We start from the raw sequence: 72,089 nt of genomic DNA on the forward strand, positions 1-72,089 counted from the left end.
TATGATTTAACCTTGTCCAATGTATCCTGAACTAAGTCTGTACCCAATAGTCTAGCCTCACCGTGCTCAAACCAACCCACCGGAGATCTATACCGCCTCCCATACAAAGCCTCATACGGGGCCATCTGAATGCTCGACTAATAACTGTTGTTATGAGAAAACTCTGCGAGTGGCAGAAATTGGTCTCATGAACCCCCAAAATCAATGACACACGCACGTAGCATATCCTCCAATATCTAAATAGTGCGCTCGGACTGCCCGTCCGTCTGAGCATGAAATGCTTTACTCAACTCCACCTGAGTGCCCAACTCTCGCTGCACGGCTCTCCAAAACTGCGATGTAAACTACGTGCCACTATTTGAAATGATGGAAACTGGCACACCGTGAAGGCAGACAATTTCTCGGATGTAAATCTCAGCCAACCGCTCTGAAGAATAACTGGTGCCCACTGGAATGAAGTACACAGACTTGGACAGCCAATCCACAATCACCCAAATAGCATCAAAATTCCTCGAAGTCCGTGGGAGCACAACTACAAAATCCATGGTGATCCGCTCCTACTTCCACTCTGGAATCTCTATCCTCTGAAGCAAGTCACCCGATCTATGATGCTCATATTTTACCTGCTGACAGTTAAGGCACCGAGCTACAAACCCCACTATGTCCTTCTTCATCCTCCTCCACCAATAGTGCTGCCTCAAGTCCTGGTACATCTTCGTGGCACTCGGATGAATGGAATACAGCGAACTATGGGTCTACTCAAGAATCAACTCACGTAGCCCATCCATATTGGGCACACAAATCCGACCCTACATCCTCAATACCCCATCATCCCCAATAGTGACCTCTCTAGCATCACCGTGCTGAACCCTGTTCTTGAAGACAAGCAAATGAGGATCATCATATTGTCTCTCTCTGATGCGATCAAATAAGGAAGACCGAGAAACAACACAAGTGAGAACGCGACTGGGCTCCGAAATATCCAATCTCACGAACTGGTTGTCCAAACCCTGAACTTCAACAGCAAGAGGTCTCTCACCAACGGGAAGAAAAGCAAGACTACCCATACTCACCGCCTTCCTACTCAAGGCATCAGCCACCACATTGGCCTTCCCTGGATGATACAGAATAGTGATGTCATAGTCCTTTAGCAGCTCCAACCATCCCCGCTGCCTCAGATTGAGATCCTTCTGTTTGAACAAGTGATGGAGGTTCTAATGATCCGTAAACACCTCACAAGACACACCATAGAGATAATGCCTCCAAATCTTCAATGCATGAACGATGGCAGCTAGCTCCAAATTATGGACATGGTAGTTCTTCTCATGAGGCTTCAACTGACGCTAAGCATAAGCAATCATTCTACCCTTCTACATCAACACACACCCAATGCCGATCCGAGAAGCATCACAATACACTATATAAGAGCCCGAAACTGACGGCAAAACTAGAACTGGAGTCCTGGTCAAGGTAGTCTTGAGCTTCTGAAAGCTCTTCTCACACTCACTCGACCACCGGAAAGGAGTACCCTTTTGGGTCAATTTGGTCAAGGGCGATGCAATAGACGAGAAACCCTCCACAAAGATATGATAATAACCGGCCAAGCCAAGAAAGCTCCGAATCTCTGTAGCTGAGGACGGTTTGGGCCAACTCTGAACCGCCTCTATCTTTTTTGGATCCACCTGAATACCCTCACTGGACACCACGTGTCCCAAGAATGCCACTAAGCTGAGCCAAAACTCGCACTTGGAGAACTTGGCATAAAGCTTCTCCTCTCGCAACGGCTGCAACACAATCCTAAAATGTTGGGCGTGCTCCTCCTAACTATGACAGTACACCAGGATATCGTCAATGAACACAATAATAGACGAGTCGAGATAAGGCTGAAATACTCTATTCATCAGATGCATGAACGATGTTAGGGCGTTGGTCCGCCCAAAAGAAATCACAAGGAACTCATAATGGACATAACGAGTCTTGAAAGTTGTCTTAAGAATATATGAGTCCCGAATCTTCAACTGGTGATACCCAGACCTCAAATCAATCTTGGTGAACACCCTCGCTCCCTGAAGCTGGTCAAATAGGTCATCAATGCATGGCAAAGGATACTTGTTCTTGATTGTGACCTTGTTCAACTGCTTATAATCAATGCACATTCTCATAGTACCATCCTTCTTCTTCACAAACAGAACAGGTGCACCCCAAGGTGACACACTAGGCCTAATACACCCCTTATCAAGGAGTTCCTGAAGCTGCTCCTTCATCTCCTTCAACGTAGCGGGTGGCATACAGTATGGAGGAATAGAAATGGATGAGTGCCCGACACCAACCAAAGTCAATGTCCCGGTCGGGTGGCATGCCTGGCAGGTATGCAGGAAACACATCTGGAAAATCTCGCACCAACGGAACAGAATCAATAGCAGGGGTCTCTGCACTAACATCCTTCATAAAGGCCAAATAAGATAGACAACCCTTCTCAACCATTCACTGAGCCTTCAAGTATGAAATCACTCTACTGGGAACGTAGTATAGAGAGCCTCACCACTCAATCCATGGCAACCCCGACATCGCCAATGTCACGGTCTTAGCGTGCAAATGTAGAACAGCATGACATGGGGACAACCAGTCCATACCCAAGATCACATCGAAATCAACCATACTAAATAACAAGAGGTCCACTCTGGTCTACAATTCCCCAATAGTCACTACACACGACCAGTATACCCGGTCCACAACAATAGTATCTCCCACCAACATAGATACATGAACAAATGAAACTAGAGACTCACGGGGCATATCCAGATAATGGGAAAAGTATGATGACACGTATGAATAGGTGGAACCAGGGTCAAATAATACAGAGGCATCCCTGTGGTAGACTGAGACAATACCTGTGATCATTGCATCGGAAGCAATAACATCTGGTCTGGAGGGCAGAGCATATAATCGGGAATGACCGCCACCTGATCGAGCTCCCCCTCTAGGTTGACCTTTAGCTGACTGGGCCCCACCCTAATTTGGTAGAGCGGGTGGTGAAGTAACTAGTGCTGAAGCTGAAGTCTGACTCCTTTGCTAAGCCGGACCTCCCATAAGACGGGGACAATACAAACTCTCCACACCCATAGCAACTCCCCGGTGCTTGTGGTGGGGACTGGAGGGAGCCCCGAGCACCGGGATAACTGGTAGAAGGACCTGGCATAGATGAGCCCTGACCCAATAGAGCACGGGATGAACTCTGAGTTGAAAGGGCATAGAGAGCTGAGTGACCCTACTGATAATTGTGTGAACCATGGCCAGATGATGCACCACGAAGACTGGACGAGCCATCTGAGCAGGCCTATAAGGACGACCCCTGCCGTGGTAGAACTGACCCCCAGAAGGAACACCGCTGAATCCAGTTACACCCCATATTTTCGTACGTGAAACTACGCCATAAATAAATTGATGAAAGCTCGGAAATGAGATGTTACATTCTGCATTTTCGTACGTTAAAGTTTTGTCATAAGTTAATCGACATAAGTTCGGGAATGAGATTATTTTGGGATAATAAGTATTATGCTATTTCAAAGGAGTACAGTGCAATCTTTCTCAAGAATATCATACGGATTTTCCCTACTTCGATCCGCCGTTACGCGTTGTCGCAATCAACATTGTTAAAGGGATTGTCAAGAGAATCGGTTTAGGTATGTTAAGGCTATCCCTTCTTTCTTTTGGCGTGATCCAAATGATACAAACGAAATGAGCAAAATACGCAACTTTCATAAATGACTCTATTCGTAGAAATATTAGGGGTGTCTATATTCTTGATTCCCCATGTGTCTTATTATTCTATCATCTTTTCATGGGTCTCAGAAAAATACGTAAGTTAAAAAAAGTTTACTTCATGGTATTAATCAAAGACATAATGGTCTTATGACATTTCGAAAGATTTTATTGACGTACTTCTCATGCATTGCATTCATTTATACATGTACATTGACCAATGACCAGATGGCATTATATACGCGTATATGTATGTATATATATGTATATGGGATATGGTAAAAGGTTTCGGCGTTATATACGCACCACTACCTGATCAGCTGGTATACGTTGATGAATTACCCATAGTGCCCGAGATGATTTGATGGGATGCCCTCAGAGGCTTGATGATGTTATGAACGCATATACCTATGCATGGTATGACATTTATACGCATATGCATGACATTATAAATATGAAGTGACTAACAGAGTTATTCAGACATACATGTCGAGTCTTTTACTTCATGTTTCTCTTATGTTTATTGTTTACCGATTTTCATTCCTTACATACTCAGTACATTATTTGTACTGACGTTCTTTTTTCATGGGGACACTGCGTTACATGCCCGCAGGTCCCGTTAGACAGGATGAGAGTCCTCCAATTAGGCTATCAGCTCAGCGGAAGGTGTTGGTGCGCTCCATTTGCTCCGGAGTTGCTATTTGGTTAGTTTGATTAGAACATATGTTGATTGGTTTGGCAGGCCTCTGTCCCGACCTTTATGATGTTATGTACTCTTAGAGGCTTGTAGACAGGTGTCATGTATATAAAAGATTGTATGGCCTTGTCGGCCTATGTTCAGTGTAAGAGTGCTCATTTTGGCCTTATAGGCTCGTATGCCTTAAGTATAAGTTGGTATTTCATGTTGTATTCTACTTATCTCACGGCAGCCTCTCCGGCTAAGTTATCTATGATAGTATGATATGAAAAGATACGTTATGTTGGTACTCGGTTGAGTAAGGTACCGGGTGCCCGTCACGGCCCATCGGTTTGGGTCGTAACAAAAGTGGTATCAGGGTAGTTCTGTCCTAGGGAGTCTACAAGCCATGTCTAGTAGAGTCTTGTTTATGGGTGTGTTGTGCACCACACTTATAAGCAGGAGGTTACAGGGCATTTAGGACTGTCAATCTTTCTTTTTACTCTAGATCATGTGTTAGAGCTCAGTTGTAAGAACTCAATTTCCTAAACTCTATCTTATTGATAATACGATGATGCCTCCATCCAGAAAGACTGTTGGTAAGAGATGTAGCTGTGGAAGAGTTGAGTCCGAGGAACTCAATTTTTGCATCATGCCTATGATGGATAAATATGAGGTATTCAATAGATCATGTGTGTACTATGATGTGTAAGCTTCTTGATATGAATTCCTAAGACAAGAATGTCTATCCACTCTTACGGTAAAAAAGAGTAAGAGACGGTGTATCCACTTTTACTCCATGTTTCTCTCATGTCTATTGTTTACTAATTTTCATTCCTTACATACTCGGTACATTATTTGTACTGACGTCCCTTTTGCCTGGGGACGGTGTATTTCATGCCCGCAGGTCTCGTTAGACAGGATGAGAGTCCTCCAAGTAGGCTATCAGCTCAGTGGAAGGTGTTGGTGCGCTCCATTTGCTCCGGAGTTGCTATTTGGTCAGTATGATTAGAACATGTGTTGATTGGTATGGAGGGGCTCTGTCCTGACCTTTATGATGTTATGTACTCTTAGAGGCTTGTAGACAGGTGTCATGTATATGAAAGATTGTATGGCCTTGTCAGCCTATGTTCAGTGTAAGAGTTCTCATTTTGGCCTTATAGGCCCGTATGCCTTAAGTATAAGTTGGTATTTCATGTTGTATTCTACTTATCTCACGGCAGCCTCTCTAGCTCAGTTATCTGTGATAGTATGATACGAAAAGATACGTTATGTTGGTACTTGATTGAGTAAGGTACCGGGTGCCCGTCGTGTCCCCGAGGCCTCTTGGCGTCCCTCTCAATCAACTCCTGGCTACGGACCATCTCTATCTAACGAGCAATGTCGACAACCTCATCAAAAGTAGAACCAAACACCCTCTCTCTAGTCATAAGCAACCGCAGCTAAAATGTGAGGCCATCAATGAACCTCCTGATCCTCTTCATATCGGTGGGAACCAACCAAACTGCATGACGAGACAACTCAGATAACCTCATCTCGTACTGTGTCATAGACATATCACCCTGACGAAGCAGCTCCTCTTAGCAGGACCGAGGCACGAACTTCTCCAGGAAGAGAACGGAGAACTCCTTCCATGTAAGGGGTGTTGTGCCGACCGGCCTATGCTTCTCATAAGACCCCACTGATCTCCAGAATACCTGCTTGTATGGAGAATCCTCTAACACTTGTCCAAGAAACCCTGGGCATCCTCCGCCTCTGTACCACTGAAAGATGGAGGCTGGAGTCTCCCAAACCTCTCCAATCTCCGTTGCTCATCATCAGACATAACAGTAACCACATGGGCTAGAGCAGCTACAACCGACTGGGCTGGCAGTACCCCTGGTATCTGAAGTCCCTACACCACCTAATCTAGAGTACGGACAACAGTACCTCCCCCGGCCTGAGAAGTGGCAGGTGCGGCCTGAGCCGAAACCTTCTGAGCAAGGCCGGTGCAAGCTGTCAGAATCTACGCTAAGGCCTCCTAAAGGCCTGGAATCACAATGGGCATAGGTGGTGCCTGAACTGGTGCCACAGGCTCACCCACAACTGGAACCTGCTCCTGAACTAGGGCAACTAGTGCATCTACAAGTGCTGCCCTGGCTGTTGTATGAGTTGCGCCTCTACTCCTACAACGACCTCTACCGCGACCTCGGCCTCTCGCGGCCCTGGCTGGTGGTACTGATGGTTATCCACCCTGCCCAGTAGTACATGTCCTCACCATCTGTGGGAGAATGGAATAACAGAAGTTTAGTCACCATAATCAACAGACTCACAGGACAAGAATTCAAGAATGTGAAGTTTCCTAAGGGTTCGACAGCCTCTCGAAGATAAGTACAAACGTCTCTGTACTGATCCACAAGACTATACTAAACCTGCTCATGACTCGCGAGACCTAGGCTCTGATACGAACCTGTCACGACCCAAAAACCAACCGTTGTCATGGCGCCTATCGTGGTGCTAGGCAAGCCACTACTCTACTATCTTAACACATTAAAAGATTTGAAATTATAGACATAAGCAATTAATATTCAAGAGAACCCTTTGGAACAGAAATAAACCCGTTGCACAATACAATCTATCCCAAAAAGCGTGGTGTCATCGAGTACATGAGCATCTATACCAGGTTGCAATCTTATACAATGTCTAAGGAATAAGAACTGAAGTGCGATAAAGATAATGAAGGAGAGCCAAGGCCTGCGAATGCCATGCAGCTACCTCGATAGCCTCCGGGATCAACTGCTCAAATATCAACACCCGCTATGACCGGGAACACCTGGATCTGCACACGAAGTGCAGGGTGTAGCGTGAGTACAACCAACTCAGTAAGTAATAATAATAAATAAGGAACTGAAAGATTGTGACGAGCTACACAATTATAGTTCATTTTCAGTAATCTCAGTAAGAAAGTAGACATGCTTTCAAATCCGGCAATTTAAGTCAAATCAGTTTATACATTACCAAGTTCAAGTAAAACCAGATACAATATCTTCCAGGTGTTTCAAAACAGCGACATATAGCAACTAAGTGCAATAACAAATGAAAGCAAGTACAGCCTCTCAGTGCAACAGTCACTCAACCTTTCTCAATAGCTCAATCACTCGGTTCTCAGCTCTCAAAACTCACACTCAATAGGTACCTGCGCTCACTAGGGGTGTACACACTCCGGAAGGGCTCCTTCAGCCCAAGCGCTATGTCACTGCGGCGTGCAGCCCGATCCCATATAAATAGCCATAAGGCTCGTTGTGGCATGCAACCCGATCCATATATATTATACAGCCCCAAGGCTCATTACAGCGTGTAACCTGATCCATATATATATACAGCCATAAGGCTTGTTGTAGCATGCAACCCGATCCATATATATACATATAGCTCACAGCTCGGCACTCAGGCCCTAACTCAGTCACCAACCTCTCCAGTCTCTCGGGCTCTCAAAAATCATAAAAATCAGCCCAAACAAAGATAATAGAATGTATCAGCAAGAAACAAGGAGAGACTGAGTTATGATACACAAGTAAAGCGTGAGTGAGTACAAAACATCAATTAGCAATTAATTCAACGAGTACATAATCTATACGGGTCCCAACGGTGTAATCACATAGCCTGAGAATGTCTCCTAACATGATTTCCAGTCAAATTTCTATAACACAGGGAGAGCATATAGCTAACGACAAGTTATTCAACTTTATAGTTCCACCGAATGGACCAAGTCACAATTCCTACGGTGCACGCACATATACCCATCACCCAGCATGCGCGTCACCACCAAACAATCATATAACAACAAAATCGGGGGTTTCATACCCTCAGGACCAGATTGAAAACTATTACTTACCTCAATCCGAGCCAAAACTCTACTCCAAAATGCCCTTGTCTCACGAATCGGCCTCCAAACATCCTGAATCTAGCCACAAACAATACAGTACAATCACTACGGCTAAAGAAATTGATTCCATAAGAAAAATAAGAATTATAAGCCAAAATCCGAAATTGGTCCAAACCCAGCCCCCAGGCCCGCATCTTGAAATCTGACAAAAGTTACAAAACCCGAAAGCCCATTCACTCACGAGTCTAACCATACCAAATTTATCAAAATCCGATATCAAATGGCCATTCAATTCCCCAAAATTAACTCTCCACATCCCTAACCTTAAACCCCCAAATTTCACCTAAAAACACACCAAATAAGTGGGAAATCAGTGAGGAAACATCATTAATGAAGAAAAATAAACACAAGGAGCTTACCTCAGTAATCTCTTCAAAAACCCTCTCAAAAACCTCCAAAGTCCGAGCTCAAAGTGATGAAAATGGTGAAAAATCTCGAAGTCTCTCATTTATATGCTCTGTCGAGGTCTTCCCCACCTGCGGCCCAAATCCCGCTTCTCCGGTCCCGCTTTTGAGGTTGAAAGCCCGCTTCTGCGGAAATCACTAACTTCTCCAGCTACCGCACTTGCGCACTCCTTTCTTCTTCTGCGGAAGCGTTACTGCGCAACAGGTCCGCATATGTGGCCTCGCACCTACGGCCACTGCCAAGCCCTCCTCCTTTTCACTTCTCCGGGCTCTTTCCCGCTTCTGCGGGCTCGCACCTGCGGTTCCCACTCCACAGGTGCGATCACACCACCAGCAGCAAAACTTCAGTTACTTCCTCAACTTACTTCCAAGTCCGTTAACCACCCGAATTCAACTCGAGGCCCCGGAGACCTCAACCAAACATATCAACAAGTCTTATAACCCAATACGAACTTAGTCGGACCCTCAAATTACCTCAAACAACATCTAAAACACAAATTTCACATGGATTCAAGCCTAACGAACTTTGAAATTTCCAAATTCTACAAACGAAGTGGAAACCTATCAAATCACATCTGATTGACCTCACATTTTGTACACAAGTCATAAATGACCCCACGAACTTACTCCAACTTCCGGAAATCCAATCCGACCGCGATATCAAAATGTCTACTCCCGGTCAAACTTTCCAAAATTCTAACTTTCGCCATTTCAAGCCTAATTCTACTCCCGACCTCCAAATCAAAATTCGGACACGCTCTTAAGTCCAGAATTACCCAACAGAGCTAACATAGCCATAAAAATTCTAGTCCGAGGTCATTTACATATAAGTCAACATCCGGTCGACTTTTCAAACTTAAGGTTTTAATTAAGAGACTAAGTGTCTCAATTCACTCTTAATTCTCTCCAGAACCAAACCAACTAACTCGATAAGTCATATGACAAAAATGAAGCACAAAAATAAGCAGAAAAAAAGGAACGGGGCTACAACTCTCGAAATGGCCGGCCGGGTCGTTATAGATTACCTGACATTTTAGAGAGAGGAGAGAACTAATCTAGAGAGAGGAAAGGGAGGACTAAGGATTCCACTACTCTACTTTCATCAAACCTTGGAATTCAATCAAAAGGAACTCGCTAGGGCTTCAAAAAGGTAAGAATTTCTTTCCCAATTCTTGAATTTCGGGTTTGGGTTGATTATGGGTGTTGAGGGTAGATTTTATCACATACATGAGCTAATAGAGACTTTGGGGAAGTTGTTGAACAATCTTGGGTGGTTTTGTTATTGAATTAGTTGAGGAAAAGGTCGGGTCATAGTTGTAACAGCCCTTGTCATGCGAATTCCTCTAATCGTGCTTGTAATTCTCTCCTCCCCTATAGATTGGCATCGTTAGGAGTGTTGGGACTTTATTATTGCACTACGAAACTCTCTTTCAAGGTATGAAGGCTAAGCTTTTTTTCTGGTATTGGAATTCCCGTATTCTTACAAAACTCCATCTTGTGAAGTTCGAACTTGGAACACTATTGATGCGGGATATTCAAACTAGTAAAATCTATTCCCGATTGGCATAACATGTTAGAACCCTCATGTGTTAATAATTCTCTATTTTTGACTTAATTATGTTATACCCTTTTTGGGGAAGAAAAGCTTGTGTGAAATCAATGTGATCAAACACTTATTACTCATATGATGAAACCTTATGAACTTACACTTACTGTGGCTAAATGTGCCAAACGGTTGATTGGAAGAGAACTCTTTTATACAAACTATTATTATTTTGGGAATCGAAAGCTTGGTATTATGAATACACCTCCACCTGCATACATTGGGGTGAGGCGACGGGGCCGCTTTGTGTAGAGTATTGTGATTGCACCTCCACCCGCATATATTGGGGTGAGGCGGCGGGGCAGCTTTGTGTAGAGTTGTGGTATTACGATTACACCTCCACCTGCATATGTTGGGGTGAGGCAGCGGGGCCGCTTTCTGTAGAGTTGTGGTATTGTGATTGCTCCTCCACCCGCATACATTAAGGTGAAGCGTCGGGGTCGCTTTGTGTTGAGTTGTGGTATTGTGATTGCACCTCCACCCGCATACATTGGGGTGAGGCAGCGGGGCCACTTTGTGTAGAGTTGTGGTATTATAATTGCACCTCCACCCGCATACATTTGGGGTTAGGCGGCGAGGCCACCTTGTGTAAAGTTGTGGCATAGTGATTGCACCTCCACCCGCACACGTTGGGGTGAGGCAGCATGGCTGCTTTGTGTGGAGTTGTGGTATTATGATTGTACCTCCACCCGCATACATTGGGGTGAGGTGGCAAGGCCTCTTTGTGTAAAGATGGTTACAGAGGATCCCCGACTTAAAATTTATAAATGTTTTTGGAAGCTCTTAATAAATTTGTTTGACTTTAACGACTATCTAAGTCCTTTTACTGTTACCATGATTCATCATACTCATGTTGCATTTCCAAGTCCTTGAATAGTTATTTTGGTTTTCACACTAGTACTATTCGACATGTACTAACGTCCCCTTTGCCGGGGGCGCTGCATATTTAATGGATGCAGGTGGTTCCACAGCGGGAGGCATTGACTAGTGATAGAGGTACACTCTCTTCCAAGTTGACTTGGTGAGCCCCACTTCATTTTGGGGTCGTGCATCTTTGTTCCGTGTGTATTATGTTTTGAGGTATAGCCGGAGCCTTATTGCCGACACTATCATTGTACACTTTTGTATCTATTAGAGGCTCCATAGACATGGTGTGGGTTGTGTATTCGTATTGGAAAAGTCAAGCTAGTAATGTTGTATGTGTATTACATGTTCCACTTTAAACTATGAAAGTGTATATATTTTGAGACTTCATAAATGAAGTAACTAATGGTAATGGAATTAGTGTTGTTCATGAATCCTCTTGGTGTTAATTAATGAAATTTATCTCCCCTTCATTTATAGGGGAGTTTTGTAAGAGGAAATCTAGTAGGCTTGCTTGGCCGGGTTATCTCGGTTGAGCACCGGTCGCTCTTCCCGAGGTCGGGGCGTGACAGAACCAATAACCTTTGGAGGGCGACACGGTCGGCTACCGTAGTCGCAACCAAGGCGGTTCCCGTTCTTATGTCTAGTCGAAAATAAAAAATACGTATCTGAGCCTCCTACAATATATTTCAAACTATTTTCAAAAACCTTTTTCCGAAAAATATTTTCAAACCAATTTCAAAAATAATCTTCCGAAAATATTTTTTAATAAGATTATTTCAAAAATAAATTAGTGTATTTTTTACTTTATATTTACTAATAATTTCACTTCTCTTGTCTTGCGAGGTGCTATCATATGAAGTCGCTTTCGAAAGACGGTATTTGGAGAAAGATTGAAGACAAATCCCTCATCGAATCCCCCGTTTGTACTTTCCGTTCCCGGATGTACCCAAAACGTAAAGTATAGTAAAATTGTAGATAGAGTTTGTGTTTGCTTGCTTACTGTAATATTTCTTATTTGCTAAACACTTAGGGAATTGCATCTAGTTAATAATCGGAGTAACTTGCAGTATTGTGTGTTAAATAATTCTTGAAGTTTGTATGGGATGTTGAATGTATTTTATAACATGGTTAATTAATTTAAGACCGATATATATCTAACTAATTAAATTAATCATATACATAAAAATGAAAGGCATGCCACCCTCTTTCTAAAATAAATAACTTTTGCCTTTGTTTTACAATTATACTAGGATATTTTTCTGTAACGACCCGATCGGCCGTTTTGAGATTTAGTGATCTGTTCAGTGGTTTGGGGTCTTGAATGGCTTCATATTGTGTATTATTACTTGTGTGTATGGTCGGATTTGAATTTTGGATGTTTCGGATTGAATTCAGAAGAATGATTCTCCCTTTAGAAGCTTAAGTTAAAAATATTGGCCGAGGTTTAACTTTTGTGAAAACAACCCCGTGGCGGTGTTTTAATGGCTCCGATAAGTTTGTATCATGATTTTGGACTTGGGCGTATACACGAAATCGATTTTGGAGGTCCATAGATTGATTTGTGTTGTTTTGCCAAAAGTTGACAATTTAAAGGTTTAGAATTTTGATAAGTTTGACCGTAGGTTGACTTCGTAGCTATCGTGTTGGATTTCTATTTCGGGACTTGAAATATGTCCGTTTTGTCCTTTGGAACTTGTCCGCAAAGTTTGGCGTCATTCCGAATTGATTTGATAGGAATCGAACGCGTGATTGTGTTTCTAGAAGTTCTTGAGTTTCATGTTTAATTCATGTTGTTTGGGGTCCGATTCGTGATTTCAGATTTTATTTTGATGATTTAATCGCAGGAGCAAGTTCATGTTATATTTTTAGACTTGTGTTGATGTTTGGTTTGGAGCCTCGAGGGCTCGGGTGAGATTCAGACGCATAACAGAGTGTTGATAGAGTTTAAGCCTACTAGTTTTTGCACACGTGCCTCAGGTCTCACATTTGCGATGTTAGGCCAAGTCTGCTGGGTTCACATTTGCTATGGGCGCCTGGGAGGAGATGGTTCGCATTTGTTATCTTCTTGGTCGCATTTGCGAAGGTCCAATGTTCTCAATTGCAAATTATTCATCGCATTTGTGATGATAGCAGGAATGGGAGGGATTCTCTTTTGCGAACCCCAAGTCGCAATTGTGACACATGCGACTGGACAAAAAGCTAAGGGACGGGATTTTTGGTCTCATTTTCATATTTTGAAACCCTAGACTCGATAGGAGGCGATTTTGAAGAGGGATGTTCATCTACAAACTTTGGGTAAGTGATTCTAATCTATTTCTAATCATATTCCATCAATATATTTTGGATTTTAACACCAAAATTATGTGAATCAAAGTGAAAATTTGTGACACTTTGTCAAATTTTTGAAAAATAAGAATTTGGGTTTTGAGAGTCGATTTGGACTCGGATTTTGAAGCTAATCACATATATGAACTTATGGGTTCATGGGTAGTCAGAATCTACCATTGGGCCTGAGTTTTGACCTGGCGAGTCACGGGTTGACTTTTGAGCAATTGTATAAATATCATAGCTTTAATTATTGGAATTGATTTCTCTTGCATTATGTTACACCCCGTAAGTTTAACATCCTTGATACTGATATATATACATTTGATATGGTATTTTGAGTGGAATATTTTTGTAAAATAGTTTGAAAAAAATATATGATTGTATATAGTTATTAGTATTACTACTTTCGAATATGTTTTAAATTATACACATAATATGAGAAAGTTTATGAGATTTTCTTTGTTGTAAATATAGAAATTATTTTCTCACAAGAAAAGAAAGTTATCTTTTTACCAATTTAAGAATTAAGAGTATGAGAATTTTTACTCTTTATATGAGATTAGAAAAATTATAAAGTTAAGAAAATATGTGTATTTTTATATGGATATTTTAATTAAATAATAGTGTATGTATTTATTTTATACCACATGACCATGATAGTAAGATGTATAATGCTTATTAAAAATGAGTAGTATTTTAAGTAGCTTGGAATAATTTTTAATTATATGGGTAATTGGTTAATGGAAGATTAACTAGTTAATTAATAATTAGTGAATGATTAATTAGGATCTTGGATAAAGCCAAAAAAGAAGGCCTTAATGTGGCAGCCCCATATGGTCCATTAAGTGACTCATACACTAGGAAGCAAGGTGTAACATTGTTAGAGAATACAACAAAATATACACACACACTCCCATTTCTTCTTCTAATAGTTTTTTTCCATGTGTCGGACTTTCTCTTCTGTTCCGTCTTGAGCTTAAGTCGTTGCTTCATTTTCCAAATTCCAACTGATCCTATATTCTAGAAGTCTACAATGTCTAATACTAAAGCTGCAAAACTCATTTTGCATTCTTTGGGAAGCTTGTGCTTGGCTACTTGGTATTTACCTTCTTTTGATGAAAGTTGAACTAAGCTATGCTGGGAACGAGTAGTTTTATGGTCCGGAATCTTCGTTATGTTTTTAACGAAGTTGTCATAATCTGTTGGGGAAGTTGATATTGATGTTTATTCTTGCAAATCTACTTAATCTGGGTAAATGGGCGGTGAAGCTAGGAGTATCATGAGTTCATCGCATGTTTAAACTGCTTATTGAACACAGAGCTCGTTAATATAAGGAAGTTTGCCTCAGGACTTGTTATAATCTCTTTCAAGAGAATCGGCTCAGGTATGTGAGGCTATCCCCTTCATTCTTTTTCACGACTCCGATTGTACATAATATAATGAACGAGCTCCCAAAGATACTCTACTCTTAGAAGCTAGCAGTACTTACATTGCTGCCCTTCTTATGAAATGATTGATATTGATGTTACTTCTTTTATTCTTTTATTATCAATGTTGTTGGTAGTTCCTGATTCTATAAGATTCTTGATGAAGAGTTAATTCTAATAACGTGTACGAAGGATGCCGACCTTACGTCACTCCGAAAGGTTCAAAATGTGATTCCAATGAGTCCAGCATGCATCATATATATGTATCTATTTTACTCTACCGAGCCGCGCTATAGTCGGTCGGGTACCGCACCTATTGTGCAACCACTGATCAGTTGGGTTTTATCGAGCTCCACGTGGCCGGGTACGATTCTACCGAGCCCTATGATGGCCGGGTACATTTTACCGAGCCTATTACGGCCGGGTACGATATGATGATGGTGATGCCCACAAAGGCGTATATTTTAAAAGTTTATGTATATATATGTATGTATCATGTATTTCATGTCAGTAGCCCACAGAGGTACCCAGATGTCACAGGTTGTATTTTCTCTATCCCTGTTTACATTACTGTTCTTACTTATGCTTTCCTGCCTTACATACTCAGTACATTATTCGTACTGACGTCCGTTTTATTTGTGGACGCTGCATGTCATGCTGCAAGTCCTGATAGACGGGTAAAATCAGTTTGACGAGCCCTCATAGTAGACGAAATTGGCATTCAGCGAAGGATCAGTAAGACTCCACCTCATTCGGAGTGCAGCCGAGTCTATGAGTCATCGTGTCAGAGTTTTTCTACAAACTTATAGGTACGCCGGTACCCTATCCCATTTGATGTTAAATAATCTTAGAGGATGTGTAGACAGAAGTTCATTTTGTACAGTATGTCAGAGGCCTTGACGGCCCATATGTATTCATGTTTTAAGAAAAATGATTCAGTGATACAGTATTTTTTTCACTTACGCTTGTACATTATGAGTTGTGGTCATGTTGGCCCATGATAGTTACAAAAGGAATGAGTTCAACCAACTTGACCTATGTATGTTCTAGTTTTGGTCGAATGATTATGAGTTACAGAGTGGTTCGCTCGGGCCAGCACGGTACCGGGTGCCAGCCACGCCTCACCAGGTTTGGGGTGTGACACATTATTTGATTCTATCAAGTCGATTTTGCTTAGATTTGTGTTGAGACGAGGTGAATTGTAAAGGAAAAGCTATTTTAAAGTATTGATTAAGGGATCTTGAGGTAAATATCTTGCCTAACATTTTATGGGAAACTACCCCACATGAATTGGTTTGTTTGCACTAATCGAACTACGTGAAATGTGTGTACATAAGGTGACGAGTGTGTACATGGCTTATATGTGAAAATTTGACCCGTGTAGACTCTTAGGTTCTTATGTATATTAAAATGAAGTTGTCTTATCATGTTAAATCCTCTATTTCTAAATTTACCCTTACATGTCTTAATTGAAGATGATTGATTCATGTTCTACCCTTTATTGCCATATATACTCTTCTATGCCTTAATTGAAGTCGTTACCTCGTTTATGGCCATTTATCTCTTCCGTAGTTGATCATCATTAATTGAAGTTACCGTTATCTCTTCCTTTGTTAACTTATTCTTATTTGAAATCATTGTCACATGTTGTATCTCTTGTTGTTGTGTTGTTCTTATTTGAAATCATTGTTACATGTTATATCTCTTATTGTTGAGTTGTTCTTATTTGGAATCATTGTTACATGTTATATCTCTTATTGTTGAGTTGTTATTATTTGATATCGTTGTTACACATTATCTCTCTTGTTGTTGAGTTATTATTATTTGCAACCGCTAAAACTTGTTATGTCTTTCATTGTGAGTTCGTTCTTCCATTTCTTTGTGTTTGAAATTCTTGTGTTAAAACTTGTACTCAGTGTTGTTGAGCCGAGGGCTATGTATGGCTGTGGTGTTGGAATTGTTTTAAGGAAACATTGTGGTATATGGGCACATGTGGTGCAAGTCATTATATGGTGTTGTTATGTTTTGGCACACATGTTATTGTTGAGAAGATTGTCAGGGTGTTCGCACATGAGTTGTTCGTGCTATTGTTGTCATTGATATTTGTACATGCGACGTGATAAGGCAGGCTATATATATGTGGGTTTGCGCATGTGGCAAGACAAGGCAGGAATATTATTATGCGCGTGCAGCGAGACAAGACGGGCATTTACTTTATTGTTTCGCATGTGGAGAGACAAAGGTCTTGTCAGCCTATGTTCAGTGTAAGAGTGCTCATTTTGGCCTTATAGGCCCGTATGCCTTAAGTATAAGTTGGTATTTCATGTTGTATTCTACTTATCTCACGGCAGCCTCTCTAGCTTAGTTATCTATGATAGTATGATACGAAAAGATACGTTATGTTGGTACTTGGTTGAGTAAGGTACCGGGTGCCCGTCGTGGCCCATCGGTTTGGGTCGTGACAAATCCACCCTGTCCCCGAGGCCTCTTGGCGTCCCTCTCAATCAGCTCCTGGCTACGGACCAGGAGGCATACACTCTTAGCACGTGAGTTGTCCATATAAATATGAGGCATTATGGTATTGGCACGTGAGTTGTCCATGCGATTGTGATTTATAATGTGGGCACAAGATGCTAAGTGATTAGGGTTTGTAATTTGGGACCCGCGAATTGTGGTGATGAGGTGTGGTGCCTCGGAAAAGTTCTTGTATAGATCTTGTGTGAAAGCGGTTGTTTACTTGGTTGCTACCTATTTTTTCTTACTTGGTTTCACAGGACCTTGACTGTATTCAGCATATTCTACAGCGTTATTACCTGTTGTTTCTTGTCGTTAACTGTTGGTTCTAGTTTTCTATTGCAAGCATTATTGTCATTTTACCATGCCTAGCTTTATATTTATATTGTTCCCTGTTAGTTCCACATTTATGCTTGTACGGGTTATTATGTTTAGAAGGTCTCTTGACTCTTCCTCATCACTAATCCACCGAGGTTAGTCTTGATACTTAGTGGGTACCGCTGTGGTGTACTCATGCTACGCTTTCTGCATATTTTTGGATAGATCCAGGTACTTAAGAGTTTATGGATCATTAGCTAGTTGATCGGGCATTGATGTGGAGACTCAAGGTATACCTGCCATCGCGTTCGCAAGCCTTGGAGTCACCTTATGATATTTTACTTTGTACAATTTATTTCTATTCCGAAACAGTTATAGTTAGAAATTTCCTAGTGAACTTAGTAGAGCTTATGACTTGTACTACCAGTTTTGGGATGTTATGAATCTACCTTTGATTGTTGGCTTATTATAGAAATTCTATTTCATGTCTAACAGTTATTTGGTTAACAATCTGTTATTAAAACAGTAAATATTAGGCTTACCTAGTCTTAGAGACTAGGTGCTCTCACGACATCCTACGGAGGAAAATTGAGGTCGTGACACTTTTAAACCAATCTACTTGTTTGTTATTCTTTAATTATTACACTTCAATTAGACATAACATGTAAAGATTATAGTTGAGTTATCATGTCTTGAATCTTTAGACTTTGTGCTTGTTTTGTCTTGACCCAAACAATTAGTATATTAAAATGGTCTTTGGTTATTTACTGTATTATAACTCGCCTTTCATCAAAAACGTTTCTATTATATAATGATGTATACTCTCATATTATATCCATTCTTTACTCATTAAAATAATTCTTTCAACATTCTTTGGTCAAGTTACTTGTTAAATATATGCTCATGTACAAATAAATATTCTTTTCCCTTTTTCTCAATCCTTTAGTATGAGTTTTTTTTTTGTTGTAGCCATCCATCAAAACTTTTAAACTCTAATTATGAGTCGTTTTTCTTCAAGTTTATTCTTGTAAGTTCAAAACTTTGTTCAAACACTTTGAGTTAACATGCATTCTTTAGGTACAATTCTTTTCATGTTATTAAATGTACACTAAAATACCATTCTTTAATATCTGTTTTTAATTCCTTCACATACTACACTTTGTTGCACATATATTTTGTCAAATATTTTGCTATTCTTATCTACAACTTACTTTACACTCAGCTTATCTTTAGGAATACGATTTTCTTATCCACTTTACATATATTTCATAAGAGTCAATATATTTTAATTATTTTATTTCAAAAACACAAAAAATACTTGCATACTTCATCCGTGCATAATTCATTACATATTTAAAATCAGTACTATTCATTCGAGTACATGTTAATCATTCTTTTCTTTTTTGCAATAGTTGTGAGTATTTGTTAATTATCTTTGAACCTTCACTCCATTATTTGATCGAGTCTACCGGAACCACATTTCATGGATCTCGAGTGATGGCTAACACCTTCCCCTTGAGATAACATAAATCCTTACCTAGAATCTCAATTGTTTCGCAGACAATAATTTAGCGTATATTATGTAGTGTAGCATAGGTGTTCTAGTATACCATAAATACTAGGTGGCGACTCTAAATTTTAAATAACAATGTATAGTACTATAAGTTTTAGTTATTTTTTACTTGTGCAAAATAAGGGTACAACAAAATGGCAACTCTACTAGGGATACTTCAGGTTTTAACCACATCAGACTTAATCAATTACTTGAGGGATCACAGGTTCTCCAATACTCCAATTTCTATTTTTTGTATCGTATATTCTCTACTTCAAGATGTATATTTTATGCTTCAAGTTTGTATATTCTTTGATTTATGTTGTATATTTTTGCTTCAAGTCGTATATTTTTCGTCGCATGCTTCAAGTAGTCTATTATTTGTCATGCGCTTCAAGCGGTACATTCTTTGTCATATGCTCCAAATTATATATTCTTTGTCATGCGCTTCAAGTCGTATATTCTTTATTACATGCTTCATATTGATCATTCTTGGTTACGTGCTTCCAATTGCATATTCTTTGTCATGCCTATGTTGTATATACTTTTACATATGCCTATGTTATATATTCTTTTACACATACCTGTATTGTATATTCTCTGGCACATGCTAATAGTACTACCTTATTAAATTTTCATCACTTTTCATCCGTCCAAACCTTCTTTCAAAACTCTCTAGTTTCAGATATTGGCATACGAGGATAACTACGTACCATCTCACAGTTGTCCTTTACTCATATCATAATCTAGGTAAATCTACTCTTAGAATTCCCAGATCACTGTACACACAATCTTGCAGCTTACTCTAGCTGGATTAATTGTTACATTTCCTTTGCTTGCCACATATTATTTGTATATTTGTTATCTATTCTTTGCCCGCCATTGTCAGGTATTCTTTATCTGTTGCATGTACATTCTATTTGGTTTCCACTACTAGGTTCTCTTTGTCTGCTTAAACTCTGGTTGACTTGTGTTGAACCTTTACCTTTAAAATACACATGTTCATTCTGGTCTTCATGACCATCCCCGTCATCTTATAATGTCCCGATCGGTCATTTTGTATAATTGCGCCTCGTTACCCCTTTTATTGCTTCACATTTATTTGTTTGTGTCTTTATGACTTGCGGGGTTGATTATTTTCATTCTCGAAGCTTTCGGGTTGATTTGGACCCTTGATTCTAGACTTAGAAGTTTAAATTTAAAAATATTGACCAAACTTTGACTTTAGAGAAAATGAGCTCGGAACTGTATTTTTATGACTCTGATAGCTTCATATCATAATTTCGGACTTTGGCGTACGCCCGAAATTAATTTTGGAAGCCCGTAGGTTGAAGAGTTTGACCGTAGGTTGTCTTTTATCTAGTGAGCTCGGAATTTGATTTTGGAACTTGGAATAGGTCCATTATGGCATTTAGAACTTGTCTGCAAAATTTGGCATCGTTCGGAGTTGATTTGTTAGGAATCAGACGCGTAGTCGTAATTTTAGAAGTTCTTGAAAATCTCTTTGAAAATCATGCATTTTAGAATTCAATTCATAGTTTTAGATGTTATTTTTATGTTTTTTTGATCGCGCGAGCGTCTTTGTATGTTGTTTCTTGACTGGTGTGGATGTTTGGTGCAAGGCCCCGTAATTGTTTTTTCCAAGAACTCAAGGTTTGGGGTGCTGAGGTAGGCTAATGTGTAAGGCCCCTTGAATTTCTATTACTAATTCAATTGATTTCGAGCTTAGGAATACAATTTAATTTAGAGACGAACCACATGAGAATTACTGGAATGAATAAAGTTATTTGGATACTTGGGGATAATAATTTTGTTAATCTTTGAGTGTTGAAATAATGGGGAACCTTTGGATGTTAGTATCAAAACAATAAGACTAAAGAAAATACAGTGAGCTATCTCCCCATAGCACAACTATAGCACATGAGGGAAGTAGAAGATTTTAGCAAACCAATGAGCTAAAACCTTATAGCACAGGGATAGCACCAGTGGAAAAATACTGTACCTGGGTCTATTAATACCTGAGCGGGGAGAGAGAAAAATAAATGGATTTCAAGACTAGGGCTTTTCTCTCCATAACCCATCTGGCCAAGGCTTCCAATACACACTTAAGGTGAGTTTTTAAGTGTGTTTTTATAATGATTTCACTTCTCAATCACTAGTTACAACAAGGTTTTGATTTGATTCCATAGGATTTCTTCCAAATCTCAAGAACACCCCAAAAGTTGACTTTCAAGATTTGGTCTACAAGAGGTAATCTTTCACCCTTAAATCTACATGCATGGATTGTTAGTCAATAAATGAGCAAGGAATAAGTACTAGGACTTGTGAGATGGTGATTGGAAGCCATAGATTATTGTGTGTTGTAGATTATTGTGTGTTGTAGATATTTTGTAATGAGCTAATTAATGAAATTTGGTAGATGTGAGTTCATTGATGATTATAATGATGCTAATAAGGTAGTTAGTGGACAAAGGATATTGTAGTATCTCTTGTTTGTGGTAAGGAGGTATTATTGGATGAAGAAACACCATTATTATAGGTAGTTTAATACTATACACTCTAGGTGTTTGATAAAATGCCAAAATGACCAAAAACCTGCAAAATATTTACTAATATTGGTCCAATTGAATTATGTTGATATAGATTGAAGTTGTAAGAGTAGTGGGTGGTTTTAATATCGCTAAAGAGCTCCATCAAGTTATGTTGGCTAAACTACTCTCTTAGAATTAAATTTCATGATGTTCCCATAAGTTTCAAATATGATTGTCTCAAGTTCCTTATTCTATGTTCCGAGATGTTCCCAATAAATTCGATTGTCCCGAATAAAAAAAGTGTCGAGAATTATGTATTCAAAACGTGTTATGAATGTTCCTATCACATTATATTATCCTTTGGGATTGTGTTCAAGAATGATATGTGTATTAAAATATTATGTCTTTGAGACATGTTTCAAATGAAGGCTATGATGCCAAATTGTGTGAGAGAATCTCAATATGCTTAAGACTCTTAATTGCTCATATGTGTACCTAAAGTTTTGATTGAAAATATCTTATTGTTGATAATCTATAAAGATGGTTGGAAGTGAAATAAGTGAATTGGGAATATAAAGTGTGGCCAATGTGCCAAGAGTGAAAGTTATACTTGTGGCCAATGGTGCCAATGAAATAAGATGATGCGAGAAAGATTATGAAATGAGCTTTGATTCAACTGTTCCAAAATTGATATCGAAAATAGAATTGCCTAAAATCTTATGAACTAAAGTCATGCTCATATGTGGCTCGTTTAATAGACGCTATGATTTGTGAGCATTTTCAATGTCTTTTGCATTCTTACATATTTGTGAGTGAAAATTGTGTATTGCCCTTTGTGGGAAAAAATATGTCAAGAATAAATGGTCTATTTTTTGTTGATGACTTTAACTTGCGCATCAATTGCCAGTTATTTTACTCGATTACTCGAAAAAAAATCTATTGTACTTAAATTGTTCATTTCCAATGAACTTAAAGTTGTGATTTCCGGAATATTATATGTATGTTGATATTTATGATGATGATACATGAGAGGAAAGAAATGAAAGTGTGAAATATCAAATATGGCCACCGTGCCTTGAATAAAGAATCTTGCGAATGGCCAAAAGAGCTAAGGAAATATTGTTGTTGTTATTGGTTGAAAATACTAGTGGAGATTTATACAATGTGAAAGATGATGAGGTAAATACATTTGCACCTATGTTATTTTTGTGAATTATTCCCCTTATTTGGGATGAGATTGTTGTGATAAAATTATTCCCCTTAATTGGGATGAGATTGATTAGTATAAAATGGTTGATATCTCGCATAAGACAACCTAGCCGATCGTGTCATGATCGGACACCATGCCGCACACATGGTGGTGGCTCTGCTGGAAATTGTAATTGAAATTATGATTTTGGTTGATGTCTTCAAATAATAAAGCCTAGCCGATCGGGTCGTGATCGGACTCCGCGCTAGAATTACGGTGGTATTGGTATTGATAGTGATTGTGGTTGAAGTCTCTAGTGAGATGGCCTAGCCGATCGGGTCGTGATCGGACTCCGTGCTAAAAGTACGGTGGTATTGGTATTGTGAACATTGGTATTATTAGCATTGGTATTGTGAACATTGTTATTGCGAACCGTGGTATATCGGTTCTAAGGATCTTCCAACCAAAAATAATATTATCATCACAATTTGATTATCACTTCACAGTGTTATCCTCATATTTTGGAAATTATTATGTTTTAATTTGGCATTTGAATATCATTGATTGTGATTGTTTCTATGGATTTCCCTTCTTACATTGGTATTCTATTATGAAAGAGGACAGTTAGCTTTACATACTAGTACTATTCCATATGTACTAACGTCCCTTTTGCTGGGCGCACTTCATCTTCAATGGATGCAGGCGATTCATCAGCGGTGCAACTTTAGCCCTCATTAGCAGTTACTCCCTATTCAGCAGGTTTTGGCGAGCCTACTCTATTCCGGGCCCGATGTCACTTGATGTTACACTTTGTGTCTTGAGGTATAGCCGGGGCCTTGTTGCCGGCACTTCCATACTATTCTTCTGTCATACTTAGAGGCTCCATAGACAGGTTGTGGGTGGTGTATGATGTTGGTAATTCAACTAGAAATGTTGCTATTTGGCAAATATGTTTTTCGATTAATTCTATAAACTCGTAATATTTTAGAAATTATGAATGAAGCTGCTAATGGAACTGAAAGGGAAGTTGTTAATCAAATCTTCTCAATGTTTGATTAATGGAGTACATCTCCTCTTATTTCTTGAATAAGTTTGGGTAGAATGAAATCTAACAGGCTTCCTCAACCGAGTTTACTCGGTTGAGCATCGGTCGCGCTCCCCGTGTTTGGGGCATGACAAACTTGGTATCATAGCCTAAGGTTTTTAAAGTGTCCTAGGATATCTCGGAGCCGTGTCTAGTAGAGTCCTTCTTATCGGTGTGTTGTCAACCACATCTATAATGGGGAGGCTACTCGGACATTTAGGAATTTCACACTTATTTGATACTCCATATCGTGCGATAGAGCTCAAGATAGAAAGCTAATTTCCTCGTCATGTATCACTTTTTATATGAGTAACCCACGGGTTCGAGGCAGCGAGGAGGAAATGAAAGTACCGGTTGATAGGGGAAGTGTACATGTTCCTAGTAATGTCTCCACGCTACTAGATCATGTGGTGAGAGAACATAAGAAATGAAAGAGGGGTGTTTGTACCAATAAGACGGAATGTTTGATATGAAATAATAGCCACTCGAGTTTATGTTGGATGATTTTTGAAATATGTTATGGTTGTGGAAAGAGGGGACACAAGAAGAATAAATGTTGTGAGTATGCTCATAAGTGTGTTAGGGGTGGTAGTTTTGGGAAATTCCAAAGGTCTATACAACGAGCCGTTGCAGATATTGTTACTCCCGCCATGAAGGCTTGGAGGAAGACTAAGGGGAATGCTTATGATGTATGCAAAAATGATAAATATTAGGTTAGTGGGGTGAGTCAGTTTAGCGGACCCCATCCTCGTTGTGTAAAGTGTATGAGATATCATTCGGGGGTGTGTCACTATGGTACTACTGTATGTTTTGGATGTGGAATAGAGGGACATCAATTAAGGTATTGCCCTGTCCATCTAAAGTCATAAAGTAAGTCACTCCTTAGCACATCTTTATGAACACCGCATTATTTTTCTTGTTATATATGTACATCCATATTGAAGAGGATTACATAAATATGGTCTTAACCAAAATGTTGAATCACAAAATATTGCATGTACTTACTCTTTGAACGAGACGCCTAATTCATGAAGCCACATTATCACAAATTCTCTTATTTACAACCTCTTGAGAAATTGAGTGCTATAATGATTTCCTTGGAATGAGTTATAACCCTAGGTTAATACTTCCCACTGCTTCCCTAAATTCTCAATAAGGGACTATACCTGATGAATTTCTTACATAACCTTTTGATTTAAATGGATAACATCTGCTCACGTTTGCTTACGCATGCACTGTCATAAAATTTACCTATGTGGTTTCAAATCCAATGTAAAGCAGTCTAGTGTTGAGATCCTTCTTGAGCCAATCTTCTTCTCTCCGGTGTATATGGCACCTATGGTTTGAACAGTCACTTTGTTCCTTTGTATCTATTATCATGAATCCTTTTCACCGTCTAGTAACATAAGAGCATATATTAGCACCTATCATATTTGTAGCTGTCAATTAAAAGGGTCACTTGTCCGCATAAAGTTTCTGGGAAATTTGAGATTTTCACAAATTCATCACGGGAAGATCTTATGGTTCGCTCATCTCAGCATGACTTTCATGTCCACTTAGATCATGTCTCGGTGAGTAACTCACATTGTTCCTAGCATTGTAGTTGCCCATGAAGTGGCCTAGTATTGCATTTTGAGAGTTGTTAATGCAAAAATATATCTAGCTCACAGCAAAGTGTTCCTTCTATCTAACCAATACACGATTTCATACAAATATTTAGATGTCCTAGCTATGTGGTTTCACTTGTGAAAGGTTGAAATTAGATGCTTCCAGATTTTGGCACATATCATGAGTATATTGATTTGAAAGGCAAGTTTTCTGTATCTATAGTCCTCTCATATAGGATCAACTATTGCGAAGGGTTAAGTCGTTAGAATGATAATAATCTCACAAGTGTTCAACTTCATTTTTCATCCTCATGGGTTGTGGCTTATCTATTCCTTGTGTTAGTTAATGTTAAGATCATAATGCAACTTCATGTATTTTGAAACCCATATCATATTCAGGGTGCTAGAATATTATCATTTCGAGTTAAACTGATTTTTCTTACATTCCAAGAGGAGACTGGTGTCACGTACTTGGATATTTCTCTTGAGGTCTTCTATTTCCGAACAAGGCACATATGGAATGAAACAATTGTTGTTGTCCTTTTTATGACTCATAGTCTTCCAAGAATAACTGACGCTAATATCTTTATCCTCCCGACCATGCCTCCCATATGTCACATGTCTAAAATGACACATTTCTTTTAAATCACAGAATCATGAACATGGTCCCTACATTATCAATGCCTACTAGGCAACTCTATGCCTCATTTGTAGAATCCATGAATGACACAATGATTAGCCATGTCAGTGTTATTGGTAGTAACCTTCATGTCTCTTAGGATATAACCTCCTGAAATGATCTGCGCAGCACATTGATGGATTCTTGAAAAAACATTCCAGCCCAATCTCGGACCTCATTGTTCCTATTTATAGTAACCTATGAGGGTTGAAGGGTCAGACATGTCAAAGAAGAAGCATCATCATGTGATCAAATATATTGGATAGGAAGTTTTATGGTAATATTCATGCTAGCACATCTTAGAGTAATTGTTGGAGGTCGCCAAATGTTTAGCTTGTGTGTTCGGCATAGGGATTTAGAGTTGAAGAAAGTAAACGAGTTATTCTCAAGATTTTCTCTATGAATATATTGGGTGAATTGTTAAGGAAGGTAAAGTATGTGTATTCACATTAGGACTTATGAAAGATTGAACGAAATAGGCCAAACTATGAGTATGATATTTCCCTATTATTGTCCTTTGTGTACCCGGTGTTACACGTGTCTATATCTAAGGAAGTAATTTGAAATCCTTTGTATATCGCTCTGGTATAGGTTATTAAAGGTCAAGTTAATGGATATTTAGCTTATGAGAGGTACCTAATTGTCATCTTTGTTTGATAAGTTTGGAAGTTGGGATTGCCTACGTCAATGTGTTATGGCAAAGTCTGTAAGTCGAGAAGGTCACCTTGAAGGCCGAAAGTGTCATGGAAAGAAACTATTTTCGCTTGATTGTGTAGCAATTGATTTTGATTTGAAAGGTACTTCCTAGGTGTTATGATTTCAAATTATGCAGTTCATGTCCAGATATCACTCTTGATAACATAATGTCTGTAATGTTGAGATTAGTGTTGTTGATATATATCGTGATACTTTGTTGAGTTGTGGATGTGTTGTTAGGAGTTATTTTGGTGGTCCTCTAGCAGGTGGTAAGGCCCAATTGCAAAGGAGACTCTGCCAAAATTTCTGAAAAATTTGGGAGTTAGTCAAATTTGGGAGCTTAAGATGTGTGGAAGAAGAAACGAGTTATGTTAAGTGTTCTATGACGAGCTCTACTTCTCATTCGAGGATGAATGATCCTATGCGGGGGAAAATGCAAGGCCCCCTAAAATAAATTTCCAAGAACTCAAGGTTTGTGGTGCTGAGGTAGGCTAATGTGTAAGGCCCCTTGAATTTCTATTGCTAATTCGATTGATTTCGAGCTTAGAAATACAATTTAATTTAGACCCGAACCACATGAGAATTACTGGAGTAAATAAAGTTATTTGGATACTTGGGAATAATAATTTTAAATCTTTGAGTGTTGTAATAATGGGGAACCTTTGGATGTTAGTTTCAAAGCAATAAGACTAAAGAAAATACAGTGAGGTATCTCCCCATAGCACAACATAGCACATGAGGGAAGTAGAAGATTTTAGCAAACCAGTGAGCTAAAGCCTAATAGCATAGGGATAGCACTAGTGGATAATACTGTACCTGATTTTAGCAAACCAGTGAGCTAAAATCTTATAGCACAGGGATAGTACCAGTGGAAAAATATTGTACCTGGGCCTATTAATACTTGAGCGGGGAGAGAGAAAAATAAATGGATTTAAAGACTAGGGCGTTTCTCTCCATCACCCATCTTGCCAAGGCTTCCAATACACACTTAAGGTGAGTTTCTAAGTGTGTTTTTATGATGATTTCACTTCTCAATCACTAGTTACAACAAGGTTTTGATTGGATTCCATAGATTTCTTCAAAATCTCAAGAACACCCCAAAAGTTGACTTTCAAGATTTTGTCTACAAGAGATAATCTTTCAGCCTTAAACCTACATGCATGGATTGTTAGTGAATAAATGAGCAAGGAATAAGTATTAGCACTTATGAGATGCTGATTGGAAGTCATAAATACTTAAACTAGATTATTGGGTGTTGTAGATATTTTGTAATGAGCTAATTAATGAAATTTGATAGATGTGAGTTCATTGATGATTATAATGGTGCTAAGAAGGTAGTTAGTGGACAAAGGATGTTGTAGTATCTTTTGTTGATGGTAAGTAGGTATTATTGGATGAAGAAACACCATTACTAGAGGTAGTTGAATACTATGCACACTAGGTGTTTGATAAAATGACAAAATGGCCAAAAACCTGGAAATATTTACTAATGTTGGTCCAATTAATTTATGTTGATGTAGATTGAAGTTATAAGAGTAGTGGGTGGTTTTAATATCGCTAATGAGCTCCATCAAGGTATGTTGGCTAAACTACTCTTTTAGAATTGAATTCCATGATGTTCCCATAGGTTTCAAATATGGTTGTCTTAAGTTCCTTATTCTATGTTCCGAGATGTTCCCAATAAATTCGATTATCCCGAATAAGAAAAGTGCCGAGAACTATGTATTCAAAACGTGTTATGAATAATCCTATCACATTATGTTATCCTTTAGGAATGTGTTCAAGAATGATATGTGTATCCTTTGGGAATGAGATGACTTTGACACATGTTTCAAATGAAGGCTATGATGCTAAATTGTGTGAGTGTCTCAATATGCTTAAGACTCTTAATTGCTCATATGTGTACCTAAAGTTTTGATTGAAAATGTCTTATTGTTGATAATCTATAAAGATGGTTGGAAGTGAAATAAGTGAATTGGGAATATAAAGTGTGGCCAATGTGCCAAGAGTGAAAGTTATACTTGTGGCCAATGGTGCCAATGAAATAAGATGATGTGAGAAATATTATGAAAAGAGCTTTGATTCAACTGTTCCAAAATTGATATCGAAAATAGAATTGCCTAAAAGCTTATGAACTAAAGTCATGCTCATATGTGGCAGCTGCTTTAACAAACGCTATGATTTGTGAGCATTTTCAATATGTTTTTCGTTCTTACATATTCGTGAGTGAAAATTGTGTATTGCCCTTTGTGGGGGGAAATATGTCAAGAATAAATGGTGCGTTATTTGTTGATGACTTTAACTTGCGCATCAATTACCAATTATTTTACTCGATTACTCGGAAAGAAATCTATTGTGCTTAAATTGTTCATTTCTAATGAACCTAAAGTTGTGATTTCCGAAATATTATATGTATGTTGATATTTATGATGATGATACATGAGAGGAAAGAAATAAAAGTGTGAAATATCAAATATGGCCACCGTACCTTGAATAAAGAATCTTGTGAATGGCCAAAAGAGCTAAGGAAATATTATTGTTGTTATTGGTTGAAAATACTAGTGGAGATTTATACAATGTGAAATATGATGAGGTAAATACATTTGCACCTATGCTATGTTTGTGAATTATTTCCCTTATTTGGGATGATATTGATGTGATAAAATTATTTTCCTTAATTGGGATGAGATTGATTGGTATAAAAAGGTTGATGTCTCAAATAAGACAGCCTAGCCGATCGGGTCGTGATCGGACACCATGCCGCACACATGGTGGTGACTGTGCTGGAAATCGTAATTGAAATTGTGAATTTGGTTGATGTCTTCAAATAAGATAGCCTAGCCGATCGGGTTGTGATCGGACTCCATGCTAAAATTACGGTGGTATTGTAATTGATATTAATTGTGGTTGATGTCTCAAAGGAGATAGCCTAGTCGATCGGGTCGTGATCGGATTCCGTGCTAAAATTACAGTGGTATTGGTATTGATATTAATTGTGGTTGATGTCTCTAAGGAGATAGCCTAGCCGATCGGGTCGTGATAGGACTCCGTGCTAAAATCACGGTGGTATTGGTATTGATAGTGATTGTGGTTGAAGTCTCTAATCGATTGGGTCGTGATCAGATTCCGTGCTAAAAGTACGGTGGGATTGGTAATGTGAACATTGGTATTGTGAACAGTGGTATTGCGAACACTGGTATATCGGTGCTAAATATCTCCAAAATAAAAAATAATATTATCATCATAATTTGATTATCACTTCAAAGTGTTATCTTCATATTTTGGAAATTATTATGTTTCCACTTGGCATTTGAATATCATTGATTGTGACTTGTTGTTTCTATGGATTTTCCCTTCTTACATTGGCATTCTATTATGAAAGAGGATAGTTAGCTTTACATACTAGTACTATTCCATATGTACTAACGTCCCTTTTGCCGGGCGCGCTTCATCTTCAATGGATGCAGGCGATTCATCAGCGGTGCAACTTTGGCCCTCGTTAGCAGTTACTCCCTATTCAGCAGGTTTTGGCGAGCCCTACACTATTCCGGGCCCGATGTCACTTGATGTTACACTTTGTGTCTTGAGGTATAGCCGGGGCCTTGTTGCCGACACTTCCATACTATTCTTCTGTCATACTTAGAGGCTCCGTAGACAGGTTGTGGGGTGGTGTATGATGTTGGGAATTGAACTAGAAATGTTGCTATTTGGCAAATATGTTTTTTGATTAATTCTATAAACTCATAATATTTTGAAAATTATGAATGAAGCTGCTAATGGAAATGAAAGGGAAGTTGTTAATGAAATCTTCTCAGCGTTTGATTAATGGAGTACAAACATTTGGTTTGAGTACAAACATTTGGTTTGAGAAGAATCACTCTCAATCTTATTTCATGAATAAGTTTGGGTAGAATAAAATCTAACAGGCTTGCTCAGCCGGTTTACTCGGTTGAGCACCTGTCGGGCACCCCGTGTTTGGGCTACCCCAGGTCGCAAATGCGATATTTGCGACTGGACAAATAGTTGAGGGAAGTGATTTTTGAACCCTAGACTCGGTAGGAGGCGATTTGGAGAGGGGAGTTTCACCTACAAACCTTGGGTAAGTGATTCTAATCTAATTCTAATCATATTCCATCAACATATATTAGATTTTAACATCAAAATCATATGAATCAAAGTAGATATTTATGAAACTTTGTCAAGTTTTTGAAAAATAAGAAATTGCGTTTTGAGAGTCGATTTGGACTCGGAGTTTGAAAGTAACCACATATATGAACTCGTGGGGTCATGGGTAGAAGGAATCTACCATTGGACCCGAGTTTTGACCGGGCGGACCCCGAGTTAAATTTTGTTGACTTTTTGGGAAAAGTGTAAAAAATCTTTAACTTTATCTATTGCAATTGAATTCCCTAGCATTGTTTGATGATATTAAGTCGATTTTGGTTAGATTTGAGCCGTGTGGAGGCGGATTGTAAGGGAAAAACTATTTCTTAGTGTTGAATTGGCCTAATTTAGGTAAGTGTCTTGCCTAACTTCGTGTGGGAGAACTACCCCTTAGGATTGGTATTGTTTGATTCAATTGTGCTAAGTAAAATTCGTGTACGCAAGGTGACGAGTGAGTACACGGGTTGTGCGTAGTATTTGACCGGTTTAGGCTGCTTAGACTATTTCCATGCTTAAATTGAAATGCCTTATTATGTTCTAAACTTCATAGTCAAATTATCCTTAATTATCTTAGTTGACTTGTTTAGTAATTGTGCTACATCCTACTTGCTAAATTTCTCCCATGCTTTATTTGAACTAGTTGTCTCCTAATGTTACATGCTATTTCTTTATTGTTAATTATCATTGTTGAAGTAATTGTTCATGTTATCCCTTTACTTGTTGATTTCCTTTATTTGAGACTCATTGTTGAATATTATCTCTTTTACTGTGAAGGTGGGACTTATGTGCATATTGCTTGTAGGGGAACTACGTGGAGACACACGGCGTCATAAGGTGGGTTAAAGCGCGTGTAGCTATTTCGGAAAAATTGTTTTCAAAAACCTATATTCAAATGTAAGGCTAACGCGACGATATAAGGAAATATTGTGATTGAAATTAAGAAATGTGAATACGAGGCGATACCTCGGTTATGATTCTAGATTATATGAGGCGGTACATCGGTTGATTTCATTTTACACGAGGCAGTACCTCGATGTGTTTTTTGCTGTTTGTTTCACGTTGCAAAGTGTTGTGGAAGGAATATTTCTGGTTGCTTCATTATTTACTATTCTAGCAGTTGTAGTCTGTACATGATCATTGTGGCACTTTAGTTGCTTCTTTTAAGTTATTTCTATTGTTAATTTCTGGTACTAGTTCTTGCTCTTATCTTGTTCTGTATTAGTTATTCTTCACTCTCCGTTACTTATCCATATTTCATTTTTACACTGCCTATTTCATATCCTAGTAGGTGTCTTGACCTGGCCTCGTCACTACTCTACTGAGGTTAGGATTGATACTTACTGGGTACCGTTGTGGTGTACTCATACTATGCTTCTGCACATCTTTTTGTGCAGATCTAGGTATGTCTTCTCGTATCGGTAGTTAAAGATTCATGTTAGCTGTTTTATCAGAGACTTCAAGGTATGCTTGCTCGACGTGCGTAGGCCTCGGAGTCACCTTCCTTTATCCCCATTTAGTATTGTAATTACTTTCAGACAGTGATGTAGTAGTTACTCTTGTTATACTTTTTAGAGCTTATGACTCAGTTCCACCGGTTTTGGAGTGTGTAGTGTAAGATTCGGTGTTCAGAAGGTTTTGATCTATTGTTCAGTTATTTTCCGCAATCTGTTAATTCATAGCTGTTCAGTTTTTATTATTATTAGGCTTACCCAGTCGTAGAGACTACGTGCCATCCCGACATCCTACGGAGGGAAAATGGGGTCGTGACAAGTTGGTATGCTTTAAATTCATAGGTGTTATGAGTCATAAGCATGTTTAGTAGAATCTTGCGGATCGGTACGGAGACGTCTGTACTTTTCTTCGAGAGGCTACATAACTGTTAGGAAAACTTCACTTTTGTAATTCCTTATCGTGCGAGTTAATTGATTTCGAAAACTAAATCTTTAACTTTCTATTCTCTCATATGGTGAGGACACGCATCGCTGGATTCGACGATCAGACACCCGTACCCCCTACTAGAGCCGTGAGAGGCCGGGGCCGGTGCAGAGCCTGAGGACGGGGAGAGCACCTGCCCAAGTTGCGACAGAAGAGCCACTAGTAACTCCAGTCGGGGGACAGACACCCGAGGCGCCTATTGCTGGCCCAACACTTCAGGAGACCCTCGCACAGTTCCTAAGCATGCTCATCACCTTAGCTCAGGAGGGGTTCATCCCAGTTGCACCAACCACATCCCAGGGTAGGGAAGGAGCACAGACTCCCACGGCCTGCACCCCCGAGCAACGGGTCAAGGTTGATCAGGTCCCAGAGGTTATACCGATACAGCCTATTGCTCCAGTTCAACCCGTGGTTAGAGTAGTAGCATCTGAGGAGGCACAACTTAGGCTCGAGAGGTTCAAGAAGTAGCACCCTCATATTTTAAGTTATTTGGCTTCAGAGGATGCACATGGTTTTCTTGAGGAGAGTAACCACATTCTCCGCTCTATGGGCATTATGGAAACAAGTGGGGTTACCTTTACTACATTCTAGCTGAAGAAAGCGGCATAACAGTGGTGGCGGGCGAACGAGGTGGGTAGCCCAACTGAGGCAACTTCACTTACATGGGATCGATTTTTAGAGTTTTTCTTGAGAGAGTTTGTTCCTCATACCTTTAAGAATTCTTGGGGCGCGGAGTTTGAGCGGCTGCGCCAGGGTACTATGTCAGTGTCGAAGTATGCTGTCTGATTTAGTGATTTGTCCAGGCATGCACCATCCTTGGTTGCCACAGTCAGGGAGCGAGTCCGTTGATTTATTGAGGGGCTCAACCAGAGTATTAGATACAGCATGGCCAGCGAGTTGGAGTGAGATACTCTATATCGGCAGGTGGTTGAGATTGCAAGGAGACTGGAGGGTATGTGAGACCATGATAGAGATGATAGGGGGCCAAGAGGTCTCTTGTAGGGCTGTTTAAAACTAACCGAACCGAACTGATGGCTTATTGGCTTATTGGTATTGGATTATCGGGGTAATGGATGGGTAACGAATTGAGATTTTATAATTATCGGTTTAACGGTTTGGGGGCGGATTAACCTTATATGAACTCCGACTGCTGCTGTTAACTTATACCAAGCATGTTTAGATTGATATTTTTAAGAATTTGGTTAAGAAACAAATTTTGATTAAGAATTTTAGTTGTTGTATTTGTGTATCATCTCTTGAATTGATCATGTTAAAGTAGAACTTCATCCTGTGAGGACTAGTCTACTAAACCTCTATGAGTAGACTCATTATCCTGCTATTAGAGTTTTGTATATGTTACGCCCTATGTTTTCGTATGTGAAAGTACGCCATAAGTAAATTTATATAAGCTCGGAAATGAGATGTTACGTCCCGCATTTTCGTACGTTAAAGTTTCGTCGTAAGTTAATCGACGTAAGATCGGGGATGAGATTATTTTGAGATTATAAGCATTATGCTATTTCAAACAAGTGATGAGTAAATTCATGAAGGTGAGAGGGTAAGCAAATCGAAGAAAATGAGTTTCGTCGAAGATTAATTTTGGGATAAAATACGATCTATCTGAGTATCACCAGTTCAAGATTCGGGACTCGGATATTCCGAAGGCAGCATTCGGGACATGTTATGATCACTATGAGTTTCTTGTGATGTCTTTTGGACTGACCAATGCCCCAACAGCATTCATGTACTTGATGAACAGTGCATTCCAGTCGTATATTGATTCGTTTGTCGTAGTATTTATTGATGATATCCTGGTGTACTCACATAGCTAGGAAGAGCATGCACAACATTTTAGGATTGTACTACAGAGGCTGAAGGAGAAGAAATTGTATGCCAAATTCTCCAAGTGTGAGTTCTGGCTTAGTTTAGTGGCATTCTTGGGGCATGTAGTGTCCAGCGAGGGGGATTAGTGTGGATCTGAGGAAGATGCCGCAAAAATGTCTTCTTCTGCCAAAAATTTTCCTGTACTCCCTAGCGCATTGTTCAACCCAAAACGTCCATACAGCGGCAAGCTTGCTCGCCGCGAAGAATTTCTACATTCGTCAAAACAAAAGCCTGCTTTGGCACAACGAAACCTCTGGTTTTTAGTAAACATTTGTGGGGCCTTACACGTGCGGATCCAGATATTGATACTGTAGCACGTGAGTTGTCCATGCAACACGTGAGTTGTTCGTGCGGATCCAAATATTGATAATATAGCACGTGAGTTGTCCGTGCGGATCCAGTTATCATACTATAGCACGTGGGTTGTCTTTGTATATCCAGATACTGATACTATAGCACGTGAGTTGTCTGTGTGGATTATACCTCTTGGGCTAAAGGAACCCCTCCGGAGTCTGCATCCCCCACAGTGAGCGCAGTTGATTTTATATTTTTGGGATTGACTTCCCTGGGCATGGATCTTGCCCTATCATTTATTATATTTGGGATGGAGTTCCCTGGGCTGGATTGGCCCTGTACAGTACTGAGTGATTGAATGTCTGTTATTATGTATATATATGGGATGGATCCTCCCTAGGCTGGACTGGCCATATACAGTACAGAGTGATTGAGTACTCTAAGAGTGTGAGTACATGAGTTCATGACTGTGTTGCATAGCATTAGACATGAATACTTGATATGTAGGCATAGAGAAGTATTTTTTCCTCATGCCATCTGATAATGAGATTTCTTATCTGTCGTTAAAGGTTTTGAGAAAAATCACAGGTTTCAGACTGTAACACCATGGAAAACTTTGAAGTACTCAAGTGTAAAGCCCGGTAAAGTTTGCAAAGAAAATAATGTTTCATGGGGCCGGACTAGGCTTATGTGTTTGAGGATTGTAGAAAAATCACTTTGCGGACCGCATAATGGCCGCAGAGTGAGCCAGTTAATTGAGTCAATTGGAAGCAATTATGCGGTCGACTATGCGACCGCATAACTGTTATGCGGTGCATTATGCGACCGCATAACGGTTATGCGGACCACATAGTGACCGCATACACAGACAGTTCTTTAGGCTATTTTGTAACCAATTATGCAACCGATATGCGGTCCGCATATCGGTTATGCGATCGCATACCTTGTTCTGGAGCTCCATTTTTGGGTTTTTAAAACCCGACCTTATTTCGTTAAATACACTCTTTGGGCCATTTTTGAGACATAATCTGATATTCTAGAGTGAGAGAGAGTGCCCTAGAGTGAGAAGGTGTTCTTCAATAACTTTTCTTCAATTCTTGCTCAACTTTTGGAAGATTAAGAAGGGAAGCTCACTAGGTCTTCATCCTAGAGGTAAGATTCTACACCCTAAACCCTAATTTGGAAATTTTCTGAAAATGGGTAACTAGCAAGATAATTTTTGGGCATGAGAGTTATTTATTTTACGTGCATGTGTTATCAAAGGGTGTAGGAAGATTGTTGAGCTAAAAATGGTAAATATTGGGTTGTGGGATGATGGAATTCTCCATAAAAGGACCTTGGAACCTTAATGTACACTTAGTGTTTGATAAAATGCTCAAATGAGCTTGAACCATGATCATCTTTCTAATTTTGATTCAATTTGTTATATTTCTACAATAGATTGAAGTCGCTAAGAATTTCGGAACATTTAGAGTGTAAGGAATCTCAAGTGAGGTATGTTGGCTAAACTCTTCTCTTAGAATAGAATCCCATGAAATTCATGTAGATTATGTATGTCCCTAGTGATTCATTATGAAATTGGCTATTCTGAGTAAGATTGGGTTGAAAGATATATGTTCAACAAGCATCCCAAATGCTCTATTCATGTTATGTTATCAATTGAGGATGTGTTAAAATATGGGTTGTGCATTAATAATGTTTCGACTTTAAGTCAGGTTCAAATGAAGGCTATTATGCCAAAATTTGTGAAATATCTCTATGTGCATTAGACTCTAAATTGCTCACATGTGTACTACACACTTTGATTTGAGCATGAAATACTGAATATGGCCAACGTGCCAAGAAAGATCTTATAATTATGGCCACTAGTGCCAATGAAATGAAAAGGTGTGAAAGTATTATGAAATGCGATGATTGATATAAAAAGGTTGATGTCTCAAATAAGACAGCCTAGCCGATCGGGTCTTGATCGGACACCATGCCACACACATGGTGGTGATTATGCTGGAAATTGTAATTGAAATTGTGATTGTGGTCGATGTCCCTAATGGATAGCCTAGCCGATCGGGTCATGATCGGACTCCGTGTTAAAGACGGTGGTATTGATATTGAGTGAAATTGTGGTTGATGTCTCTACTGAGATAGCCTAGCCTATCAGGTCGTGATCGGACTCCGTGCTAAGAGTGCGGTGGTACTGGTCTTGTGAATAATGGTATTGTGAATAGTGGTATTGGTATGGTGAATAATGGTACTGGTATTGTGGACAATGGTATATCGATAATAAAAATCTCCCAATGTGAGATAGGGAAATTAATTTGTACATTGTCTTGATCCTAAATTGAGGTTTGATGTTAATTAAGGCTTTCATTAATATTATGATAAACGTATTTGTATTATTTAACATTCTATTGAGAGGGTGTTTAGTTATACATACTAGTGCTATTCGACAGTACTAACGTCCCTTTTGCCGGGGGCGCTGCATCTTTCAATGGATGCACGTGGTTTCACAGCAGGAGATATTGGTCAGTGATAGCAGTGCACCTTCTTCTCAGCTGACTTGGTGAGCCACACTTCATCCCGGGGTTATGAATCTTTTGTACTTTGTGTATTCTGTTTGAGGTATAGACGGGGCTTTGTTGCCGGCATTATCATTGTACTCTTCTTTATCTATAGAGGCTTCGTAGACATAGTGTGGGTTGTATATTGGTGCTGGAAAAGACAAACTATGCTATGTTGTGGTTGTATTACTTGTCCATTTGAGACTTTAAAAATGGTGAAACTTATGGTAAGAAATTGGTAATTGCAGACATGACCACTTTATTGTTTAATTAAGGAAAACATATATTCTCTTCATTCATGAATGAGTTTGGGTAGAAGGAATCTAACAGGCTTGCTCGGTCGGGTTCACTCGGTTGTGCGCCGGTCGCACTCCTTGGTTTTGGGGCGTGACACAGACGTACTCATATTTTTGGTGACTTTCGGCAAAAGATTTGAGTTTTACTGTTAAATTGAAAAAAGAAAATATTTATTTTTTCGGAATTTTATATGAGCTGAGCATTTTATTATTGAGTTATTACTTGTGTTGCTTTTGTAACGACCCAACCGGTCGTTTTGAGTATTTACATTCCATTCAAATATGTGAAGTCTTAAGTAACTTCATATGATGTATTATGACCAGTGTGTATTGTCGACTTTGGTTTTGAGGTGTTTCGGGATTAGTTTGAAAGAATGAATTTCATGTTGGAAGCCTTTAGTTGAAAGAGTTGACCAAGTTTGAATTTTTGTATTCGACCTCGGATCAGAGTTTTGATGTTTCCGTTAGGTCTGGATGGTGATTTTGGACTCGGGCGTATGCCCGGAATTTAATTTGGATATTTCTAGAATGTTTTAACATAGTTTCTTCAAGCATAAGTTGTATCACATTAAGAAAATGAGCTCCAAATTCAGTTTTGATTGAAGCATTAGATTTGTATTGAAATTACGGAGCCATAGCAAAAATAATAATCGAATTCGAATATCGTATGAGAGAGTTACGCCCATTTCTATGTGGGAAACCCGCCCCCAGCGCCCAGGGTAGCGTGGGGTGCTAGACCCGGTGCTGGGAATTTTTTGAGATTCTGGAAACAACGCCACAAGCAGCGCCCCACGCCACCTGTGGCGCTACAAGCATTAAATCCTTATAAACGGGAGGATTTCGCCATTTTTGACAAAATAGAGTTGGGGAGCTCGGTTTGGGCAATTTGCAGAGGCAAATTTCCCCACACAACTTGGGGTAACTGTTCTTGACTCCCTTGTGATTATATTTCATGAATTAATCTTCGTTTTTGGCGTTAGATTATTGATTTTTCAAGAGAAATTGGAGGAATTTTCTATAATTCCATAAAATATATTTTTGAGTTTTGAACATCGATTCAGAGTCGGATTTGAGTAAAATTAGTATGGTTGGAATCTTAATTGAATGCTTGTCGGATTTTGTGAGTTTCGTTGGATTCCGAAACATGGGCCCCACTGTCGAGTTTTCGAGCGGAGTTGAGAATTTTTTTAAATTGTTAAATTGTAAGCATTGGAGTATATTGTGGTTAATTTGCACATTGTTTGAATAGATACGGATCGTTTGGCTTGAATTGAGGAGATAGGAAGGCGTTTGGAGGTTGATACGTGTGGAATGGAATTTCCGGAGTATTGTTTATCTTGCTCGACATTGGAATTGGCTTGTTTGAGGTAAGGTTTTTGCCTAACTTTGTTGAAGGAATTTTTCCTACTAATTGACATTGTTTGTTACATGTGGGGGTGATACATATATGAGGTGACGGGCATATATGCATGTGCCAGGGTTAGTCATGCTCGGGGGTAAATTATACGATTTATTATGCTTTGTAGAATTATGTGACACTCTTGTTTCATGTCTTCTTTGACTTCTAGATTTCTATGAATATGACATTAAATGCTAGAAACCCTGATTTGTCATATTATAATTTGATTAAAAATCTAACGGACTTTTGTTAAAATTATTGATGTGCTAAATCCGGTCGTTATTATACTTAATCACAAATACGACTCTACGGCTATTATTGTTGAGAATTTGAATTCTATACATGAGTTAAAGATCATTTTTGAGACTTGTTGAAATACTGGAATAATAAAGTATTTGAAGTTTATTGAATTGTTATTGGCTTGAAAGCCGTGATTGATATTCAATCTGGAACATTCGTTTAAGCACTCTCCTTGATGTTATTTATGCTTCCTACCTTTATTCTTAATGATATAAATGTGCTTGGTAAAGAAGAGTGTAAAGCACGAAGGGTGATGCCATGCCATTTCATATACATTATCATGTGAGGGAGAGTGTAAAGCACGATGGGTGATGCCGTACCATTGTGTGTGTGTATATATATATATATATATATATATATATATATATATATATATATATATATATATTATCATGTGAGGGAGAGTGTAAAGCACGAAGGGTGATGTCGTGCCATTTCATATGAGTGTAAAGCACGAAGGGTGATGCCGTGCCATTCATATACATTATTATGCACGAAGGATAATGTTGTGCATGGTACATATATATTATCATGTGAGGGAGAGTGTAAAGCACGAAGGGTGATGCCGTGCCATTTCATGTGAGTGTAAAACACGAAGGGTTATGCCGTGCAATTTTATTTGAGTATAAAGCGCGAAGGGTGATACTGTGCCATTCATATACATTATTATGCACGAAGGATAATGCTGTGTCATTTCGTATATATTATCATGTGAGGAAATTTATAAAGCACGAAGGGTGATGCCGTGCCATTATTTTTATATTATCATATGTTCATGGCACAAAAGGTGTTTTCGTGCAGGCGAGGACAAGAGACATACATTATATTGTGATATCTTATCGTTGTGTATACATTCATGCCTTTATCTTGAGTTGTTATTGTGCACCTATGTTTTCTATGTGATTTGTAGTCGTTGTTGCTTCTTTTTGCCTCCTACTTAATTTTTTTTTGTTATTGGCATTTCTCCCACCTAGTTGGTACTGTTATATGTATGCTCGGTGAGAAAGAGATAAATGCACGAAGGGTATTGCCGTGCCAATTGATTTGATATATATATATTGGGTGAGAATGAGACAAGTGCACAAAGGTATTACCATGCCATTCGATATGATGTGTTGAATATATGCCTCACACCAAAAAAGTTATGAATTTAATGAGATAAATGCACAAAGGTGTTACCGTTCCATTTGATGGGATATCTTGAATATATTTCTCATACCAGAAAAATTATGAATTTTCTATTGTAATTTCTCCTAGTAATCTTTTTTTCCCTCGCATAGTTGTTTAATTGTACCCTTATCTGTTATGTTCTATAATTTTTTCTATTGTTAGTATGCTGCACAAGTTATAACAGTGAGTATATTTTTACTAAAAATCCATGTCACTACTTCGACGAGGTTAGACAAAATACTTACTGAGTACATGGGGTCGGTTGTACTCGTACTACACTTCTATACCTTGTGTGCAGATTTTGGATAGTGATGTTGCGGTGTATGGCGGGAGATGGCATTAAAGATGTTTCCACAATCTGGCCATAATTGCCTCTTGTTCTTGGTAGCTTTAGAATCATTAATCTGTTCATGTATATTTCAAACAGATGATGTATTTTATTTCATATCAGCTTTGCAAAATTTGAATCTTAGAAGCTCATGAGAAGTCCTTGGGAAAAGTAGAAAGGTTAAGTTATTTTCCTCGATAAACCTAATTAAATTGGATTGTAGTTAATTGGCTTACCTAATGGTTTGGGTTAGGTGCCATCACGACTGGTCGGATTGTGGGTCCTCACATATTTGTATTAGTGCCCTAGGTTCATAGGTTCTACAAGTCATGAGCATGTGTCTAGCAGAGTCTTGCAGATCGGCATGATGACGTCCATACTTATCTTCGAGAGGCTACAATGAATTATAGGATAAACCTCCTATCTTTCTTTCCTTTTCGTGCGACATTGATTCGGCTTGAAGCGTGCCTCTTCGAATTCATTCCACTCACTCGTATACGTATGTGAACGCTCGGAATCAACTGTGCATCGATAGTTTTTGATTCTATGAATGAGGTACGGGATGTGTTTTCTGTGTTTTGGTGATGGGCCAGTCTCGAGGACTCGAGGCTAGGGTTAGACCGCAACTTAAGCTCGATAGTTTCGGCTGTGAGAACTTATATGGTCGGTAGTGTCCTTACAAGTGGAATTTGTGGCTCGATGAGTGGTGGAATGGCTTTATGATGAGTATGATGTGACTGCGGAATGTGTTCAGATAGTTTGAATGTGATGAAAGGTGTTTGCTTAAGAGGTAAAAAGGGCTATTGGGTGCTTGATGTCTGTCCGATTTGACGTATAGTCTGGAGTTATGAGTGTGTTGAAGGATTTTTCACGTTGTCAAATTATGGGACAAATTAAATTCTCATGTCTTGTTAATGAGTTTGAACTCAGAAAGATTAAGTGATTGCGTAGTAATTGTGGCTGCGAATAGGTATAGCAAGATGTCAATTTGAGGCTAAACAGGTGCGTTATCTCCTACAGAGTAATCTATGTAGGTGTGTTCCTTATAATGTTGTGTGAGGAGTTTCTTTTCTACCAGCGAGGTATATGTGTTGAGATTCGAGTTTGAATATGGTTGCGAAAGTTGACTTGACTGTCAAGAGAATGAATTCGAGCTTAGCGGATGATTGAGGTATTTTATGGTTGGTGTTGCATGAGCTTGTGAAGGATTTAGTTGAACATCCTTGCGGTATTATGGCAATAATGGGGTAGGGTTAATGTAAGTTATTAGATGTTTTATTCGATGGCTTTGAGCCATGTGGGTAGTCTGCTATCGACTATATGATTTCATGGTTATGTGTTAAATACTAGTTTTGGGTCAGAGGCATAATTGTGGATCCGTTATGACTTATGAAGGTTGAGATCGAGGATGACTCGAGTAAGAAAATTCATTGATACGGGTTATATTGCACTTTATGAGTATATGAAAATCATGGAATGATTAAGTTGTTATTTGTGAAGGATGTAGTGCACATGGAGTATGAAATTGATCTGTTGCGTTAAGGTGAAATTTACATTTTTGGGTGGTGTTGTGCTAACGGAGCACAAGTCGTTTGGTCGCTTGGGTTGTGCAATTGAGATTTGAGCATAGTGGATGACTCTCAAAACGTTTCCAATGGATTCAATATGTATATGTAGCAATTGAAAATTTTTCGGATTTGTATATGGTTAAGACCTGAGACTTGCTTTTGATGGCGCCGGGACTCGCAGTAATTCTGTATCACTATGGGTTCTACCCTTCAGTATCAGAAAGTTAAAAAGAGCAATTTTAAAATTCACATAAGGTCTCTCTAGAGCGATGTCTCAGTTGTGGTATTTATGGGGTGCTTAAGAAGGAATACAACGGCTTATGGGCCTTGGGGCGGTGTGTTTATATGCTAGGATCTCTTGTAGAGGCACTAGTTGCCTGAATTAATTGTGATAACCATGCGATATGGGTGGGATGACCCGATAGGTCATCTAGAATTTTAAATATTAATTATGTGTTCTGAAGCCTCCAATAGCTTCTTTAGGGCTTCCTCGATTTACGTGCACAGTCCGGATATTTTTCTGGAAGGCTTTTATGTTAAAAGTTGATAAAACATGAAATTTTTCTTTAAAAATCCATTTGAGTTGATTTCGGTCAATATTTTGAGCATACAGGCCCGGATCCATATTTTGACGGTCTCAGTTGGTTCGTATCGTGATTTGGGACCTGGGCATATGCCCGAAATCGAATTCGGAGGTCCCTAGCTCGAGTTATCGCTTTTTGTCGAAACTTTGAAGTTTAAAGTTTTAATGAATCTAAAGGTTTGACCAATGTTTGAATTTGTTGATACGAGGTCCGTATTTTGGTTTCGGAACTTGGTATAGGTCCATTACTATATTTATGACTTGTTTGTCAAATTTGGTGAGAACCAGAGTTGGTTTGACGTGATTCGGACGTCCAGTTGTTAAAATAGAAGTTGTAAAGTTTTCTTGAAAATTTCATTTGATTTGGTGTGTGATTCGTATTTCTAGGCATTCTTTTGGTGTTTTGATCCTGCGAGCGAGTTCGTATGGGATTTTATGACTTGTGTGCATGTTTGTCTTGGAGCCCCGACGGTTCGGGTGAGTTTCGGATAGGCTACAGATGATTTAAACTTGGAAAATCTGGTTGTTTGGACTTCTGCTGGTTTCTGGTGTAATGTATTTCGCGATCGCGAAGCCACTACCGCGATCACGAAGGGGAACTGGGCAGGGGAGGATTTTACTCTATGCGAATGCGAAGGACTGTACGCGAACGTGAAATGGAGGGGGCTGCCCTTCGCGAACGCGTAGTTTTGTTGACCCAGGGGAGGGGAACTGACCAATACTCTTCGCGAACGCGGCACAAGGTCTGCAAATGTGTAGGTTGGTGGGTGTAAGCCTTCGCGAATGCGAAGGGTATTTCGCAAACGCGTAGGCTATTAGAGCTGCTGCTTCGCGATCGCGTCAGGCACTTCGTGAACACGAAGCAGGCCTGACGCCCAGTGATTAAAAACAGACCAAAAACGGGATTCTTTCATTTTTTTCATAAACTATCCATTTGAGCTCGGCCTAGAGGCGATTTGTAAGAGAAAACTCAACATCAATTCATAGGTTTGTACACTTTAACTCATTTTCTTCCATTTCTAACATCACCCATTAATTTCTAGCCCTAATCTTTGTTCTTCCATGGTAGAAAACTAGGGATTTGGGAAGAATTGAGGGTTTTTGAAAATTAGGGATTTAGACCTCAAATTGAGGTCGGATTTCGAAACAAATTACATAATCGGGCTTCGGGGTGAATGGGAAAATGGATTTTAGTTCGAATCTCAGGTGTTGACCAAGCGGGCCCGAGGTCAATTTTTGACTTTTCGGGGAAAACTGTGGAAATTCTAAATTTATGCATTGTAATTGAGTCCCTTAGCAATATTTGACATTATTGAGTCAATTGTGGTTAGATATGAGTGGTTTGGAGATGGATTATAGGGGAAAGGCTCTTGTAGAGCTTTGAGTCGACTTGTGGAGCGAGGTAAGTCTCGTGGTTATGCTTGACTTGATGGATTAGGAATTTCTTGCTATGTGGTACTTTTTAAAATGTTGGGTTCAACGTATATGTGAGGTGACTTGTTTCTTGTCATTTATGCGTTGTTGTTGGGTCAAAGTATGCGGGTGGGACTTGTTTCTTGTAATTTATTTCTTTCTTTAATCATGTTATGCATGCTTAGACTAGTTAATTACTAAATTGATAATTCTTTCCTCATTTATGGGCTATCTGTGATAATTGAATATTGTTTCTGAGGAAGAGATTGGTATTGTGGAACCATTGTTGACATAAGACATGATCTTACTTATTCTATCTCCCAGTTGTTATATGTTCATTGTTACATGGTAAGGGAGAGTGTTAATGCACGAAGGGTGATGTCATGCCGTATTTGAGTGTTAATGTACGAAGGGTGATGCTGTGACATATTTGAGAGTTAATGCACGAAGGGTGATGTCATGCCGTATCTCTTGTTCATGATGAAATTGAGAGTATAAGCACGAAGGGTGATGTCGCGGCGTATTTATCATTTTATGGTGAGATTGAGAGTAAAAGCACGAAGGGTGATGCCGTGCAGTTTTATTCATTATGCTTGTTCATTTTGTAGATTGAAGGTTTATTGACTGATTCTTGTTATTATTCCCTGCGGTAGTTACCGTATCTTGTACCCCCTTTCGCATGTCCCCTCCCAATTGTACTTGTTAATTCTTTATCTGTTGTTATTTTGTACGTATATTTTCGTCTGTACATGATTAATTACGTGGGTGTCCCGTCATTACCTAGTCGAGGTTAGGCTTGACACTTACGAAGTACATTGGGTCGGTTGTACTCATACTACACTCTGCACTTCTTGTACATATTTTAGTACTGGTCCCAGTTGTCTTAGTCCAAAAAGGATTGGGAACTCAGGTAAGTCTTAGTACATCATTTCATCCCTAGACAGAAGGACAGGCTGAGCGTACTATTCAGACACTGGAGGATATGTTACAGGCTTCTGTGATAGACTTCAAGGGTATCTAGGATGATCATCTGCCGTTTATTGAGTTCATGTATAATAATAGCTATCATTCCAGTATTCAGATGGCTTAATTCGAAGCTCTTTATGGATGAAAGTGTAGGTCGCCTATAGGATGGTTAGATGTTGGGGAAAATAAGTTAGTAGGACCAGAGTTGGTATAACAGACAATCAAGAAGATTAAGCTTATATAGGAAAGGCTATTAGCAGCTCAAAGCCGTCAGAAGTCCTATGCGGATAATCGACGACGAGACTTGGAGTTTCAGGTTGACGATTGGGTATTCCTAAAGGTATCACTGAAGAAAGGTGTTATGAGGTTCGGTAATAAAGGAAAACTTATTCCTCGGTATGTTGGACCATAAAAGATCATACGCAAGGTAGGCCAGGTAGTATATGAGTTAGACTTGCCTTCTGACTTGGAGTCTGTACATCTAGTATTTCATGTGTCTATGCTCCGTAAATGTATCGGATATCCTTCCAGAGTCGTGTCAGTTAACGATGTTCAGGTCACAGAGCAGCTATCATATGAGGAAACTCCCATTGCTATACTAGATAGATAGGTTCGGAGATTGAGGGCTAAAGACGTAGCTTCAGTGAAAGTACTTTGGGGAAACAATAATGTGGAATAAATGACTTGGGAAGCCGAAGAAGACATGGAGTCTAGGTATCCTCACTTGTTTCCTCTTCTAGAGGAGGATCCGACAGAGACATCACATCCTTAAGGTGCGTGTATGGATTCCTGTGTGTAACGACCCGGCCGGTCAATTCGAGAGTTATAACCATGTTTTCCCCATTCCTACTTCTTTTTTGTGTTATTCAGCTATATTATGTTATATCGGGTTAGTTGGTTCGAGTCCGGAAGGAACTCGGGGTGAAATGAGACACTTAGTATCATAATTGAAAATTTTAAGTTAGAAAAATGCACCGGATATGGACCTATATGTAAACGACCTCGGATTTGAATTTTGATAATTCCAATAGCTCTGTATGGTGATTTTGGGCTTAAGAGCGTGTCCGAAATATTATTTGGAAGTCCGTAGAGGAATTAGGCTTGAAATGCCGAAAGTTTTATTTTTGAGAAGTTTGACCGGGGGTTGACTTTTTAATATCAGGGTCGGAATCTGATTCTAAAAATTGGAATACCTCTGTTATATCATTTAGGACTTGTGTGCAAAATTTGAGGTCAATCGGACGTGATTTGATAGGTTCCGGAGTTGTTTGTAGAAATTAGAAATTTCAAATTTCATTAGGCTTGAATTGGGGTGTAATTCATGGTTTTATCGTTGTTTGAGGTGATTTGAGGATTCGACTAAGTTCGTATGATGTTTTAGGGCTTGTTGGTATATTTGGTTGAGGTCCCGAGGGCCTCGGGTGAGTTTCGGATAGTTAACGGATCAAAAATTGAACTAGAACAGCTGCTGCAATTTCCTTCTGTTGGAAATTGCTTCTGCCCAGAAATCGAGCCCAGATCGAGCTCAGGGTCGAGGGCCACGATCGAAGCCCATATTGAGCTCAGGGTCGAGGGCGACGATCGAAGACCAGATCGAGCTCATGGTCGAGGGGTACGATCGAAGCCATGATCGAGCCCAGAGTCGAGGGCCACGATCGAAGCCATGATCGAGCCCAGGATCGAGAACCAGGATCGAGGGGCAGGACAGAGGACCAAGATCGAGGATCTCGATCGAAGGCCAAGATCGAGGAAGAACCGAGGATGTCTGGGCAGAATTATAAAAATAAGGACTTCGTCCCATTTGCCATTTTTGACAAATTGGAGCTTGGGGAGAGGCGATTTTTGATATATTTTTAAGGAAACCTTGAGATAAGTCCCTTGTGATCATTTCTACTCTATAATATTGAATTATCATCGAGTAATCCGACTAGATTACATGATTTTGAGGTGTAAATCAGAGATTAAAACTTAGAAATTTGGAAATTAGATTTGTATCTTTGAGGGTCGAGTTGAGGTCGGATTTTGGTAAAATTGGTATGGATAGACTCGTGGTTGAATGGGCTTTCGGATTTTGTAACTTTTGTCGGGTTCTAAGACGTGGGCCCCATAGGCGAAGTTTGAGCAAATTTCGGGTTTTGGTCTAATTTTGAAGCTTTTCTTGTGGAATTCATTCCATTAGCGTATATTGATGTTATTATACTGATTGTGAATAGATTTGGAGCATTTGGAGGCAGAGTCCAGAGGTAAGAGCATTGCGGGGTAGAGATTTGACCGGTTTGAGGTAAGTAACGATTGTAAATCTAGTTCTGAGGGTATGAAACCCCGGATTTCGTATCATTCTATTATTTTGAGGTGACGCACATGCTAGGTGATGGGCGTATGGGGGTGAATTGTTGTGGATTTGTGACTTGGTCCGTCCCGCAGCAAATGTAAAGTTGCATACTTTGTTGAAACCATTTGATACTTATATGTTTTAGAAAGAATTTCAGTAAATTGGGCTGAATGCCATGATTGGGCCTTGCGCCAATGCTGTTTGGACCCTCGGGGGCTGTTTCTTATCATTCTCTCACTGTTTTCGATTGAAAATCTATACTTAGTCATGTTTATATTTGTTTACCGCATAACACAGTTTTATGACTCTATTTTGATGCATATAAATGTTTTAGGCCGAATGCCCTGTTTTACTGGAATGCCCGAGGGCTTGATTTGTGAGGATGAGTGTGGATCAGGGCAGCCCGCCTGCAGGATATTTGTGATTAAGTGAGGCCGAGGGCCTAATTGGTGAGGATGAGTGTGGATCGGGGCTGCCCGCCTACATCATACTTTATTATTATCACACGTGAGTTGTCCGTGCAGATTATAGCACTTGGGCTGAAGGAGCCCCTTCAGAGTCTGTACACACCCCTAGTGAGCGCAAGTACCTACTGAGTGCGAGTGTTGAGTGCTAAGTGATTGGGAGGCAAGAGTGATTGTGAGGTATGCCCGAGTGGCAAGAGTGAATGTGAGGTATGCCCGAATGGCAAAAGTGATTGTGAGGTATGCCCGAGTGGACACGAGTGGCTGTGAGGTTTGCCCGAGTGGCTGTTTATGATTTCATCATTTTTGCTCACCTTTGCATTGAGCCTTTGTTTGAAAAACTATTGAAAAAAAAATGTATTTAAAATGATTTTTATTGGAACTAGGTTTAAACGAGATGTTTGATTCAAATCCTGATTTTTAAGAGCATGTGGTATTTTACTGAGATTTCCTGATATGAACGTTATATGCTTTATTGCTCGTCACTACTGCTCAGTCTTTATTTATTGTTGTTACTTACTGAGTTGGCGTACTCACGTTACTCCCTGCACCTTGTGTGCAGATCCAGGTGTGGCTGGACACGGTAGCGGTTATTGAGTGTTCTGGTTGTAGATTTTTCTTGGAGATAGCAAGGTAGCTGTTTGGCGATTGCAGCCCCTGCTCTTCTCCATCTTATCTTCCTCTAGTAGTATTTAGCTATTTTTCCAGGCTGAGTTAGCCTTGATATTGTTAGACAAATTATAGTAGATACTCATGACTAGTGACACCCCGATGTCGGGCTTTTCTTTTCCGCACTTCTATTTTTTTTGATTTGAACTCTTTATATGGAGGTTTTTATGTTAAATAACCTTAAAATTATCTTTGAAATGAAAATATCGTTTTGTTTTGGAAATGAGTCGGCTTGCCTTGTTCCACGATAGGCGCCATCATGACAGGGGGTTAGTTTTGGGTTATGACAGATTGGTATCAGAGCCTAGGTTACATAGGTCTCACGAGTCATGAACGGGTTTAGTAGAGTCTTGCGGATCGGTACGGAGACGTCTGTACTTATCTTCAGGAGGCTGCAGAACCTTTAGGAAACTCCATATTCTTGAATTCTTGTCGTGCGAATCTGTTGATTCTAGTAACTAAACATTTGTTGTTTCATTCTCTCATAGATGGTGAGGACTCGTGCTACCAGTCAGGAGGGCTAGGTACCAGTACCACCAACCAGGGCCGCGAGAGGCCGAGGCCGCAGTAAAGGCCGTGGTAGGGGCAAAGGTGCAGCCCGTACAACAGTTGGGGCAGTACTTGTAGATCCACCGGTTGTCCCAGATCAGGACCATGTTCCAGTTGTTGATGGACCAGCTCGGGCACCACATGTGCCTATTGTGATTCCAGGCCTTCAGGAGGCCTTAGCTCAGATTCTGACAGCGTGTACTGGCCTTGCTTAGCCGGTCTCTATTTCGACGACCGCAACCACTTCTCAGGCCAGGGGAGGCACTCGAACTCCCGTCGCTCGCACACCCGAGCAGGTTATTCAGGGACTTCAGACACCAGAGGCACCACCAGCCCAGCCGGTTGCTATTGCTTAGGATTATGTGGTTCCTGCTATGCCTGAGGAAGATCAGCGTAGGTTGGAGAGGTTTGGGAGACTTTAGCCACCACCTTTCAGTGGCACAGAGAGAGAGGATGCTCAGGACTTTTTGGACAGGTGTTAGAGGATACTCCGTACTGCTAGTATTTTAGAGACTTGAGAGGCTACGCTAGGTTGATATGTCTATGATGCAGTATGAGATGCGGTTCTCCGAGTTGGCCCGTCATGCTATCTGGTTGGTTCCCACGGACAGAGAGAGGATCATGAGGTTTATTGATGGTCTCACTTATCAGCTACAGTTGCTTATGACCAGAGAGCGAGTTTCGGGTGCTACCTTTGATGAGGTTATCGACATTGCTCGGCAGATTGAGATGGTTCGCGGTCAGGAGAGGGTTGAGCAGGAGGCCAAGAGGCCTCGTGGTTAGGGTGGATTCAGCGGTGCTCCTTTTGGGGGTCAATTCCTGCACGGTAGAGGTCGTCATTTCAGACAGGCTCAGTCAGCTCGGTCATTTCATCAGGGTGCATCATCTGGCCATGGTTCTCACAGTTCTCATCAGGGCCACTCATCACTTAGTGCCCTTCTAGTTCAGAGTTCATCCCGTGCTCCACCTGTTCAGGGCCCTTCCATGCCAGGTTCTTCTACCAGTCATCCCGGTGCTAGGGGTTCCCTTCAGTTTCCGCCGCCAGCACCAGGGAGTTGTTTTGAGTATGGGGAGCTTGGGCATATGTGGAGGCAGTGTCCTCGTCGTCATGGAGGTCTATCTCAGCAGAGGAGTCAGCCTCCGACTACAGCCCCAACTACCTCACCATTTGCCCAGTCAGCTCGGGGTAGAGGTCAGTCAGCTAGGGGTCGCCCTAGAGGGGGAGGCAGATCAGAGGATGGTCAGGCCCGTTTCTATGCTCTCCCTGCCAGACCATATGCTATTGCTTCAGATGCTGTGATTACAGGTATTTTCTCAGTATGCCACAGAGATACCTCAGTTTTATTTGACCCTGGTTCCACGTATTCATATGTTTCCTCGTATTTCACCCATTTTCTGGATATGCCCCGTGAGTCCTTAGTTTCATCTGTACATGTATCTACTCCTGTGGGCGATACTATTATTGTGGACCGCGTATATCGGTCATGTGTGGTGATTAGTGGGGGTCTGGAGACTCGAGTAGATCTATTATTACTCAGTATGGTTGACTTTGATGTGATATTGGGCATGGATTGGTTATCTCCATGTCATGCTGTTCTAGATTGTCACGCTAAGACGGTGACGTTGGCTATGCCGGGAATTACGAGGGTTGAGTGGAGCGGTTCTATAGATTATGTACTAAGTAGGGTGATTTCATATTTGAAGGCTCAGCGCATGGTTGAGAAGGGTTTCCTATCTTATTTGGCTTTTGTGAGGGATGTTAGTGTAGAGACTCCTATCATTTATTCTGTTCCGGTGGTACGTGATTTTCCGGATGTTTTTCCTGCAGACCTACCGGGCATGCCGCCTGACAGGGATATTGACTTTGGTATTGATTTGGTGCCGGGCACTCAGCCCATTTTTATTCCACCGTATCATATGGCACCGGCGGAGTTGAAGGAATTGAAAGAACAACTTGAGGAACTCCTTGATAAGGGGTTTATTCGGCCTAGTGTGTCACCTTGGGGTGCACCGGTTCTATTTGTGAAAAAGAAGGATGGTTCCATGAGAATGTGTATTGATTACAGGCAGTTGAACAAGGTCACAGTCAAGAACAAGTATCCTTTGCCTCGTATTGATGATTTATTCGACCAGCTTCAGGGAGCGAGGGTGTTCTCCAAGATTGATTTGAGGTTCGGTTATCACTAGCTGAAGATTCGGGATTCAGATATTCCCAAGACAGCTTTCAGAACCCGACATGGCCATTATGAGTTTATGGTGATGTCTTTTGGGCTGACCAATGCCCCAGCCGCATTCATGCATATGATGAACAATGTATTCCAGCCCTATTTGGACTCATTCGTCATTGTATTCATTGACGACATCCTGGTGTACTCTCGTAGCCAGGAAGAGCACTCTCAGCATTTGAGGGCTGTATTACAAAGATTGAAGGAGGAGAAGCTTTATGCAAAGTTCTCTAAATGTGAGTTTTGGCTCAGTTCAATTGCATTCTTGGGGCACGTGGTATCCAGTGAGGGTATTCAGGTGGATCCGAAGAAGATAGAGGCGGTGCAGAGTTGGCCCAGACCGTCCTCAGCCACGGAGATTAGGAGCTTTCTTGGTTTGGCGGGTTACTACCGTCGCTTTGTGGAGGGATTTTCATCTATTGCATCTCCCTTGACCAAATTGACCCAAAAGGGTGCTCCATTCAGGTGGTCGGATGAATGTGAGGAGAGCATTCAGAAGCTCAAGACTGCTTTGACCACAACTCCAGTGTTAGTTTTGCCATAAGCTTCAGGTTCTTACACCGTGTATTGTGATGCCTCGAAGATAGGCATTGGTTATGTTTTGATGCAGGAGGGTAGGGTGATTTCCTATGCCTCGCGCCAGTTGAAGATCCATGAGAAGAACTATCCTATCCATGATCTTGAGTTAGTAGCCATTGTTCACGCCTTGAAGATTTCGCGTCATTATTTGTATGGGGTTCATTGTGAGATCTTTACTGGTCGCCGGAGTCTGCAATATCTGTTAAAGCAGAAGGATCTTAATTTGTGTCAGCGGAGATGGTTGGAGCTCCTTAGGACTATGATATCACTATCTTGTACCATCCGGGGAAGGCCAATGTGGTGGCCGATGCTTTGGGTCGCCGGGCAGAGAGTTTGGGGAGTTTAGCCTATCTTCCAGTAGTAGAGAGACCTTTGGCATTAGATGTCCAGACCTTGGTAGGCCAGCTTGTCAGATTGGATATTTCGGAGCCTAGTCGGGTATTGGCTTGTGTGGTTTCCAGGACTTCTCTTTATGACCGTATCAGGGAGCGTCAATATGATGACCCTCACTTGCTCATTCTTCAGGACAGGGTTCAGAGAGGTGATGCTAGGGATGTGACTATTGGTGATGACGGGGTGCTGAGAATGCAGGGCCGGATATGTGTGCCTAATGTAGATGGTCTTCGAGAGCTGATTCTTGAAGAGGCCCACAGCTCGCGGTATTCCATCCATCCGGGTGCCGTAAAGATGTACCAGGATTTGAGGCAGCACTATTGGTGGAGGCGGATGAAGAAGGATATAGTTGGGTTTGTGGCTCGGTGTCTAAACTGTCAGCATGTTAAGTATGAGCATCAGAGACCAGGTGGCTTGCTTCAGAGGTTAGAGATCCCAAATTGGAAGTGGGAGCGGATCGCTATGGACTTTGTAGTTGGGCTCCCACGGACTTCGAGAGAGTTCGACGCTATTTGGGTTATTGAGGATCGGCTGACCAAGTCCGCGCACTTCATTCTAGTTGGTACTACTTACTCTTCAGAGCGGTTGGCTGAGATTTACATCTGAGAGATCGTTCGCCTGCATGGTGTCCCAGTTTCCATCATTTTAGATAGGGGTACTCAGTTCACATCGCGGTTTTGGAGGGCCGTGCAGCGAGAGTTGGGTACTCAGTTTGAGTTAAGCACAACTTTTCACCCTCAGACGGACGGGCAGTCCGAGTGCACTATTCAAATATTGGAAAACATGTTGCGTGCTTGTGTCATTGATTTTGGGGGTTCATGGGACCAGTTTCTGCCACTCGCGGAGTTTGCATATAACAACAGTTATCAGTCGAGTATTCAGATGGCTCCGTACGAGGCTTTGTATGGGAGGAGGTGTAGATCTCTGGTTGGATAGTTTGAGCCGGGTGAGGCTAGGCTCTTAGGTACAGACTTGGTCCAGGACGCATTAGATAAGGTGAAATTGATTCAGGAGCGGCTTCGCACGGCGCAGCCTAGGCAGAAGAGCTACGCGGATATGAAGGTCCGTGATGTGTATTTTATGGTTGGGGAGAAGGTTTTGCTGAAGGTATCACCCATGAAGGGTGTTATGAGGTTTGGGAAGAGGGGCAAGTTGAGCCCCCGGTTCATTGGGCCTTTTGAGGTGCTTCAGAGGATAGGAGAGGTGGCTTATAAGCTTGCCTTGCCACCCAGCTTGTTGAGTGTGTATCCAGTGTTTCATGTTTCCATGCTACGGAAGTATATTGGAGATCCGTCCCATGTTTTGGATTTCAGCACGGTTCAGTTAGAGAGTGATATGACTTATGATGTGGAGCCGGTGGCTATTTTGGATCGGCAGGTTCGAAGGTTGAGGTCAAAGGATATAGCTTCAATGAAGGTGCAATGGAGAGGTCATCCTATGGAGGAGGCCACTTAGGAGACCGAGCGGGAGATGCAGAGAAGATATCCACGCCTATTAGAGACTCCAGGTATGTTTCTAGACCCGTTCGAGGACGAACAGATGTTTAAGAGGGGGAGGATGTAACGACCCGGCCGGTCGTTTCGAGAGTTATAACCCTGTTTTCCCCATTCCTACTTCTTTTTGTGTTATTCAGCAATATTATGTTATATCGGGTTAGTTGGTTCGAGTTCGGAAGGAACTCGGGGTGAAATGAGACACTTAGTCTCATAATTAAAAATTTTAAGTTAGAAAAATGGACCGGATATGGACCTATAAGTAAACGACCTCGGATTTGATATTTGCTAATTCCAATAGCTCCGTATGGTGATTTTGGGCTTAGGAGCGTGTCCAGAATATTATTTGGAAGTCCGTAGAGGAATTAGGCTTGAAATGCCGAAAGTTTTATTTTTGAGAAGTTTGACCGGGGGTTGACTTTTTAATATCGGGGTCGGAATCTGATTCTAAAAATTGGAATACATCTGTTATGTCATTTAGGACTTGTGTACAAAATTTGAGGTCAATCGGACGTGATTTGATAGGTTCCGGAGTTGTTTGTAGAAATTAGAAATTTCAAAGTTCATTAGGCTTGAATTGGGGTGTAATTTATGGTTCTAGCATTGTTTGAGGTTATTTTAGGATTCGACTAAGTTCGTATGATGTTTTAGGGCTTGTTGGTATATTTGGTTGAGGTCCCGAGGGCCTCGGGTGAGTTTCGGATGGTTAACAGATCAAAAATTGAACTAGAACAGCTGCTGTAATTTCCTTCTGTTGGAAATTGCTTCTGCCCAGAAATCGAGCCCAGATCGAGCTCAGGGTCGAGGACCACGATCGAAGCCCATATCGAGCTCAGGGTCGAGGGCCACGATCGAAGCCCAGATCGAGCTCATGGTCGAGGGGCACGATCGAAGCCATGATCGAGCCCAGAGTCGAGGGCCATGATCGAAGCCATGATCAAGCCCAGGATCGAGAACCAGGATCGAGGGGCAAGACCGAGGACCAGGATCGAGGACCTCGATCGAAGGCAAAGATCGAGGCAGAACCGAGGATGTCTGGGCAGAATTATAAAAATAGGGACTTTGTCCCATTTGCCATTTTTGACAAATTGGAGCTTGGAGAGAGACGGTTTTTGATATATTTTCAAGGAAAACTTGAGGTAAGTCCCTTGTGATAATTTCTACTCCATAATATTGAATTATCATCGAGTAATCCGACTAGATTACATGATTTTGAGGTGTAAATCAGAGATTGAAACTTAGAAATTTGGAAATTAGATTTGTATATTTGAGGGTCGAGTTGAGGTCGGATTTTGGTAAAATTGGTATGGGTAGACTCGTGGTTGAATGGGCTTTCGGATTTTGTAACTTTTGTCGGGTTCCAAGACGTGGGCCCCACAGGCAAATTTTGAGCCAATTTCGGGTTTTGGTCTAATTTTGAAGCTTTTCTTGTGGAATTCATTCCATTAGCATATATTGATGGTATTATACTGATTGTGAATAGATTTGGAGCATTTGGAGGCAGAGTCCAGAGGCAAGAGCATTGTGGGGTAGAGATTTGACCTGTTTGAGGTAAGTAACGATTGTAAATCTAGTCCTGAGGGTATGAAACCCCGAATTTCGTATCATTCTATTATTTTGAGGTGACGCACATGCTAGGTGACGGGCGTGTGGGTGTGCACTGTTGGGGATTTGTGACTTGGTCCATCCCGTAGCAACTGTAAAGTTGCATACTTCGTTGAAACCATTTGATACTTATATGTTTTAGAAAGAATTTCAGTAAATTGGGTTGAATGCCATGTTTGGGCCTTGCGCCAATGCTGTTTGGACCCTCAGGGGCTGTTTCTTATCATCCTCTCACTATTTTTGATTGAAAATCTATACTCAGTCATGCTTATATTTGTTTACCGCATAACTCAGTTTTATGACTCTATTTTGATGCATATAAATGTTTTGGACCGAATGCCCTGTTTTACTGGAATGCCCGAGGGATTGATTTGTGAGGATGAGTGTGGATCGGGGCTGCCCGCCTGCAACATACTTGTGACTGAGTGAGTTCGAGGGCCTGATTGGTGAGGATGAGTGTGGATCAGGGCTGCCCGCCTGCAGCATACTTTATTATTATCGCACGTGAGTTGTCCGTGCAGATTATAGCGCTTGGGCTGAAGGATCCCCTCCGGAGTCTGTACACACCCCCAGTGAGCACAGGTACCTACTGAGTGCGAGTGCCGAGTGCCGAGCGCTGAGTGACTGGGAGGCAAAAGTGATTGTGAGGTATGCCCGAGTGGCAAGAGTGATTGTGAGGTATGCCCGAGTGGCAAGAGTGATTGTGAGGTATGCCCGAGTGGCATGAGTGACTGTGAGGTTTGCCCGAGTGGCTGTTTATTAATTCATCATTTTTGCTCACCTTTGCATTGAGCCTTTGTTTGAAAAACTATTGAAAAAAAATGTCTTTAAAATGATTTTTATTGGAACTAGGTTTAAACGAGATGTTTGATTCAAATCCTGATTTTTAAGAGCATGTGGTATTTTACTAAGATTTCCTGATATGAACGTTATATGCTTTATTGCTCGTCACTACTGCTCAGTCTTTATTTATTGTTGTTACTTACTGAGTTGGCGTACTCACGTTACTCTCTGCACCTTGTGTGCAGATCCAGGTGTGGCTGGACACGGTAGCGGTTATTGAGTGTTCTGGTTGCAGATTTTTCTTGGAGATAGCAAGGTAGCTGTTTGGCGATCGCAGCCCCTGCTCTTCTCCCTTTTATCTTCCTCTAGTAGTATTTAGCTATTTTTCCAGGTTGAGTTAGCCTTGATATTGTTAGACAGATTATAGTAGATGCTCATGACTAGTGACACCCCGATGTCGGGCTTTTCTTTTCCGCACTTCTGTTTTTCTTTGATTTGAACTCTTTAAATGGAGGTTTTTATGTTAAATAACCTTGAAATTATCTTTGAAATGAAAATATCATTTTGTTTTGGAAATGAGTCGACTTGCCTAGTTCCACGATAGGCGCTATCACGATAGGGGGTTAGTTTTGGGTCGTGACACTGTGTTAGTTATTGTCATTGGTCGTGTTAGGCTATTGTCGTTAATGATGATTGTGGCCCTATGTGGCACTGGATTATTGAGTGTTCTATGGAAAGGGCTGGTAGTAGTACTATTTCAAAGGCGACTTTGCCAAAACTTTATATAGATCCCGGGGAGTTAAACATTCGAGGTTGAATGTTTCTAAGAGGGGAAGGATGTTACATCCCGCATTTCATACGTTAAAGTTTCTCCGTAAGTTAATCGATGTAAACTTGAGAATGAGATTATTTTTGAGGTTATAAGTATTTATGTTATTTGTAACAAGTGATAAGTGAGTGCCGTGATGATTAGAGGGTAAACAAATCAAAGAATGAGTATTCGTTGAAGTTTGTCAATTTGGAATAAAATACGGTCCAAGCTATAATACCTGGTATTTATGGACTATTGCCATACAAGGTACCACATGACCATAATAGTAAGGTATATAAAGTATGTTAAAAGTGATTAGTATTTTAAGTAATTTGAGATAATTCTTAATTATGTGGATAATAGGTTAATTATAGATTTTTAGTGGGAGATTAACATGTAATTATAATTTGTGGATAAAGCACAATGGAGGCACTATCCCCACGTGACAACAAGTGAAATTAGGGACCACAATCAAATGGTGACTCTTGGGCTATATGGCTAGGTGGCATGTTTAGGGGGATTTTGGCAAAATAATCCTTACAAAAGTGGGGCCCACAAACCCACAATTATAAGAGATCTTCTTATCTCATTAAGGTGTGATGTTAGGTTTGCTAAGTAACGGATGGAGCTCAAAAAAATCATATGAAACTTCATAATATGATAGTAGCGTGAGATTTGCGGTTTTAAGGGAGTACGGTACAATATTTCTCAAGAGTATCATACGGATTTTTCCCTATTTCGATCCACCGTTACATGTTTTGTCGCAATTGACGTATGTTAGAGGAATTGTCAAGAGAATCGACTCAGGTATATTAAGGCTATCCCTTCTTTCCTTTTGGCTTGATCCATTTGTGTCACGCTTCGAGCCTGGGGGCGAGACCGGCACCCAGTGCCTCACCTATCCTTGCGTACCACTTGCGACTAAGAAACTCTGAACATGTAATGTCATACTTTGGCCATGGGCCACATTACAAGATAATGTGCGATGCAAAATATAAAACTGAATAGAGACTAACGCTGACTAAATATCAACATAAAGCTGGGCCGGCAAGGCCGTCATAATTACTACAACTGACAAGCCAACAAAATATACGTTTAGGGCCTACAAGCCCAACATACTGCACAAACTGACAGGATATGTCTACAAGCCTCTACTGATAGATGTACTGTGATCGGAATAGGGCCCCGACCTACCCATAACCTATCTACATATATACACAAGATGTACACAAAACTTCTAGACCCGGCAACTCTGAAGGACGAGGAGCCTACCGATAAAGCTGAACTCGGGCAACACCTACGGAGGAGGTCTACCCGTCTGTCTGTCTGAACCTACACGCATGAAATGCAGTGCCCCGAGAAAGGGATATCAGTACGAAGTAATGTACCGAGTATGTAAGGCAATATACAAAAAGCTGAAACTGAATTGATAATCTGAACTTATGCTTACTTGCTGACTGACTCAACTCTCTCAATATAGTAAGTAAAATAGTTGTCCATCCATATAAGGCTCTATATATATATATAACTTCTCTGCCGTAGTAGGCTCGCTCATAGGCACTCGGCCATACTAGGCTCTGTATCTCGACCAACTGGGCTCGCTCATAGGCGCTCGGCCACAGTAGGCTCGGTATAATTTACCATCTGATCAGAGGTTACCCAGTAAGGGCCTGCCCATCGATTATAGCTCGAAGGTAATGAAATTACAGTAATACTGTATATATAGACTCTCTGCTCTCTTGACTGGAAAAAGAAAATATTCAAATGAATATGAAGTCCCGATAAAGAGAATATTGTAACTTACAAAACTAGAAAAATATACGTAAATTTCGGGATATGAATTTTTCTTTATGCTTCGTTATCAAACTCGTATAATTACGAGATCATGCCAAAATGAAAGAAGGACTTAGCCTTAACATACCTGGAGTAGGGAAAAATCTGTATGATATTCTTAGAAAAGGTTGCACCGTACTCTTTTAGAACCGCAAAATTTGTACGTTGTTAAGCTTCCAATAATTATCGTTGGATTTTGGTTGAAAGACGTTTTGTTGAAAGCTTGCTAGCATTTTGGTTGTAAGTTTTGGTTGAGAGACGTTCTGTTTGTAAAATGGCTAACGTTGGATTTTTGGTTGAAAGAAGTTTTGCTGTAAGAATGATTAATATTCTCATGGTATAGTCTTTAGTGAATATGGAGAGTATTAGAATGGAGTGAATGGAATGTGTAACATTATGCCACCTAGCAAGAAATAACACTTAGTCGTTTCTTTAGAATGTGGCTAGTTGCCACGTTTTGGGGGGTTGTCTTATCTCATGATTTATTTATTAATTAGGTAATATCCCGCTACTCGGTAATTAACCAATTACCCGCATAATTAAAAATTATCTCAAATTACTTAAAATTCTACTTATTTTCAATACACTTTATACATCATACTATCACGGTCATATGGTACCTTGCATGGTACTAGTCCATAAATATCGGTTATTATTGCTCGGCCCGTATTTTATCCCAAATCGACAACTTTCAACTAAACTCATTTTCTTCTATTTGCTTACCCTCTCTCCTTCACGAATTTACTCATCATGTGTTTCAAATAGTATAATGCTTATAATCTCAAGAAAATCTTATCCCCGAGTCTACGTTAATTAAGTGAAGATGAAACTTTAACGTACGAAAAATGCGAGATATAACAATTTGATACAACAAAATGAGAAAATGCACAAGTTTCACAAATGACTCTATTCTTAGAAGTACTAGTGATGCCTATGTTCTTGATTTCCCATGTGTTTTATTATATCAGCTGTTCATGGGTATCAGAAAAATACGTAGTTGATAAAGTTTATCCGAAAGGCATATTGATCTTATGACATTCCGAGAAATCTTATTAACTTACTTCTTATGCATTTCATTCATTTATACATGTAAATTGACCCATGATCAGATGGCGTTATTGTCACGCCCCAAAATCGAGAAGCGCGACCGGCACTCAACCGAGTGAACCCGACCGAGCAATCCTGTTAGATTTCATTCTACCTAAACTCATCCACAAATGGAGATAATACAAATTTTCATTAATTAGACAAAAATGTGTTAATGTCTACAATACCAATTCATTACCAATAGTTTCATCATTTTTAAAGTCTCAAATGGACAAGTAATACAACCACAACATAACATATTTTGACTTTCCCAGCACCAATACACAGCCCACACTATGTCTACGGAGCCTCTATAGATAAAGAAGGGTACAATGATAATGCCAACAACAAGGCCCCGGCTATACCTCAAACATAATACACAAAGTACAAAAGATTCATGACCCCGGGATGAAGTGGGGCTCACCAAGTCAGCTGGGAAGAAGGTGTGCTGGTATCACTGATCAATATCTCTTGCTGTGGAACCACCTGCATCCATTTAAAGATGCAGCGCCCCCGGCAAAAGGGACGTTAGTACTGTCGAATAGCAATAGTATATATAACTGAACACCCTCTCAGTAGAATGACAAATAATACAAACAAGATTATTATAATGTTAATGGAAGCCTTAATCAACATCAAACCTAAATTTACGATCAAGACAATGTTTCAATTAATTTCCATATCTCACATTGGGAGATTTTTAGTATCGATATACCATTGTCCACAATACCATTATTCACAATACCAGTACTACCATACTCTCAGCACGGAGTCCGATCACGATCCGATCAGCTAGGTTATCTCATTAGAGACATCAACCACAATTACTCTCAATATCAATACCACCATCTTTAAAAAAGAATTTCGATAACGAGCCGATCGGTTAGGCTATCTCATTTGAGAAATCAATCACAATTACTATCAATACCAATACCACTGTAATTTTAGCATGGAATCCGATCATGACCCGATCGGCTAGGCTGTCTTATTTGAAGACATCAACCAAAATCTTAATTTCAATTACAATTTCAAGCACAATCACCACCATGTGTGCGACATGGTGTCCGATCACGACCCGACCGGCTAGGATGTCTTATTCGAGACATCAACCTTTTTATATCAATCATCGCATTTCCTATTACTTTCACATCTTTTCATTTTATTAGCACTAATGGCCATAATTCTACGATCATTCTTGGCACGTTGGCCATATTTAGTAATTCATGCTCACCTTTTCACTTTCTAACATCAACATCATCATCATCATCAACAACAACAACAACAATTCAAATAAAGGCATGTAGTACACATGTGAGCTATTAAGAGTCTAAGGCACATAGAGATTCTTTACAAAATTTGGCATAATAGCCTTCGTTTGAATTTAACTTGAAGTCGAACATTTCTAATGTGTGCCCATATTTTTAACACATCCTCAATTGATAACATAACACAAATAAAGCATTTGGGATGCTCGTTGAACATATATCTTTCAACCCAATCTTACTCGGAATAGCCAATTTTATAATGAACCACTGGGGACTTACATAATTCTCATGAATATCATTGGATCCAATTGTAAGAGAAGAGTTTAGCCAACATACCTCAATTGAGCTTTCTTAAACTCTAAAATGTTCCGTAATTTTTAGTAACTTCAATCTATTATTGAAATATATCAAATTGAATCAAAATTAGGAAGATGATTATGGTTCTTGCTCATTTGAGCATTTTATCAAACATTAGGTGTGCATTAAGTTTCAAGGTCCTTTTATGGAGGATTCTATCATCCCACAACCAAATCTTTACCATTTTTAGCTCAACAATCTTTCTACACCCTTTGATAACACATGCATGTAAAATAAACAACTCCCATGCCCAAAAATTATCTTGCTAATTATCCAATTCTAGACAAAATTCAAAAATGAGGGTTAGGGTGTAGAATCTTACCTCTTAGGAAGAAGACCTAGGTGCCTCTCTTGATAATCTTCAAGGTTTTAATTGAGAGTTGAAGAGAAATTTTGATGAATATTCACTTCTCCCTCTAGGACCCTCTCTCTCTCACTCTGAAAATATCAGAAAATATGTTCAAAATGGTCCAAGGTAGGTGTTTTAACGGAATAGGGTCGAGTTTAAAACATAAGAAAATGGATACTCCGAAATTCTGGATCTGGCTACAGACCTTGCCTCACGAGCTCTGCAGCGAGCTACAGACCTGGCCTCATGAGGGATATTGCCTGGTCTAGCATTCTAAAGACCTGGGCTCATGAGGGGTATAGCCTGGTCTAGCGTGCTACAGACCTGGCCTCGCGACCTCTGTAGCGAGCTACAGGCCAACCTTTGGTTATTTGAACATAACTTCTTGTAGGAATGTCCAAATGACAAACGGTTTGAAGACTTAGAAACTAGACTCAAAGAGCTTTTATTTGATAGGTGGATCACCTTATAAGTTCTTATATTTTGGTAGAAGCATGCGTTTGAAGTAGGATCTTATGTGAATTGAGACATCCTTTCCACTTAATATATCATACTTGTTCCACATGAATTCTTTCCATTCACAAAACTCCTTAGTATATTTCAACTCATCTTAAACATATACTTTTCATTTTGAAATAATGTGGTTCTATCCCATGGGTCTCATTTAATAATCTAACACGTTATTCCCAAATATCGTTGGCGTACTTTAAATAATTAAATCATTAGAAAGATTTTAACGGGGCCTTACATTCTCCCCTGCTTAGGAGCATTCGTCCTCGAATGAGGACTAGATTCCATCCCCAAACACTTAACATAACACATCTCTTCTTTTTTCGCACATCTCAAACTCCCAAATTTGACTAACTCCAAAATTATTTTAGAAATTTCGGCAGAGTCTCCTCTATAATTGGGCCTATCCACCTGTCAGAGAACCTTAGAAACTAATCCTAACAACATATACACAATCCAATGAAGCAACATAATATGATACAACACCAACCGTGGCCTTATAAGCAATACATTACCGGAAAGGAACACCCTTAGCATAAACTGTACAAGTGACACATAATTCATAGGGAACAATTTCATAGAAACGATTGCATAGCTATTCAAACAAATGAGGGTACTTCTTCTTCATTTCTTCTTCAGCCTCCCAAGTGGCCTCTTCAACCTGCCGATTTTTCCATAACACTTTCATAGAGGCAATATCTTTATTTCTTAGCTTTCGGACTTGCCTATCAAGAATAGAAACTGGAATTTCTTCATAAGTCAATTCCTCATTAATCTCAATAGTTTCAACCAGAACAATGAGTGCCGGGTCTCCAACTACTTTCTTCAACCTAGACATATGAAAGATCTCAGGTGGTAGCACAAATTTGTATGCCACATGACCAATCCTCTGAATGATTCTGTACGGTCCGACATACCTCAGACTCAATTTCCCTTTTTTACCAAATCGCCTTACACCATTCATGGGGGAAACCTTCAAGAATACCCAATCATCTTCTTTGAACTCCAAATTCCTACGACGAACATCCAAATAGGACTTCTGACAATTCTGAGCAGTCTTCAACCGCTCCTTAATGATTTTAACATTTTTCATAGCCAGATGCACGAGGTCTGGACCTATAAACTCTGCTTCCCCAATTTTGAACCACCCAATTGGAGATCTACATCTCCTACTATATTAATCCTCAAACGGTGCCATTTGAATGCTACCGTGATAGCTATTGTTATATGCAAATTCTATAAGTGGTAAAAGATCATCCCAGCTACCTTTGAAGTCTAGAACACAAGCGTGCAACATATCCTCAAGCATTTGAATACGCCGCTCTACCTGCCCGTCAGTCTGCGGGTGAAAGGCTGTACTAAGATTCACCTGAGTACCCAAACCTTGCTGAAATTTCTTTCAAAAATTAGTAGTGAATTATGCTCCCCGATCAGAAATGATGGAAACTAGGGTGCAATAAAACTTGACTATTTCATTAATATACAACTGAGCATATTGTTCCGCTGTATTGGTAGCCTTAACCGGCAAAAAGTGTGCTGATTTCGTGAGTCGATCCACAATTACCCAAATCGAGTCAAACATACGAGGAGTACGAGGTAATCCTACCACAAAGTCCATATTAATCATTTCCCACTTCCATATTGGAATTTCTATTTTCTTTGCCAACCCACCGGACCGTTGGTGTTCGGCCTTCACTTGCTGACAATTTGGACACTTCGCCACAAACTATGCTACATTCCTCTTCATATCATTCAACCAGTAGACTTCCTTCAGATCATGATATATTTTCATAGAACCTGGGTGCACGGAATACCTAGAAGTGTGAGCTTCAGTAATAATTCTTTCATGGAGACCATCCACATTTGGAACACATAGTCGTCCTTGGTACCTTAGTGTACCATCATCCATGCCAAGAGAAAATTGAAAAGGCCATGTTCTTATGTTTATGAATCCTATGTTTCAATTGCACCAACAATGGATCGTATTGCTTCTCTTTAATTTTCACAACAATCGATGATTCAGCCCTATTTTGCACAGTTACCCCTCCTTCACTAGATTTCGCAAGACGAACTCCCAAACTAGCCAATCGGTGAACTTCCCTGGCCAATGGCCTTTGATATGCCTCCAAGTGTGCTAAATTACCCATAGATTTCTGGCTAAGAGCGTCCTCCACAACATTGGCCTTTCCCGGGTGATACATGATATCAATGTCGTAATCTTTGAGTAACTCAAGCCATCTTCTTTGCCTCAGATTCTTATGGTCCGTGAATATATCCACATGGACCCCATATAAATAATGACGCCAAATTTTCAATGTAAATACCACCGCCGCAAGTTCTAAATCGTGCGTTGGATAGTTTTTTTCATGATTTTGAGTTGCCTAGAGGCATAAATGATCGTCTTGCCACATTGCATCATTAGTGGAACATCTATATCACATTTTGATTTCATATGACCTCCTAGGAATTGAGTTCTACAAAAATTTCCTTGATACAGTTACAGTCTTATTAGTACTTGCAACTTGCTTTTCCCGAATTTCTCAACAAAAGACATTACTAGGTCAGTTTTCTTATAGGACCATCTGTTTCAAATGAATAACATCAACTAGCTTGCACGCATACCCTGATAACATCAACCTGCATGGCATTGCCTCAAATGTGATGTACCATCGTGCTCATATCTTTCTTAGCCACCCTCTTTCCTCATTATAAGTCTTATAGGATTTTAAGAAACCACTCTACTTCCCTCGTGAACATTCTCACGATCCCATTTTACTTCTAAACACTTCCCAAAACATATATTAACACCTTTCATATATATTCACTTTAACAAAAGTCACTGGCCCGAACATGGCCTTTTCTGAAACTTGAGATCCTCCTAAATTCTTCAACGACGACTTTTTGTTTTCCTTATAAATGTAGGACTTAGTCCATATAATTCCATCCTCGATGAGTAACTCACCTTATTCCCCGTATTGTAGTCACCAATAGTGTTTAGTGGTATTGCAGTCTAAGAGCTATCATGTTAAACATGTTTGGTTCGTAACAAGTGTTCATCCTCTCTCAATCTGTTTCGAACATTTCCCTTTTTACCCTTAATTCATAGTTGACAGCCTTATTGTGCCACACATTTGTCTGCTTCTCATGAACACGTAGTATTATTGTGCCTGGTTTGTTTAGTTTACCACACCACCACTTCATCACTAACAGTCTCACTTTCCAATGTAATATGTAGACGTGAACTCCCTCTAAATATTTTAGTTGATATTCAGTGTCACTCAAGTCGGCTGCATTACAATTGATCCTTTATATCTTCTATTAACGCTTGTGCTCTAGGCGAGTCCACCATTCTGATATGCACTATTTTGCGATAACCATGACCATCTCAATTTATAGATTTTTCTTCCAATTTTTCTTGACTAATTCCTCCTAGTTAGTGAATAGCTATGTGCTCTTCCATATGTTACGTGGTCTTTTCCCTTAGTTGGGAATTCTTCCTGCTGACTTCTCGACACTTGTTGGGATATCCGTGGGAAAGTGTGTTCATCCATGTATCACTTAACACTTCCTTGCTTGTAAGATTCTTAAGAGACTCTCCATCAAGTCCATATTCACTCTTAGGTTATTATGACATCACATTTATCTCTCCCACTCGTTTTGTGTTTCTTAAAGCCTTGGAACTTTAGCTAAATCGCAAATCCGTGATTAACTCGTTCTAAGAACTCACAAGCCTTTCACATTTGATCTATAGTACTTCCTTGGGTTCCATTGTCCGTGTCTCTCTAACAAGTATAAAACCCTTTTGCAAACCTTACTCTTAGTTTCTAGTATCGTTGACCTTGTCATGTATATTGCCACGTACAAATAATTTACATTTCTTAACCTTCCACATTATTTTTGTACTAGTGGTTTATCTTTTGCATTTCCTTTCAGAGAAGCACGTTATCCCTTACCATTTTTATAAACTACACATGTCTTCAAAAAAATATACAAACATCATAGCTACACGTCCCTACTCTCGTTTTATCGAACTTAAGTAGCCTCACCATGGCCCTTCCCTCCCCACTTGGGGTGAATGTTTCACATTTTGATACAAGTCTTGAATTTAGCAATTTGAGGGACACATGTTTCACATCTCTAGTCCTCATGTATATGATTGACTATTAGGGAGATTTAAGTCCCCATGGTATTAACCTCATAAGTTCTCTACTCTTATTCAGTCACATAGGCTTGGGATCCAAATCCCTCGTGTCAATATCCTTTTTGGAGTGTAACACCACTTCGCACATTCCTGGGATTTTTATAACATCCACAGTGCTAGGGTCTTCTCATTGTGGGTTCACTTAACTCTCCTTTCATAACTTCTTGTCTCCCGTGAGAGACCTACACATTTATCATTACTCTCCAGGCCATGCCTTTCATATATGACATGCCTATGTAACAAATTTACATCTTTGAATCATACACATGGTTCCCACACTATCCACATGTACTAGTTAAGCTTAGGTCTTATTTATTAGGTCAATGCCTCTTTGGAGGTGGGGTAATCACTTCTAGCACTCTTCTCATATAAAGTATGCTCATGGTACTATATACTTGTCTTACATGGCCATACTATTCATTCAACATGATACATGTGCTATCTGTTTAATATTCAGGCCTTTACCCATTCGTCATGTCACATGACAACATTACCTGGAATAAACTAAAAGAGCATTTAAACTTACCTTGAACCTCAACGCACGAGTTGGAGGAAGAACAGTTTCACAACCAGTTTCATCGCACCATTCAGAATATCAAAGAAGGGTATTATTCCTAAATGTCCAAGTAGCCTCCAACTTATAGATGTGGTCGACAATACACCGATAAGAAGGACTCTACTAGACACGGGTCCGAGACATCCTACACCCTTTGATAACACATGCATGTAAAATAAACAACTCTCATGCGCAAATATTATCTTGCTAATTACCCAATTCTAGACAAAATTCAAAATTTAGGGTTAGGGTGTAGAATATTACCTCTTAGGAAGAAGACCTAGGTGCCTCTCTTGATATTCATCAAAATTTTAAGTCAGAGTTGAAGAGTAATTTTGACGAATATTTACTTCTCCCTCTAGGACCCTCTCTCTTACTCTCAAAATATCAGAAAATATGTTCAAAATGGTCCAAGGTAGGACTTTTAACGGAATAGGGTCCGGTTTAAAACATAGGAAAATGGATACTCCGAAATTCTGGATCTAGCTACAGACCAGGCCTCGCGAGCTCTGTAGCGAGCTACAGACCTGGCCTCGTGAGGGATATAGCCTGGTCTAGCGTGATACAGACCTGGTCTCGCAAGGGGTATAGCCTGGTCTAGCATGCTACAGACCTGGCCTCGCGAGCTCTGTAGCGAGCTACAGGCCAGCCTTTGGGTATTTGAACATAAATTTTTGTATGAATGTCCAAATGACAAACGGTTTGAAGAGTTAGAAACTAGACTCAAAGAGATTTAATTTGATAGGTAGATAGCCTCATAAGCCGTTATAGTTTGGTAGCAGCATACGTTTGAAGTAGGATCTTGTGCAAATTGAGACATCCTTTCCACTTAATGTATCCTACTTGTTCCACACGAATTCTTTCCATTCACAAAACTCCTTAGCATGTTTCAACACACCTTAAACATACACTTTTCATTTCGAAATAATGTGGTTCTATCCCATAGGTCTCCTTTAATACTCTAACACGTTATTCCCAAATACTGTTGGCGTACTTTAATATATTAAATCATTAGAAAAATTTTAACGGGGCCTTACAGTTATATACACGTATATTATACGTATATGGGATATGGGAAAAGGTTACGGTGTTATATACACACCACCACCTGATCAGTTGGTATACGTGATGATTTTTCCCACAGAGGCCGAGATGATATGACAGAATGCCCTTAGAGGCTGGATGATATTATCTACACATATACCTATGCATTATACGATATTTATACGCACATGCATGACTTTATAAATATTTCAGGATTCACAAGGTTATTTAGACTTACGGGCGGATTCCTTTACTCCATGTTTCATTTATGTCTTTTATGTACTGATTTTTGTGACATTACATACTCGGTACATAATTTGTACTGACATCTCTTTTTCTTGGGGACGCTGCGTCCCATGCCTGCAGGTGCAGGTAGACAGGATGACGGCCCCATGCTCGCAGGTGCAGGTTGATCAGCGAGAGTTGGTGTGCTCCACTTGATCCGTAGTTGTTATTAGTTTTTGTACACTATTTTTGTATGTAGATATGGGTACGACGGGGCCCAGTCCCATCTTTTATACAGTTGTACACTCTATTAGAGGTTTGTAGACAGTCATGTATAGTTGGATAGTATGCGGCTTTGTCGGCTTTTAATTTTTGATTAATAGTTGTCTATAACATCCTTGTCGGCTCGCCCTACCGTATTCCGCATGTATATGTATATATGTCTTTTGGACAAGTTTTGTTCACGTATGTTATTTACGTGATTCAACAGTTTAATGACAGATGTTATTCATGACCTACCCTTAATTGATGTTATATCTTAGACGCATGCTTGATGGTGTTCGACAGGTAGGACTCGGGCACTCTCCATGGCCCATCAGTTTGGGTCATGACAATAGTGGGCCGCAGAAATGCATTTTTTTTTGCTTTACTCATCAATGCAATGTTCAAACCAAAATGTCTGTACAACGCAATTTCTATAATCCTCAAACATGTGATCCTAGTTCGGCACCACGAAAGCTTATATTCCTTTACGAAATTTTATGGGGCCTTACAGGTATCAACAAAGTCAACTTTGGGTCACACCTCTCAAACCTCCAAAACTTCAACTTTCCAACTTACTCCAAAAAGCCTTAAACCAACCTACAGACCTCCAAATCAATATTCGGACATATGCATAAGTCCAAAATATCATACGAAGCTATTGGAACCATCAAAACTCCATTCTGGAGTCGTCTAGAAAAAAGTCAAACTCCGGCCAAGTTTTTCAACTTAAACTTCCAACCTTGGGACTAAGTGTCCCAATTCACTCCAAAACTTTTCCGAAACCAATCCAACCACCCTGGCAAGCCACATAACCAATAATGAACATCGAAGGGGAAATAAATAGGGGAACGAGGATACAATACCCAAAACGACCGACAGTGTTGTTACATTCTCCCCCTCTTAAAAAAACATTCTTCCTCGAATGGGTGTAGAATCATACCTGGTGTCTCAAATAGGTGCGGATAACAGATCTGCATCTTCTGCTCATTCTCCCAAGTATCCTCCACTACTAGCTAGCCTCTCCACTAAACCTTCACCGAAGCTATATTCTTTGATCCCAACATTCGAACCTACCGATCCAAAATGCCTACCGGCTCCACATCATAAGTCAGATCCCCATCTAACTGAACCGTGCTGACGTCAAAAACATGTGATATGTCACCATAATACTTTCGTAGCATAGAAATATGAAACACTAGGTAAACTCTCGATAGACTAGGTGGCAATGCAAGCTTGTAGGCCACCTCTCCAATCCTCTCAAGCAACTCAAAGGGTCAATATACCAAAGGCTCAAATTGCCCTTCCTCCCGAACCTTATCACACCCTTCATGGGCAAAACTCTAAGAAAAACCTTTTCACCCACCATATATGCAACATCACGAACTTTTCTATCAGCATAACTCTTATGTCTTGACTGAGCTTTACCTCCTCTAAGGCATCATAGACCAAAATCGGTGCCCAACAACCTTGCCTCCCCAGGTTCAAACCAAATTACTGGAGAACATATCTCCTCCCATATAAGGCCTCATAAGGAGCCATATGGATACTCGATCGAAAGTTGTTGTTGTGGGCGAACTCTGCTAATGGAAGAAACAGATCCTAAGAACCCCCGAAGTCCATAACACTGGCATGTAACATATCCTCCAAGATCTGAATAGTGCGCTCGGACTACCCGTCTATTCGAGGATGGAACATTGTACTCAACTCAACCCGTATGCCCAACTCTGGTTGTACTACACTCCAAAACTACGGCATGAACTGTGTGCCGCGATTAGAAATGATGGAAATTGGCACACCTTGCAAGCGGATAATCTCCCGGATGTAGATCTGAGCCAACATCTCTGCAAAATAGGATGTCACTACCGGAATAATATGTGTGGACTTAGTTAACTGGTCCACAATAACCCAAACGACGTCATACTTCTTCAAAGTCCATGGGAGCCCGATAATGAAATCCATGGTAATGCGCTCCCACTTCCACTCTGGTATCTCCAATCTTTGAATCAACCCTCCCCGTACATCTTCATGACACCTGGGTGAATGGAATAGCGTGAACTTTGAGCCTCCTCAAGGATCAAATCTCTCAACTCATCAACATTTGGAACACAAATCTGACCTCTTAGCCTCATAACACCATCATCACCAATCACAACCTCCCTAGGATCAAATGATGAGTGAGCGACAACGCAAGAAAGAACCCGACTAGGCTCCTAAACATCCAATCTCACAAACTTATTGGCCTAGGCCTGAACATCTATGTCTAGTGGCCTCTATGCTACCGATAAATAGGTCAAATTACCGATACTCTCCGCCTTCCTACTCAATGCATCGGCCACCACGTTGGCCTTCCCCATATGATATAATATAGTGATATCATAGTCTTTCAAGTAACCATATTCGCTACTACAAATTAAGATCCTTCTACTTGAATAGATGCTGGAGACTCCGATGGTTTGTATAGACCTCACAATGAATA

General features: G+C 40.1%; 2 protein-coding genes across 2 annotated transcripts; both read right to left on the minus strand.

Moving 5' to 3' along the window:
- Positions 1-654: 654 nt before the first annotated feature.
- On the minus strand, positions 655-50,959 carry LOC138903941 (uncharacterized; the record flags this gene model as incomplete). The annotated part of the gene is made up of 3 exons (XM_070192506.1): positions 50,882-50,959; positions 825-1,190; positions 655-723 (listed from the first exon to the last, which is right to left on the minus strand). Coding segments are annotated over exons 1-3 (513 nt in total), but the record flags the coding sequence as incomplete, so codon positions are not given.
- Positions 50,960-63,918: 12,959 nt separating this feature from the next.
- Positions 63,919-64,416, minus strand: LOC138903942 (uncharacterized). Its single transcript, XM_070192507.1, has 2 exons — positions 64,241-64,416; positions 63,919-64,153 (listed from the first exon to the last, which is right to left on the minus strand). The coding sequence occupies exons 1-2, from the start codon at positions 64,414-64,416 to the stop codon at positions 63,919-63,921; spliced, it is 411 nt and encodes a 136-aa protein (XP_070048608.1).
- Between the last annotated feature and the right edge of the window lie 7,673 nt (positions 64,417-72,089).

Source organism: Nicotiana tomentosiformis, unplaced genomic scaffold (assembly GCF_000390325.3).
Source record: "Nicotiana tomentosiformis unplaced genomic scaffold, ASM39032v3 Un00206, whole genome shotgun sequence".
Classification (NCBI taxonomy): Eukaryota; Viridiplantae; Streptophyta; class Magnoliopsida; order Solanales; family Solanaceae; genus Nicotiana; species Nicotiana tomentosiformis.

Excerpts from the sequence above, each read along its gene's own strand:
- LOC138903942 (XM_070192507.1), bottom strand. The coding sequence starts at position 64,416 with ATGAAAAATGTTAAAATCATTAAGGAGCGGTTGAAGACTGCTCAGAAT. Across the intron at positions 64,154-64,240 it reads AAAGGGAAATTGAGTCTGAG|GTTGAAGAAAGTAGTTGGAG; the intron begins GTATGTCGGACC and ends TCATATGTCTAG.